Raw genomic sequence first — 71469 nt, forward strand, 5'->3', positions numbered from 1 at the left:
TCCTTGCATCCCTGGGATAAAGCCCACTTGGTCATGGTGTATGATCTTTTTAATGTGTTGTTGGATCCTGATTGCTAGAATTTTGTTGAGGATTTTTGCATCTATGTTCATCAGTGATATTGGCCTGTAGTTTTCTTTTTTTGTGACATCTTTGTTAGGTTTTGGTATTAGGGTGATGGTGGCCTCATAGAATGAGTTTGGAAGTTTACCTTCCTCTGCAATTTTCTGGAAGAGTTTGAGGAGGATAGGTGTTAGCTCTTCTCGAAATTTTTGGTAGAATTCAGCTGTGAAGCCGTCTGGACCTGGGCTTTTGTTTGCTGGAAGATTTCTGATTACAGTTTCAATTTCCGTGCTTGTGATGGGTCTGTTAAGATTTTCTATTTCTTCCTGGTTCAGTTTTGGAAAATTGTACTTTTCTAAGAATTTGTCCATTTCTTCCACGTTGTCCATTTTATTGGCATACAACTGCTGATAGTAGTCTCTTATGATCCTTTGTATTTCTGTGTTGTCTGTTGTGATCTCTCCATTTTCATTTCTAATTTTATTGATTTGATTTTTCTCTCTTTGCTTCTTGATGAGTCTGGCTAATGGTTTGTCAATTTTATTTATCCTTTCAAAGAACCAGCTTTTGGCTTTGTTGATTTTTGCTATGGTCTCTTTTGTTTCTTTTGCATTTATTTCTGCCCTAATTTTTAAGATTTCTTTCCTTCTACTAACTCTGGGGTTCTCCAATTCTTCCTTTTCTAGTTGCTTTAGTTGTAGAGTTAGGTTATTTATTTGACTTTTTTCTTGTTTCTTGAGGTATGCCTGTATTGCTAGGAACTTTCCTCTTAGCACTGCTTTTATAGTGTCCCACAGGTTTTGGGTTGTTGTGTTTTCATTTTCATTCGTTTCTATGCATATTTTGATTTCTTTTTTGATTTCTTCTGTGATTTGTTGGTTATTCAGAAGTGTGTTGTTCTACCTCCATATGTTGGAATTTTTGATAGTTTTTCTCCTGTAATTGAGATCTAATCTTAATGCATTATGGTCAGAAAAGATGCTTGGAATGATTTCGATTTTTTTGAATTTATCAAGTTTAGATTTATGGCCCAGGATGTGATCTATCCTGGAGAAGGTTCCATGAGCACTTGAAAAAAAGGTGAAATTCATTGTTTTGGGGTGAAATGTCCTATAGATATCAATTAGGTCTAACTGATCTAATGTATCATTTAAAGTTTGTGTTTCTTTGTTAATTTTCTGTTTAGTTGATCTGTCCATAGGTGTGAGTGGGGTATTAAAGTCTCCCACTATTATTGTGTTATTGTTGATTTCCCCTTTCATACTTGTTAGCATTTGTCTTACATATTGCAGTGCTCCTATATTGGGTGCATATATATTTATAATTGTTATATCTTCTTCTTGGATTGATCCTTTGATCATTATGTAGTGGCCTTCTTTGTCTCTTTTCACAGCCTTTGTTTTAAAGTCTATTTTATTGGATATGAGTATTGCCACCCCTGCTTTCTTTTGGTCTCTATTTGCGTGGTATATCTTTTCCCAGCCCTTCACTTTCAGTCTGTATGTGTCCCTTGTTTTGAGGTGGGTCTCTTGTAAGCAGCATATAGAGGGGTCTTGTTTTTGTATCCATTCAGCCAGTCTTTGCCTTTTGGTTGGGGCGTTCAACCCATTTACGTTTAAGGTAATTATTAATAAGTATGATCCCGTTACCATTTACTTTACTGTTTTGGGTTCGGGTTTATACACCCTTTTCGTGTTTCCTGTCTAGAGAATATCCTTTAGCATTTGTTGGAGAGCTGGTTTGGTGGTGCTGAATTCTCTCAGCTTTTGCTTGTCTGTAAAGCTTTTGAATTCTCCTTCGTATTTGAATGAGATCCTTGCTGGGTACAGTAATCTGGGCTGTAGGTTATTGTCTTTCATCACTTTAAGTATGTCTTGCCATTCCCTCCTGGCCTGAAGAGTTTCTATTGAAAGATCAGCTGTTATCCTTAAGGGAATCCCGTTGTGTGTTATTTGTTGTTTTTCCCTTGCTGCTTTTAATATTTGTTCTTTGTGTTTGATCTTTGTTCATTTGATTAATATGTGTCTTGGGGTGTTTCGCCTTGGGTTTATCCTATTTGGAACTCTCTGTGTTTCTTGGACTTGGGTGATTATTTCCTTCCCCATTTTAGGGAAGTTTTCAACTATTATCTCCTCAAGGATTTTCTCATGATCTTTCTTTCTGTCTTCTTCTTCTGAGACTCCTATAATTCGAATGTTGGAGCATTTCATATTGTCCTGGAGGTCTCTGAGATTGTCCTCATTTCTTTTAATTCGTTTTTCTTGTTTCCTCTCTGATTCATTTATTTCTACCATTCTATCTTCTATTTCACTAATCCTATCTTCTGCCTCCGTTATTCTACTATTTGTTGCCTCCAGAGTGTTTCTGATCTCATTTATTGCGTTATTCATTATATTTTGACTCTTTTTTATTTCTTCTAGGTCCTTGTTAAACCTTTCTTGCATCTTCTCAATCCTTGTCTCTAGGCTATTTATCTGTGATTCCATTTTGATTTCAAGATTTTGGATCATTTTCACTATCAATATTCAGAATTCCTTCTCAGGTAGATTCCCTACTTCTTCCTCTTTTGTTTGGTTTGGTGGGCAACTCTCCTGTTCCTTTCCCTGCTGAGTATTCCTCTGTCTCTTCATCTTGGTTATATTGCTGCGTTTGGGGTGGCCTTTTTATATTCTGGTAATTTGTGGAGTTCTCTTTATTATGGAGCTTCCTCACTTTGGGTGGGGTTCTATCAGTGGCTTGTCAAGGTTTCCTGGTTAGGGAGGCTTGTGTTGGAGTTTTGGTGGGTGGAGCTGGGTTTCTTCTCTCTGGAGTGCAGTGGAGTGACCTGTAATGGGTTATGAGACATCAAAGGTTTTGGGATAATTTTGAGCTGCCTGTATATTGAAGCTCAGGGGAGTGTTCCTGTGTTGCTGGAGAATTTGCGTGGTATGTCTTGTTTTGGAACTTGTTGGCCCTTGGGTGGAGCTTGGTTTCGGTGTAGGTATGAACTAAACTTGTAAATTTTCCTCACAACCATGAAGGAGAAAAAAAACCCGAAAACTGTCACAGGACAGGATGCTGAGCATCCCTGATTATTACAGGAGGAATGCCAACCAAAATGACAACGAGAAATAAAATCTTACCAGACTGGCCATCCTTGCTGCTGCTAAGTCGCTTCAGTTGTGTCCGACTCTGTGCGACCCCATAGACGGCAGCCCACCAGGCTCCCCGTCCCTGGGATTCTCCAGGCGAGAACACTGGCCATCCTTACACGTCTACAAACAATAAATGCAAGCTAAACCTACCATCTGATATTCCCACACCTAGGCCTGTATCCCAGGAAAACCATCTTTCAGGAAGCCACGTGCACCCCAACGTTCACTTGAGCACTAAAGCAGCTGAACACAGACCGAGCAAAGTGTCCACCTTCAGATTAAAGCTTGAAAACAATGTAGTACATACAGGAAATGAACTATTACTCAGGCATGAAATACTACTACTAAAATCATGAAATTATGCCACTGGTAGTCACAGGGATAGACCTTGGAGGATCAAACACTAAGGGAAGTCAGCCAGGCAGAGGAAGACTAGCATGGGATGTCCATTCTAGGTAAAAGAAAGAAAAGAGATACAAAGGAATTCAATCACAACATAAAAAGAGACTCAGAGAATTCAAACACAAAGAATTCCAATAAATAAATAAATAAATAAAACCAAAGGGCCAGGGATGAATTAGGAAGTCCGGACTAACATATACACAAAAACGTGTATATTAGTAGATAATCCACAAGGATTATCCCCTTCCTTTCTTTGTTCCTTCCACAGAAATCTGTATCTCTACCATATCCACAGAAATCTGTACATGCAACAGATACTCTGCAAGGATGCGATGTTCGGCCCAGGGAACTTTGCCCCACTCTCTGCAAAAACTTCAACAGCAGATGGATCTGCAGAAGAAACTTATGCTTTGCATGCATGTCATAGCTCAGCCAGTGGCTGGACACTGACAACAGGCCCAGCACTGCACACCGACTGCCACAGGCATGACAGCAGAGAACAAAAAAGAAAAGCCTTGCCTAGTGCATTCCTGCCGACTCTCCTGACCCAGGCTGCTATCCCATCACTGCAGCCTGGACAGGGTTTGGTCCAAAGGCTGGACGGGGGTGGGGTTTAAACCACCAGACAGGGTGCCCTTAATTGAGCCCCCTTTTAAACTTACACCTTCTGGTTTGCTCTGACAGGGACCATAGTCCCTAGTGCACCAAAGGATGTTGTGACAACCGTCTGGCCTCAAGAACCTTGGAAATGCCACCTAGCTTTCAGTTCTCCTGGGGCTGGGGTTTCACACCTTAAGCCTTCTTCTTGAGAGTGCAGCCTCCTAGCACCTCAGCAGGGTGCTGTGGCCCCGGTTGGGATAAGGAAAGTCTGAGGAACGGGGTGAAGCTTTAGGGGGAACAAGTAGTGAGACACAGGCCCTTGGGAGTTTGCTCAGGCACATTGTACTCCAGTTCACAGCCTAGGAAGCCAACTCTTCCTTAGGTTCTGGTTGCCCCAAGAATCAGAGCTGGGAATGAAAACTGCTGCCACCATGTGGACAGTTTCTGTAACTACAACTTGACCACCTGTGCTTACCTGCCAGGCTCCTCTGAACATGGGATTCCCCAGGCAAGAACATTGGAGTGGGTTACCATTCCCCTCTCCAGGGGATCTTCCTGACCCAGGGATCACACCTGGGTCTCCTGCACTTCAGGCAGATTCTTTACCATCTGAGGCACCAGAGAAGCCTGACCTGTGCTTACTGGCACCTCCAATTCACAAAACCTTGGGGCCATTAATGACAGTTACCCTCAGGAAAAGTCCTACGGAGAATACTGCAGAAACAAATCACAAATACAGCCCACTATCAAAGAGTTAACTGCAACAGGTATATTTTCTTTGCAACCATGAAAGAGGGAAAAAAGAAAAAGAAAAAATCATACCTTCACAGGACATGATGCTCAACATCCTGAATTATTACAGGAGGAATGCCAATCAAAACAACAACAAGAAATCAAATTACACCAGTTAGAATGACCATTCTCACAAGTCTACAAACAATGAATGGGGGAGAGGGCAAGGACGAGAGGGAACTCCCCTACATGGTTGGTGGGAAGGGACACCGGCAATAGCCACTAGAAAAGACAGTCTTCACGTGCCAAAAAAAGAAAAACTTTCAGGGGAACTACGCCTAGGATCTGACATTCTCACACCTGGGCCTGGTGTCCTGATAAAACCGTCATTCAAAATGACACACACACCCCAACGTTCGCTGAAGCACTACTTACAAAAGCCGAGACAAACACCTGGCCAAAATGTCCACTGACAGATTAAAGCTTAAAGGAGATGTGTGTACATACAGGCATGTGGAGCTTTGCTCAACCGTCTGCAGTAAATTCTATGGGAAAAGAATCTAAAGAAGAACAGACATCCCATGTGTATCTGTCAATACTGACAGTAAGCACAAAACTACAGATTGACTCTACTCCAGCAGAGGATTGGCATGAGGAAAAGAAAAGGAAAAAAAAAATCAATGCCTAGTTTATTCCTTTCAACCTCCCTCTCTTTGGCTGCTATCCCATCCCTGGAGCCTCAGCAGGCTGTGTCTCATATCTGAACTGGGATGGGGTCAAGAAAGCTAGGTGAAGACAACCAAAATTTTAAAAGAGATTGGTCATCCTGCGATTTTGGCCCCACTATATGCCACAGCCAAGACAGGGAATAAAATTATTTGCAGAAGAACAGATGAATGGATACAGACAATGGGGTACATACATAACACAATATTTCTCAATAATAAAGAAGTAGGAAATAAAGCCGTGTTCCGCCATGGGAAAGAAAATAGAGATGATCATTCCAAGTGAATTAAGGCAGACAGGGAGAGACAAGTATCATATGATGTCACTCCTAGGTGGAATCTAAAGATGTGTAAAAGTGGGTTTCTTACCTGGAGACACTGCCTCACAGACTTAGAAATTTCCAGTCACCAAGATATAAAGACGTGGGGCATGGAGAAATGAGCAACTTCAGACTAATATATGCCCAATATTGTTTATAAAATAAAAACCAGGACCCACTGTATAACACAAGGAACCTTACTCCACACTCTGTAATAACCTATATGGAGAAAAACCAAAATATATACACATTTATGTGTTAGATATATACGCATTTGAAACAAGTGATAGAAGGAAAAGGAACAAAAAACACCCACAAAATAGTAATTTACCTACATACTGCAGTTCAAATGGTGGAAAAAAACAGAAAAGAAACGCTGACTCTGATCAAAGACACCGATGTAAAGAACAAACTTGGACTCAGTTGGGAGAAAGGTGAGGATGGGATGATTTGAGAGAGAGAATAGCAATGAAACGTGTATATTACCGTATGTAAAACAGATGACTAGCGCAACTTCAATGAAGCAGGGCACCCAGAGCTGGCGCTCTGGGACAACTCAGAGGGATAGGATGGGGAGGGAGGTGAGGAGTGTTCAGGATGTGGGGGCCACATGGATACCTGTGCTGATTCATGTTGATGTATGGCAAAAACCATCACAATATTGTAAAGTACTTATTCTCCAACTAAAATAAAATTAATTAAAAAAATAGAAATTTTTAAAAAGAAAAAAAAAGACTACGAAAGGGTCAAAAAAATAAAATAAAGGCTGGTGTCACACCCCTGGAGCCTGATTGGCTTGGGTCCCAAGGCTAGAGTGTCCTGGGGCTGGGAGAGCTGGGAGCATGTGGCAGGCTGTGTGCCTCCACAATGGACCTGGAGTGCCTGTGGTCCTCCAGATGCAGGTGGGATAATTTAAGGGATTGTAATTAACATAGACACATTAATGTACGTCAAATAGATGATCAACAAGTACCTATTGAATAGCATAGGGAAGTTTATTGAAGACACTCTAATCACCTATATGAAAAAAGAACCCAGATGAGAATAGATTAATGTTAAGTATTAATATTAACTGTGGAAAATTCTGAAAGAGATGGAAATACCAGACTATCTGACCTGCGTCTTGAGAAATCTGTATGCAGGTCAGGAAGCAACAGTTAGAACTGGACATGGAACAACAGACTGGTTCCAAATAGGAAAAGGAGTACGTCAAGGCTGTCTATTGTCACCCTGCTTATTTAACTTATATGCAGAGTACATCATGTGACATGCCAGGCTGGATGAAGCACAAGCCTGGAATCAAGATTGCTGGGAGGAATATCAATAACCTCAGATATGCAGATGACACCACCCTTATGGAAGAAAGTGAAGAACTAAAGAGCCTCTTGATGAAAGTGAAAGAGGAGAGTGAAAAAGTTGGCTTCAAGCCCAACATTCAGAAAACTAAGATCATGGGATCTAGTCCCATCACTTCATGGCAAATAGATGGGGAAACCATGGGTGGGGGGCTCCAAAATCACTGCAGGTGGTGACTGCAGCCATGAAATTAAAAGATGCTTACTCCTTGGAAGGAAAGTTATGACCAACCTAGACAGCATATTAAAAAGCAGAGACATTATTTTGCCAACAAAGTTCTGTCTAGTCAAGGCTATGGTTTTTCCAGTGGTCATGTATGGATGTGAGAGTTGGACTATAAAGAAAGCTGAGGGCTGAAGAATTGATGCTTTTGAACTGTGGTGTTGGAGAAAACTCTTGAGATTCCCTTGGACTGCAAGGAGATCCAACCAGTCCATCCTAAAGGAGATCAGTCCTGGGTTTTCACTGGAAGGACTGATGTTGAAGCTGAAACTCTAATACTTTGGCCATCTGATGCAAAGAGTTGACTCATTTGAAAAGGCCCTGATGTTGGGAAAGATTGAGGGCAGGAGAAGGGGATGACAGAGGATGGGATGGTTGGATGGCATCACTGACACAATGGACATGAGTTTGGGCAGGATCCGGGAGTTGGTGATGGACGGTGGGCCTGGAGTGCTGCATTGCATGGGGTCTCAAAGAGTAGAACACAACTGAGCGACTGAACTGAAGTGTTAATATAACTCAACCAAGTTCCTGTACACTTGAAACAAACAAATACAAATCACTAGTACAGCTAAATATAAACAACAACAAAAAACTCAATAAAAAAATCGCCCAAAGATCTAAACGCATATTTCTCCAGAGAGGTCATAAAGATGGCCATAAAGCACATAAAAGATTCTCAGCATCACGAGTTCTTAGAGAAAAACAATCAAATATTTAATGAGGTGTCACCTCACACTAATCAGACTGGCCCCATCAAAACACCTATAGCAATGAATCCTGCAGAGGATGTGAAGAGAAGGCAACCCTCCTACATTGTTGGTAGGAATATAAAATGGTACACCCACTAGGGAATACATTATGGAGGGTCTTAAAAAACTAAACACAGACGTACCAAGTGATGCAGCAATTTCATACCTAGCCTTAGATCTAGAGAAAACCAAAATTTAAAAACACACCTGCACCCCAAAGATCATGGCAGCACAAGGTACAATAGCCCAGACAAGGAAGCAACTCCAGTATACTAGGACAGATGGATGGATACAGGAAATGGGGTACATATACCCAGTGCGGTATTACTCAGACATACATAAGGATGAAATGATGCCGTTTCCAGTTATAGGGAAGAAACCAGAGGTGATCATACTACATGAAATGAGTGAGACAGGGAAAGACAGATAATCATAAAATATCCCTTCTGGTGAAATCTAAAAATGGATACAAATGAACTTCATTACAGAAGAGAAACAGATTCATAGGCTTAGAAAAGAAAGTTATTGTTGCCAAAATGGAAAGGAGGGAGCAGGGAATAATGGGCTGGTTCAGATCAATATATAAACCTTAAAACAGGTGTGGTTGTTGTTTAGTCGCTCAGTTGTGTCCGACTCTCTGTGACCCCATGTTCTGCAGCCCACCAGGTTCCTCTGTCCATGGAATTCTCCAGGCAAGAATACTGGGGTGAGTCGCCATTTCCTTCTCCAGGGGATCTTCCCAACCCAGGGATCGAACCCATGTCTCCTGCAAGTCTATATACCTAAAACAAACAAAACACCAGAAATCAACTCTGCTCCAACATAAAATAACAAATTAAATTACCCGAGTTCGGTCTAGGGGACACCAAACAGTGGTTAACCTCTCTGATAAGATATGGGATAGGCTATGATACTAATATGACACCATCAAAGATTTTCACTCAGCATAACACAGGGCAGCAACCCACCCAAAGGTGCCTGACGCCATATGAATGCAACAAGGTGAAGGGAAGAAAAAGGAAGACAGGTTAATCAGGGCAACACCCCTAATTCAGACGTTGGGAATCTCCAAGGGGACAAGACACACTGCAGGTAAAGAGCAGATATGGGGTCTCTGGGTTCAGGATCCTGACCCATGTGGATGGAGTGAGACCCACACAATCCCCAGACCTGGGATCACACGACCCTTCCTTAGGACACCAGGTCTCTGCTGCTTGGGCAGCTAAAGTGGAAGTGAGTGGGTTCCTGTAACCCCCTGGGATGGTAGAAAGAAGTGTAGGGTTGGTCTCCTCTCCCCACACTGTCCCAGAGAAGTCTTCCTCTTTTCCCTTTGGTTCTGTGTGATATTAACTATTTTTACAGCTGTCATGATAATGTTGAACACACTATCTTGGTTCTGGCAGGCTCAGTCATTTCTTGTTCCACTGAGGTGTTGAGAAAACACACCAGATGCAGGGCTGGGAGACGAGGGCCAGGTCTGGTCTCTGCTGAATAGGGACGGTCACTGGAAGGAGATCAGAGCAGCAACGTCACCCACTCCCCATCGGCCTTTTGCCTGATCCACGTGCCCTGCAATCAACTCACCAGGTGAACCTGCCTCCCTTCTAGCCATGCTTGTCTTGGTAAACTGGAATAATCACCAGGTAGCCACCTGAGATGGAGAAGGCAATGGCACCCCACTCCAGTACTCTTGCCTGGAAAACCCCATGGACGGAGGAGCCTGGTAGGTAGGCTGCAGTCCATGGGGTCGCTAAGTCGGACACGACTGAGCAACTTCACTTTCACTTTTCATTTTCATGCATTGGGAAAGGAAATGGCAACCCACTCCAGTGTTCTTGCCTGGAGAATCCCAGGGACGGGGGAGCCTGGTGGGCTGCTGTCTATGGGGTTGCACAGAGTCGGACATGACTGAAGTGACTTAGCAGCAGCAGCAGCAGCCACCTGAGGAGTCTCCAGGAGCCCCAGGGAGGGTGAACCTCCCAGGGGTAAAGAAACAAACAGGCACAGGCCTGTATAAAGTGAATACCATAAAGTATTAATTCCTAAACACAAGTGAAGCTCTCATGTATTTTTCCTTTTTTATTTTTGTGTGTGTGGTCTCCCCCCACCCCACATAATCCTGACGCATGTAGATGGGGTGAGACTCACAAAGTCCCCAGAGCCCCCACCTGGGGTCACACGTCCCCTAGGTCAGGACACCATGGCTGTGGTCAGAGGGCTCCCAATGTGTAAACAAGCCAGGTCTCTGGGACCCCCTGGGATCCTAAAAAGAAGTGTAGGGTCTGTCTCCTCTCCCCTCAATTGCCCCTGAGAAGTCAGGCCCCTCCTGTTTTCACTTTGGTTCTGTGTGATTTTTTGCGGCTTTGAAAGCTCATGCTAGAGGTGAACACACTACCTTGGTTCTGGCAGGCTCTGTCTGTCTTGTCCCGCTGAGGTGCTGAGAAAACAGGAGAGCTGGGCTGGAAGATGAGGGGCAGCTCTGTTCTCTTCAGAGGAGAGAGTGGACTGGAAGGAGAGCACAGCGGCAGCCTCACCTGCTGCCCATTGACTTTATGCCCGATCCCTGTGCCCTGGAATCAATTCACCAGGTGAACCTGCCTCCCTACTCAACCTGAATGTGCTGGAAAATTGGAACAATTACCAGGTAGCCACCTAAGGAGTCTTCGGGAGCCAAGGAAGGTGAACCTGTCAAGGAGAAAAGGCTAAGAGTCCTGCTGTAGCACTGACCCCTGGAAGGGCCAGGGAAGCCCACTCAGAGGAGAGCACGGTTCCCAGAGAAGCCCACCCAGCCCCAGAGCCCAGATATCTGAGCGCTGATGCTCAGACGCAGGCACGGAGTTTCCCAGACAGAGGCCAGGCCAGGCCTGCATCCGGGTCCCCATGTTTTAGTGCACACAGAACAGTCAGGTCTAAATGTTATTGAAGAAAGCACGTGGTCTCGTTAAACATAATCAGTGCAGAGAGAACTTGAAAAGTGAAATGAAAGTGTTATCAAGTCTGACACTTGTGACCCCATGCACTGTAGCCTGCCAGGCTCCTCTATGCATGGAATTCCCCAGGCAACAATATTGGTAGTGGGTAGCCATTCCCTTCTCCAGGGGATCCTCCCAACCCAGGGATCAAACCAGGTTCTCCTGCATTGCAGTCAGATTCTTTACCATCTGAGCCACCAGGGAACCCCTAGACAGGACTTGGAGAGGTGTAAATCTACCATGTAGACAGAACTTGGTCAGGTTTAAACCAGCTGAAAAAGGCACAGGCCACACACATGCAGGGTCTGTCATTGCTGGACAGAGGAATCACCCTCAGGTGGGAACTAGGATGTACATCTCTTAAAGAAATCATCACTGGGCTCCACACTTCAGCCACGTCAAGAATTGAAAGAACCTTTGTCATTAAACATTTCAACAAGCAAAACAAAACTGTTACCAATTTCTGTGGCCCTGTGATGGTCCAGATCCTGGGGAGAGCCAAGATATTCTTAGAGTGCAGCCCAGTGTCTTGTAAAGACAGACAGGAAGTTGCCTGATTCCAGCATCCCAGGCTTCCAGCAGGAGGCAGCCACACTGATAGCCTTCTGGAAAAGTTTATTATTTATCAGAGTAAAAATATACTCTTGAAAAAACAAGCATATTAGTTATTATTTGCAAACCTAATATACTCTTAAAAGCTTGGCACCCTGATCTTTGAGGTTCACATTGGTTCCTTTGTGTTCAGATTTTCTGGGTAGAAGCAAGCTATCATTTCAAATTTGTTTCTTCTAATTCTATTATTTGTTATTATATGAATGAAAGATCACACTTGAAAAAAAGACAAGAAAATTCCTGCAAAAAATGAATAACTCAAAGAGCCTACAAGCTGCATGTACTTTGTCTTCTAACAGATTCCTTTCTCTCCCTAAAGAAACCGGAAAAAACTGGCCCCCTCATTTTTTTGCTTCTCTGTTCAAACTGAGCTAAAATGAAATTGGTAATCATAACAACAAGTAAGAGTTTCTGAATTTTGAGATGTCATACCAGGGTAACAGGAGCTAGAGAAAATGGAACATTCCTATGCTGCTGGTAGGCAAACCACATCCTTAAAATAAAACTTTGTTTCTAATTGTATTTATCACACTACATGGTAACATGGAGTATGAACCAAGAGTCTAAAAATAGCAGACAATGTGTGAAGACAAATTTGATACCCCATATGTGAGAGTCAAAGCTACTTGTTTTTCCAGCAGTCATATAAGGATGTGAGAGTTGGACTAAAAAGAAGGTTGTGCAGGGAAGAATTGATGTTTTCGAATTGTGGTGCTAAAAAAGACTCTTGAGAGTCCTTTAGACTGCAAAGAGATCAAACCAGTCAATATTAAAGGAAACCAACCCTGTATATTTATTGGAAAGTCTGATGCTGAAAATAAAGCTCCAATATTATGGCCACCTGATGCAAGAGCCAAATCAATGGAAAAGACTCTGATGCTGCAAAAGACTGAGGGCAAGAGGAGAAGGGGATGATAGAGGATGAGATGGTTGGATGCCATCACTGACTCAATGGACATGAGTTTGAGCAAACTGGGAGATGGTGAAGGTAAGGAAAGGAAAGCCTGGTGTGCTGCAGTCTATGAGTTCGCAAAGAGTCAGACATGACTGAATGGCTGAAGAAACATTTGTCATAGCTTGTCTTTCAAGGAGCAAGTGTATTTTAATTTTATGGCTGCAGTCATCATCTGCAGTGATTTTGGAGCCCAAGAAAATAAAGTCTGTCACTGTTTCCATTTTTTCCCCATTTATTTGCCATGAAGTTATGGGACCAGATGCCATGATTTTAGTTTTTTGAATGTTGAGTTTTAAGCCAAGTTTTTCACTCTCCTCATTTACCCTCATCAGGAAGCTCTTTAGTTCCTCTTCGCTTTCTGCCATTAGAGTGGTATCATCTGCATATCTGAGGTTGTTGATATTTCTCCTGGCAATCTTGATTCCAGCTTGTGATTCATCCAGCCCAGCCTTTCGCATGATATACTCTGCACATAAGTTAAATAAAGCAGAGTGACAATATACAGCCTTGACGTACTCCTTTCCCAATTTGGAACCAGTCCATTGTTCCATGTCCAGTTCTAACTGTTGCTTTTGACCTGCATACAGGCTTCTCAGGAGGCAGGTAAGGTCGTCTGGTATTCTCATCTATTTAAGAATTTTTCACAGTTTGTTTTGATCCACACAGTCGAAGGCTTTAGTGCTGTCAGCGAAGCAGAGGTAGATGTTCTTCTGGAATTCCCTTGTTTTCTCTATGATCCAACGAATGTTGGCAATCTCTGGTTCCTCTGCCTTTTCTAAATCCAGCTTGTACATCTGGAAGTTCTTGGTTCACATACTGTTGAGGCCTAGCTTGAAGGATTTTGAGCGTTACACTGCTAGTGTGTGAGATGAGTGCAATTGTGCAGGAGTTTGAACTTTCTTTGGCAATGCCTTTCTTTGGAATTGGAATGAAAATAGACATGTTCCACTCCTGCGGCCACTTCTGAGATTTCCAAATTTACTGGTATATTGAGTGCAGCATTTTAGCAGCATTATCTTTCAGAATTTGAAATGGCTTACCTGGAATTCCATCACCTCCACTAGTTTTGTTCATAATAATCCTTCCTAAGGTCTGATTTCACACTCCAGGGTGTCTGGCACTAGGTGAGTGACAATACCATCATAGTTATCCACGTCGTTAAGACCTTTTTTGTACAGTTCTGTGTATCCTTGCCACCTCTTCTTAATATCTTCTGCTTCTGTTAGGTCCTTGACATTTCTCTCCTTTATTGTGCCTGTCTTTGCATGAAATGTTCCCTTGGCATCTTCAATTTTCTGAAAGAGATCTTTAGTCTTTCCCATTCTTTTGTTTTCCTCTATTTCCTTGCATTGTTCACTAATGAAGACCTTCTTATCTCTCCTTGGCTATTCCCTGAAACTTTGCATTCAGTTAAGTGTATCTTACCCTTTCTCCTTTGCCTTTCGCTTCTCTTCTCAGCTATTGGTAAGGCCTCCTCAGACAACCATGTTGATTTGTTGCATTTCTTTTTCCTTGGGGATGGTTTTGATCATAGCCTCTTGTACAATGTTACAAACCTCCATGCATAGTTCTTCAGGTACTCTATCGGCTCTAATCCCTTGCATCTATTTGTCATTTCCACTGTATAACCATAAGGGATTTGATTTAGGTCATACCTGAATTGTCTAGTGGTTTTCCCTACTTTCTCTAATTTAAGTCTGAATTTGGCAATAAGGAGCTCATGGTCTTGCTTTTGTTGACTATATAGAGCTTCTCCATCTTCAGCTGCAAAGAATATAATTAATCTGATTCAATATTGACCATCTGGTGATGTCCATGTGTAGAGTTGTCTTTTGTGTTGTTGGAAGAGGATGTTTGCTACAATCAGTGTGTTCTCTTAAGAAAACTTTGTTAACCTTTGCCCTGCCTCATTTTGTACTTCAAGATCAACCTTACCTGTTACTCCAGGTATTTCTTAACTTCTGACTTTTTCATTCCAATCCCCTCTGATGAAAAGGACCTCTTTTTTCTGCTGTTAGTTCTAGAAAGTCTTGTAGGTCTTCACAGAACCGTTCAACTTAGCTTCTTTGGCATCAGTGGTTGGGACATAGACTTGGATTACTGTGATGTTGAATGGTTTGCCTTGAAAATTAAATGAGATCATTCTGTAATTTTTCACAGAATATCAAACTTTTGACCCTTTAGAAAGAATCTCATGAAAAGATGTCAACATTGTTAAATACTAGAAATGCAAATCGAAACCACAGCAAGTAATCACCTCACACCAGTTAGAGTGGCCATTCTCAGAAACTCTACAAACAATAACCGCTGGTGAAGGTGTGGAGAAAAGGGAATATCCTCCCCTAATCCTGGGAATATAAATTGGTAACAGACACTGTGAAAGATGGTGTGATGGTTATTGAGGCAAAGAAAACAAGGTTAGAATACTCCCTAACACCATACACAAAACAAACTCCAAAGAATATAAAAATCAAATGTGAGGATGGATACTGTGAAAGCTTAAGGAAAACATAGGCAGGATACACACAGACATAAATCACAGCAAGGTCTTTATGGACACACCTCTTAGATGAATGAAAAATAAACTAAAGGTAAGAAAATGGGACCTAATTAACCATAAAACATTTGTACAGCAAAGGAAACCCTAAATGAAAGACAATCACAACCCAGAATGGGAAGAAACATTTGCAAACGAAGATACCCACAAGGAATTCATCTCTGAAACATACAGACAGCTCATACAACTCAATATCAAAAACACAAGCAACCCAAGACACAAATGGGCCAGACATAGAAATGGGTATTTCTTAGAGGAAGACATGTAGACTGTGATTAGGCACATGAGAACATGCTCAGCACCACTAATTCTTAGACAAACACAAAGCAAAGTCCAACCTCACACGGGGCAGAATGGCCATCTCAAAGTGTATCCAGAAATAAATGCTAGAGACAGTGTGGAGAGAAGTGAATTCTCCTGCACCGTGGTTGGACATGTGTAATGGAAATCCACTAGGGAGAACAGTATGGAGATTCTTAAAAAACAAAACAGAGAAGTACCTTCAGACCTAGCAATCCTATGCCTGGGCAAAGACACCGAGCAACCTAGGTGCAGAAGCACAGATGAACAGATAAGGCAGATGGGGTGCATAGACACGAAGCAACGTCACTCAGCCATAAAGAAGCAGAGTGTAATGCTATGTCCAGCCTTAGGGAAGAAAGTAGAGATGACCATATTAACTGAAGTGAGGGACACAGGGAGACATATTAGCATATATTACTTCTAGCTGAAATCTAAAAATGGATACACATGAATTTCTTTACCAAACAGAATCAGTCTCACAGACTTAGAAAAGAAACTATGGTCCCCAGAAAATAAAGGTGTGGATCAGGGAGAAAAGAGCTGTTTTAGTCTAACATAGGGAGGCTAATATAAAAAGAAGCCACCAGGAACCACTGTGTAACACAGGAATCCTATTCAACACTCTGTAATATCCTGCACCAGACAAGAACACGGAAAAGAACATGTGTGCATCTCTGTGTAAGTGAATCTAGTTGCTGTAGACCCAAAATGGAAGAAAAAAAAAAAACCCCACAACCTAGTCATTCAGCTATATATTCCATTTCAAATTAGGGAATAAAAACACAAAAAAGAAAAGCAATAAAGAATGCTGACTCTTGCCCTCATACCATGTGACCTGGCCTGGTGTCACATTCCTGGAGCCTGAGCAGGCTTCGGTTTCAAAACTGGAGGGTCTCGGGGCAGACAGAGCTGGGAGCATGTGGCAGGAAACGTGCTTCCTATGATGGACCTGGAGGCCTCTTGCTATCTGCATGAGTAGCCAATCTCCAGATCCAGGTGGGCCCACCTGCAGAGAAACCAGACCTACTTCACCCCCAAAATGGTGGGGCCTCTGGGCTGGAAAAGCTTTGCACGCTCCCCTGGGCACCGTGTGTCCCCTATGTCCCAACTCCAGCCTCTGTCTTTAGGGCTGCCCCACTGACAGATGATAGCACCCTCTGCAGAGTGGTGTTCCAAAAATTGGTGTGTCCTGGGGATAAAGGGTTAGGAGGAGGAGAAGGGAGACCCAAGCCTTGGGTACTTCTGGCACATTCCCCTTAGTTGATGATTCAGGAGCAGAGTTTTCCTTAAGACTCATTGCCTGAGGACCAGAGTTGTGCAGGAAGTAATGCTGTTTCCTTTAGGACCGCTTTCCAGAACAACTTTAAAACAGGTGCTGTTGGGCTCTGAATATTCACAAGGCCTGGAGGTCTGTTAATGACACCTGTCCTTCAGTTTTGTCTTGGGATAAATCATCGTAAAGGAATTCAAACAGGGCCAACTTTCAAGAAGAGAATTTCAAGAGGCAAACTGTACTCGTGCTGCGTAAGATCAAAAAGTGCCGGGAAAGGGTCTCTGCTCACTAACTACTGAGCCCAGGCAAATCGAAACTGCCATGAGAAGTCCCCTCACACGGGTCAGAATGGCTACTGTTAGGTAGGCAGAACAGGGAAAAGGAGTCCAAAATGGTGGTGGCCACAGACAAGGAAGGGAAAAGTCCGTGAAAATGAAACAAAAGAAGGTCCGAGGACCGGAGTGAGGACCTCAGGTAAAACCAACAACACTCCTGGCTGGCCCAATTTACATAGGACAGGCCCAGGGAGAGAGAAACATATAAATAGAGGAGCCAGAGCCAGCTCTCTCTCTCTCTCTCTCCCGCGCGTTGGGGCGCTCTTCTCTTCGTGTCTTTAGATTGACGTGCCTTCACGCCTCAAAGATGGATTTTCCTGCTATCTTCTAAATAAAATAGAGCTGTAACACTGAGCTGTAACACTGATTTGTCTAAGAGCTATAACACGGTCCATTCGAGATCTGAGAGCTATTACATGGTCTATCCAAGACCTGAGAGCTGTGACATGCCGAGGGGGCTTTAATGTCCGTCACTCCACATCTTTGTTGTGACGAGACCAAAAATCGAGGAACATACACTCGCGTGACACCACCGTCTAACGCATACACAGAGAATCCGACTGGCAGAGCACGGAGGCAAAAGGGAGCACTCCTGGACTCTTGGTGTGGACGTAAACAGGTGTAGAAACTATCAAAACCAGCAAGGAGGTTCCTTATAAACTAAACATCCAGAAACTATATGGCCCAACAGTCCCAAGTCTGGGCTTAGACCCAGAGAAGGTCAGAATTCACAGTGACCCGCGCACACTTCTTTTCAGGGCAGCACGGTTGACAATGGCCAAGAACTAGAATTGCTGCTGGCCAAAATCTTGGCTTTCTCTGCCGGGTGAAGCCACATAAAAAATATGGAGACAGAGTTTGGGGGAAATAGAAAGTGGCTTTAATTCTCAGTTGGCAAAGAGGGGAACACAGTAGGCTCAAGCTTCAAGAACTGTGCCCCCCATGAGGAGTTTAGGGGCTCATATAAGCGGAGGGCTTGCAGTCAGGAGTCAGTGATGAGGAACAAAGGGGACAGGATCTCAATTTCTTCCTCTTGCATAGTTTCAGCGACAGTCATAAACTGGTGTCAGTAACTCACTGATTGAGTCTGGCAGTTTGGTGGTCTTCTTTCTGATGTAACTACAAGGGGAAGGGTGTTATAAGAATAAACACCAGATAGGGGATGTATTTGGCATAGAGTCAGATGCTGTACAGACAAATGGGTCGGGGGAACAAAGCAAGATGATTGGCCTGAGGGAAGGCAAAGACCGTGAGAACTATGCCCTTATAAAGGATTTAAACTTCCAAAGGCATGCCTTTCTCTGAGCTCACCCGTGTACCTTTCTGTTGATAGTTTTCTCCTCAATAAACTTTTTACTTTACTTTTTACCTTCTGGCATAGAGCTGCTTAGGATGCAGATTAAAATCAGCTGAGGGCAGAGGTCAAGAGCAAGGTCAGGGGTCCCTCCAGTGTGGACATGCAGAAGTCCAAGCTTGCTTTGCTTCCTGCATGACACGAGGTGTGGAGGCAAGGAGTAGGACTGCATTCTGAGGGCTGGCTGCCAAAGAAGATGGCCAATTAATGTCTCCAAATAACCATTTTGTCAGGGTCTGGATGCCAGGTTCTTTCATGAATTAAAGATGGAGGAGATGAGGAAACAAACTAAAAAGGCCCATTAATCATGTCTTATAGAACAACAGCAAGCCTCAGGCAGGGGATGTGTTAATTTCTCCTGAACAAAGGCACTTTATTTTAACAGTCAAGCAGAGGGGCAAGATTCTCTGAGGCGGGCCATTATGTGTGACTATAGTAACAAAATTAACATAGAGCAAGTCAAAGAAACAATTCCAACATAGAGTCAGAACTGGCTTATTCCTGAACATCCTAAAATGCTGGGTTTATTGAGGCCCTCCCATTGCCCTTCTCCTCCCCCAGTGCCTAGCACCACTCACACACTCCTCTGGGTTTGCCTGTACTGGGTTTATTGAGGCCCTCCCATTGCCCTTCTCCTCCCCCAGTGCCTAGCACCACTCACACACTTCTCTGGGTTTGCCTGTACTGTATGTTTCTTATAAATGGAATCATATAGTTTGTGGTTATTCTGGGCTGAATGTTGGTATCCCTCCAAAATTCACATGGTGAAACCTAACCTCCAAGGTGATGGTGGGAGGAAGGGGGTGCCTTGAGGAGGTGATGCGGTCATAAGAGTAGAGACCCCAGGAATGTGATTAACGTTCTTATAAAAGAGACTCCCAAGGAGCCCCCTCAACCCTTCCTCCATGTGAGGACACAGTGAAGACCCCAGCCCCCAAGAACAGAACTTCACCAGAACCTGACCATCCAGACACTCTCATCTCAGACGTCTGGCCTCCAGAGCTGTAGGAAACTCATTTCTGTTGCTGAAGCCCCAGCCTTCTATTTCACCATGGCTGCCCAATCAGACTAAGACATGCGTCCTTCTGTGTCTGCCTCTGTCTCGAATCATTGTGTGTTCAAAGAGCATCCACGCTGTAGCCTGTGTCAGAGCTTCACTCCTTTTCATGGCTGTGTCATATTCCACTGTGAGCACGGACCACACATTCTGCTTATCCATTTTCCATCCCATCTCAGCCTCAGCCTCCCCTCTCTCACTCTTATCTCGTCTTTCCCCTCCACCTCATATTTTGTAGAAGAAACAGAGACCAGCACCATGGAGGTGACTACAATAGAGGCTAAAGTTCTAAAGGAACTTCCTCCAAAGATTACACATAGAATTGCCATGTGATCCAGCAATTCCGTTTCTGGACAGACTCCCAAAGGAATTGCAAGCAGGGATCGACCGGATATCTGTACACCACATTCAGAGCAGCAGGATTCACAGGAGTCAAAGGTGGAAGCTGGCAACTTCCCTGGTGGTCCAGTAGCTAAGACTACATTACTGCCAACGCAGGGAGCCAGGGTTTGACCCCTGGTCAGAAACAGGCCGGAAACAGAGATGGAAGATCCTGCGTTCCTTGACTAATATCTGGAACAGCCAGATAGGTGGTGGTGGTTTTACTTGCTCAGTCGTGCCCGACTCATTGGGATCCCATGGAATGTAGCCCACCAGACTTCTCTGTCCATGGGATTCTCCAGGCAAGAATCCTGGAGTGGGTTGCCATTTCCTTCTCCAGCAGATCTTCCTGATCCAGGGATCAAATCCGGTTTCCCACATTGCAGGCGGATTCTTTACCGCTGAGCCACCAGGGAAGCCCCTGGTGCAGCCAAATAAATAAATATTTAAAAAGTAGAATGGTGGTGGCCAGGGGCAGAGGGGGAATAAGGAGCTGTTTAATGGGTGATGGTGGTGGTGGTTTTAGTCGCTCAGTCCTGTCCAACTCTTTTTGACCCCATGGACTGTAGCCTCCTGGACTCCTCCGTCCATGGGATTCTCCAGGCAAGAATCCTGGAGTGAGTTGCCATTTCCTTCTCCAGGGGATCTTCCTGATCCAGGGATGGAACCTGGGTCTCCTCATTGCAGGCGGATTCTTTACTACTGAGCCACCAGGGGAGCCCTGTTTAATGGATACAGAGTTCCAGTTTGGGAAGATGAAACAGTGCTGGAGCTGAGCTGGAAGGTGGTGATGGCTGCACAACAGGGTGAATATACTAATGCCCTGAACTATGCACTTAAAAATGGTTAAAATGGTAAATTTTATTTTATTTATTTTACCATAATTTAAACAAAGGAAACACATAGACAATACAGAACGGTATCTGATCCAAGATCACCTGTTGCATCTGATTACTATGGCCACTCTCTCTCTTTCAACTTAGAAGATAGTTTTAGAAAATACAGTACTTACTTGTTGAAGACACCTGGTTGGTTGTCCTACAGAATTTCCCACTTTCTGATTTTTGTGCTGTTGCTTCCTTGTGCTGTTGTTCATTTGGTTTCTCATCTCTCTTTATTTCCTGTAAACTGGAATTAATATCTAATGGTTGATGGAGCCACATAAAACATTTTTTGGCTAGCATAAATAATTACCATTGAGCTTGTGTACTTTGTTGTATCACCACTAAAGACACACAATCTCGTTGAAGATTAGCAAACCATTGGCAAAACTCTAATTCCTCAGTATGGTGGTGACAGCTTGATCTCTCCATTGTACAGTTAGAGTGACCCCTTGCATCTAGGATAGTGACCCCAACCTTTTTGGCACCAGGGGCTGGTTTTGTGGAAGATAATTTTTCCATGGTCAGGGGTCAGGAGGATGGTTTTGGGCTGATTCAAGTGCATTAACGTTTACTATGCACTTTATTTCTATCCTCATCACATCAGCTCAGCTCAGATCATCTGGCATAAGATCCTGGAGGTTGGGGACCCTGGTCTAGGAAGTGACCTGTGCAGTGTTGCTTTGACCCTGCGTGATCCTTATCAACTAGTTACCAAAGGGTTTAACCTCAATGGATAATCCTGGGATTTGCCAATTTATGCTTTTTCTAATCCTACATTCCCTCCAACCCTATAAAGTAGAGCACTCCCTCATCAGCTGGGTCTGTTTGATTACTGGAAACTACAGTTCCTACTGAAAAAGCAGAATAAATGTCTAATTTTTTTTCATTTTAGTGGAGAGAGGTTTGGAATAACGGTCCCTTCCCGCACAGAGGTGTTCGCATACTATAGGATAAATGGCTTTACCTTTTATCGATAGCTCTATGTGTGAGCAACCATCATAATTAATTCAATTTATTTCTGAGATTGCATTGGCTTTTTTTTTTTTAATGTTTGGTACTTCTGTTTGTCTGCCCCTAAATACTAGATTATAGCAATGCCTTTTTAAAAAATTAATTTTTATTGGAGTACAGTTGCTATACAATGTTGTGTTAGTTTCTGCTGTACAGCAGAGTGAATCAGCTATACGTATGTACGAAGTGGTTTTAGTCACTAAGTCCTGTCCAACTCTTTGCGACCCCTTGGACTGTAGCTGTCAGGCTCCTCTGTCCATGGGATTTCCCAGGCAAGAATACTGGAATGGGTTGCCATTTCCTCTTCCAGGAGATCTTCCAACCCAAGAATACTGGAATGGGTTGCCATTTCCTCTTCCAGGAGATCTTCCAACCCAGGAACCCACATTTCCTGAACTGGCAGGCAGGTTCCTCACCACTGAGCCACCAAGCAAGCCCCCATATGCATACATGTATCTTCTCTCTTTTAGAGTTCTCCTCTCTCCCATTTGAGTAACCACAGAGCATTGAATAGAGCTGTCTGTGCTGTGCAATAGTTGTGTATTTTATATATAGCAGTGTATACATGTCAATCACAGCCCCCAGTTTATCATTTTTAATAATCTTCTTGTATGGTAACAATGAGGCATGGCTTCATGAAACCACCCTCCTGCCACAGAAAAATGGCAGAAACCACAAAGCCACTCAGGGCCTAGAGAGGCCAGCCCGCTCTATAGCTATGTTTTGTATTCTGATCTTTTCTAGAAAGTAGAAAAAATCGGTTCTCCTGGCAGTAGTTCAGAATTGCCTGCATCAGCCGGTTTCACTGCTGACCACTAGAGGACTGCTTCTATACTTTATTAAAAAATAAAAGTTTATGTGCACAGAATCAGAAATGAAACACAATTCTGAGAGTAGTAAAAACTTTACCAAAAAAAATTATGAGAAAAAAGTTAAATGGAAAATATAAGTCTTGGAACAAGTTAAACTGATCTTATTACTCAGAGAAGACAAAGAAAAAGGACCACTTTTAACTCCTTGGCTAGCTCAGTCAGAGTGTTGAACTCTTAATCCCAGGGTTGTGGCTTTGAGTCCCACTTTGGGTGGTTGTTCTCCCAAACTTTTCAAATTCACTATCAATTCTCATCCTTCATAATAATTGATCTCAATCCAGAGGATCTTATTTTCAAACAGTTCAGTTCAGTTCAGTCGCTCAGTCGTGTCCGACTCTTTGCGACCCCATGAATCGCAGCACGCCAGGCCTCCCTGTCCATCACCATCTCCCGGAGTTCACTCAGACTCACGTCCATCGAGTCCATGATGCCACCCAGCCATCTCATCCTCGGTTGTCCCCTTCTCCTCCTGCCCCCAATCCCTCCCAGAGTCAGAGTCTTTTCCAATGAGTCAACTCTTCGCATGAGGTGGCCAAAGTACTGGAGCTTCAGCTTTAGCATCATTCCCTCCAAAGAAATCCCAGGGTTGATCTCCTTCAGAATGGACTGGTTGGATCTCCTTGCAGTCCAAGGGACTCTCAAGAGTCTTCTCCAACACCACAGTTCAAAAGCATCAATTCTTTAGCGCTCAGCCTTCTTCACAGTCCAACTCTCACATCCATACATGACCACAGGAAAAACCATAGCCTTGACTAGATGGACCTTAGTCGGCAAAGTAATGTCTCTGCTTTTGAATATACTATCTAGGTTGGTCATAACTTTTCTTCCAAGGAGTAAGCGTCTTTTAATTTCATGGCTGCAATCACCATCTGTAGTGATTTTGGAGCCCAAAAAATTAAAGTCTGACACTGTTTCCACTGTTTCCCCATCTATTTCCCATGAAGTGACGGGACCGGATGCCATGATCTTCGTTTTCTGAATGTTGAGCTTTAAGCCAACTTTTTCGCTCTCCTCTTTCATTTTCATCAAGAGGCTTTTTAGCTCCTCTTCACTTTCTGCCATAAGGGTGGTGTCATCTGCATATCTGAGGTTATTGATATTTCTCCCAGCAATCTTGATTCCAGCTTGTGTTTCTTCCAGTCCAGCATTTCTCATGATGTACTCTGCATGTAAGTTAAATAAGCAGGGTGACAATATACAATATTTTCAAAAAACTCAACATATAACTGACTTCAGTCCAGAGTTTTTTATTTTCACACAATTCAGTGCATTAAAAACTACTACAACTGAACAAGTTAAAAAAGGGAACAAAGAAGCTAGTAAACAATTTCATATGATAAATACACAGTTAAAGATTATCTGTGCAGGAAAATATTTGTTACGGAGTGGTCTATTCCAAGGAGAGCAGAATGCCAAAGACTAGGAGACAGAAGACACGAAAGATGAGTGAAATTGAAAGGGTTCATAAATATTTCTGAAGTGATTTTTGTCAAAATGTTTGAAATGCATAATTTTAACTTTATGCTCTCAATACTAGAAATTAGTTCAGAGATCAACTCTAATTCACAGGGTTTATACAATGCATATGTATTTCATACCCTTGAATTCCTCTAAGTAAATCAATTTACTTTATGCCTTTGGGAAGGGATAGTGACTATTATAGGCTGTTTAAATCACTGTGAGATTATTTCATTGTTTCAGTGATTAATCAGGGACCTATTAAGAGCAGACACAGGGCTTTCTTAATTCTTTTTTTTCCCTAAGTTTTTAACCCAAACTGAACATATTTCCAGCAGCAATACTAGAGTCTCAAAGCATATCTCATTCAATATCCTGTGATGAACCATAATGGAAAAAACATAAGAAAGAATATATATATATATATATATATATATATATATATATGTATAACTGGATTGCTGTAGAGCAGAAATCAATACATTATAATTCAACTAGGCATATAGATGGGGAAACAGTGGAAACAGTGAGAAACTTTATTGTGGGGGGCTCCAAAATTACTGCAGATGGTGACTGCAGCCATGAAATTAAAAGACGCTTACTCTTTGGAAGGAAAGTTATGACCAACCTAGACAGCATATCAAAAAGTAGAGACATTACTTTGCCGACTAAGGTCCGTCTAGTCAAGGCTATGGTTTTTCCAGTAGTCATGTATGGATGTGAGAGTTGGACTATAAGGAAAGCTGAGCGCCGAAAAATTGATGCTTTTCAACTGTGGTGTTGGAGAAGACTCTTGAGAGTCCCTTGGACTGAAAGGAGATCCAATCAGTCCATCCTAAAGGAGATCAGTCCTGGGTGTTCATTGGAAGGACTGATGTTAAAGCTGAAACTCCAATACTTTGGCCACCTGATGTGAAGAGCTGACATTTGAAAAGACCCTGATGCTGGAAAAGATTGAGGGCAGAAGGAGAAGGGGATGACAGAGGATGAGATGGTTGGATGGCATCACCGACTCAATGGACATGAGTTTGGGTAGGCTCCAGGAGTTGGTGTTGAACAGGGAGGCCTTCTGCTGCTGCTAAGTTGCTTCAGTCGTGTTCAACTCTGTGCGACCCCACAGACGGCAGCCCACCAGGCTCCCCTGACTGTGGGATTCTCCAGGCAAGAACACTGGAGTGGGTTTCCATTTCCTTCTCCAATGCATGAAAGTGAAAAGTGAAAGTGAAGTTGCTCAGTCATGTCCAACTCTTAGCCACCCCACGGACTGCAGCCAACCAGGCTCCTCTGTCCATGGGATTTTCCAGGCAAGAGTCCTGGAGTAGGGTGCCATCGCCTTCTCCAGCCTGGTGTGCTGTGATTCATGGGATCGCAAAGACATAACTGAGCAACTGAACTGAACTGAATTGAGACTTCAATTAAAAAAAAAACAAACATATCTCAAAGCCTGTCTCAGTGGTAAAGAATCTGTCTGCCAATGCAAGAGCCCCAAGAGACTTGGGTATTATTCCTGGTTTTATGTTCAGAACTATAAATCCTTTTCTTATCTGAAATATTTTCTGTCATTCCCAATAATTATCAAACATTCTCCACAATTATCATGTTATTATCAGCAGTTCAAGATACAATTTTAGACTTTGAAAGAAACACATGGAAAAATTTGCAGTTGAAAATGATGATCCCTAAATACTTCTATCATTACAAAAGAATCCTTCATCTCTAGGTGATGGGAAGCAAGTACAATTTTTCAAAAGGCAAACTGTGTCAAAGAAAAAGCAAACTGGTAAACTGACGAGAAGTCAATGACTATAATACATTACTTTTAAATATACATCTATTTTAAATTGAAGATCAGTGATATGGGTTGAATTTGTGTTCTCCTGATATTCATTCATTGAAGTTCTAACCCCTAATATTTCAGAATGTGACCTCATTTGGCAATAGAGTTGTTGCAGATGTAATAAGATGAAGGCATATCAGAGTAGAATGTACACTTAATCCAATATGACTAGTGTCTTTATAAAAGAGCAGGATGACACAGGCATGCCCCTAGAAATGCACGCTTGGACACACAGGAGAGTGCCATATGAAATGAAGGCAGAGATCAGGGTGATGAGTTTACAAACCAAGACATGATAAAGATTGTTAGCGAAAAACCACAAAAGTTGGAACTTCCCTGGTGGCCCAGTAGCTAAGATTTCTAGTTCCCAACTCAGGGGGCCCGGGGTTCCATTCCTGGCTGGGGAACTAAATGCCAAATGCTGCAACTAAGGATTCTTCAAGCCACAACTAAGATCCAGCACAACAAAAATAACAAATAAATAAATATTTTTTATATTTTATATAAAATATAAAATATTTTATGTTATAAAATAACAAAAATAAATAAATATTTTTTTTAATTAAAAAGCTGAGGGAAAATGCTGGAACAGAGTCTTCCTCAGGGCCTCCTGAAAGAAGCAACCCTACCAACACCTGGCTCTTGAACTTCTATCCTCCAGAAATGTGAGACAATACATGTGTTGTTTAAGCCATCCAGCATATGGTATTTTGTTATGGCAGCCCCAGGAAGCAAATGCAGTCAGTGTTCTACTGGGGAGGTGATTTTTATTTTAAATTCTTTTAGGCTACCTTACATTAAGTAGTTGTCATCAACTTCAGCTTCCCAGGCGGTTCAGTGATAAAGAATTTGCCTGCCAAGCAGGAGACTCTGGTTCCATCCCTGGGTCAGGAAGATCCCCTGGAAGAGGAAAAGGCAACCCACTCCAGTATTCTTGCCTGTGAAATTGCATGGATAGAGGAGCCTAGAGGGCTATAGGGGTTGAAAAGAGTTGAACAGGACTCAGTATGCACAGGCAAGATCTAATAACTTTAGTAATTTCAAAACAATGGTGATGGTAAATAATATCTCTGAGACATATGCAAGAACTAAAGTGATAATGAGAAAACCTTATTTTTATTGTGATAAAACCACAGGTGCTGCTGATTTTATCATGGTTTGTTACCTTTATTTATAATGAAAGGAAATGCTAAATTTCACCTTGAATTTGATGACAATAAAATGTAATTTTTTTTCCCATCCAAGTTCATGGACCTTTTGATGGTATCCATGGATTCCTACATGAAGAACTTTCTGTCTAGATTAAAAGGTTTAAGAAATTTAACAGCCAAATTCAATACATTGTCATTTAATAGATCCTGTTTTGAAAAAAAAAAAAAAAAAAACAAGCAAAGAAACATAAAACTTTTTAGGAACAGGTGAGGAAATGCGAAACAGGAATTACCTAATTTCAGGGAATTATGGTTAATTCGGTTGGGTGTGATAATGGTATTGTGGTATGCAGGAGAATGCCTTTCTATTTCAGAGGTACACACTGCAGAAATCAGGCATAATAGGTCCTGATGTCTTTATACAAACACACAACACACACATACATATATAAAGCAAATATGGGAAGTATGCACAGTTGTTGAATTAAAATGATATGTAATATCTTGTTCTATTTTTCTGTATGTTTGACATTTTCATAATAAAATAAAAAAATAAGGTGATTCTTTAAGGTATTTTTATGGTATAAGATAGATGTGGTTTTCCTCTATTTCTTTGCATTGATCGCTGAGGAAGGTTTTCTTATCTCTCCTTGCTATTCTTTGGAACTCTGCATTCAGGTGCTTATATTTTTCCTTTTCTCCTTTGCTTTTCGCTTGTCTTTTTTTCACAGCTATTTGTAAGGCCTCCCCAGACAGCCATTTTGCTTTTTTGCATTTTTTTTTCTTGGGGATAGTCTTGATTCCTGTCTCCTGTACATTGTCAAGAACCTCCGTCCATAGTTCATCAGGTGCTCTGTCTATCAGATCTAGTCCCTTAAATCTATTTCTCACTTCCACTGTACAGTCATAAGCAATTTGACTTATGTCATACCTGAATGGTCTAGTGGTTTTCCCCATTTTCTTCAATTTAAGTCTGAATTTGGCAATAAGGAGTTCATGATCTGAGCCACAGTCAGCTCCTGGTCTTGTTTTTGTTGACTGTATAGAGCTTCTCCATCTTTGGCTGCAAAGAATATAATCAATCTGATTTTGGTGTTGACCATCTGGTGATGTCCATGTGTAGAGTCTTCTCTTGTGTTGTTTGAAGAGGGTGTTTGCTATGACCAGTGCGTTCTCTTGGCAGAACTCTATTAGCCTTTGCCCTGCTTCATTCTGTACTCCAAGGCCAAATTTGCCTGTTACTCCAGGTGTTTCTTGACTTCCTACTTTTGCATTCCAGTCCCTTATAATGAAAAGGACATCTTTTTGGGGTGTTAGTTCTAGAAGGTCTTGTGGGTCTTCATAGAACTGTTCAACTTCAGCTTCTTCAGCATTACTGGTTGGGGCATAGATTTGGATTACTGTGATATTGAATAGTTTGCCTTGGAAACAAACAGAGATCATTCTGTTGTTTTTGAGATTGGATCCAAGTACTGCATTTCGGACTCTTTTGTTGACTATGATGGCTACTCCATTTCTTCTGAGGGATTCCTGCCCACAGTAGTAGATATAATGGTCATCTGAGTTAAATTCACCCATTCCAGTCCATTTTAGTTCACTGATGCCTAGAATGTCGACGTTCACTCTTGCCATCTCCTGTTTGACCACTTCCAATTTGCCTTGATTCATGGACCTAACATTCCAGGTTCCTATGCAAGGCAATATTGCTCTTTACAACACTGAACCTTACTTCTATCATCAGTCCCATCTACAACTGGCTTTGGCTCCATGCCTTCATTCTTTCTGGAGTTATTTCTCCATTGATCTCCAGCAGCATATTGGGCACCTACCGACCTGGGGAGTTCATCTTTCAGTGTCCTATCTTTTTGCCTTTTCATATGGTCCATGGGGTTCTCAAGGCAAGAATACTGAAGTGGTTTGCCATTCCCTTCTCCAGTGGACAACATTATGTCACATACCAAGGAAACATTTCATGCAGAGATGGGCTCGATAAAGCACAGAAATGTTACGGATCTAATAGAAGGTCCATAAGATATTAAGAAGAGGTGGCAAGAATACACAGAAGAACTGTACAAAAAAGATCTTCATGACCCAGATCATCACAATGGTGTGATCACTCATACTGCCCTAGAGCCAGACATCCTGGGATGTGAAGTCAAGAGGGCCTTAGAAGCATCACTACAAACAAAGCTAGTGGAGGTGATGGAATTCCAGTTGAGCTATTTCAAATCCTGGAAGATGATGCTGTGAAAGTGCTGCACTCAATATGCCAGCACATTTGGAAAACTCAGCAGTAGCCACAGGACTGAAAAAGGTCAGTTTTCATTCCAATCCCAAAGAAAGGCAATGCCAAAGAATGCTCAAACTATTGCACAATTGCAGTCATTTCACATGCTAGTAAAGTAATGCTCAAAATTCTCCAAGTCAGGCTTCAGCAATATGTGAACCATGTACTTCCAGATGTTCAAGCTGGTTTTAGAAAAGGCAGAGGAACCAGAGATCAAACTGCCAATATCCACTGGATCATGGAAAAAGCAAGAGAGTTCCAGAAAGACATCTATTTCTGCTTTATTGGCTATGCCAAAGCCTTTGACTGTGTGGATCACAACAAACTGTGGAAAATTCTGAAAGAGATGGGAATACCAGACCACCTGACCTGCCTCTTGAGAAACCTCTATGCAGGTCTGGAAGCAACAGTTAGAACTGGACATGGAACAACAGACTGGTTCCAAATAGGAAAAGGAGTACGTCAAGGCTGTCTATTGTCACCCTGCTTATTTAACTTCTATGCAGAGTACATCATGAGAAACGCTTGGCTGGAGGAAGCACAAGCTGGAATCAAGATTGCTGGGACAATATCAATAACCTCAGATATGCAGATGACACCATCCTTATGGCAGAAAGTGAAGACGAACTAAAGAGCCTCTTAATGAAAGTGAAAGAGGAAATAAAGAAAAAAAGAAAGTGAAAGAGGAGAGTAAAATAGTTGGCTTAAAGCTCAACATTCAGAAAACTAAGATCATGGCATCCAGTCCTATCACTTCATGGCAAATAGATGAGGAAACAGTGGAAACAGTGGCTGGCTTTATTTTTGGGGGCTCCAAAATCACTGTAGATGGTGATTGCAGCCATGAAATTAAAAGATGTTTACTCCTTGGAAGGAAAGTTATGACCAACCTAGAAAGCATATTAAAAAGCAGAGACATTACTTTGTCAACAAAGGTCCGTCTTGTCAAGGCTGTGGTTTTTCCAGTGGTCATGTATGGATGTGAGAGTTGGACCATAAAGAAAGCTGAGCGCCGATGAATTGATACTTTTGAACTGTGGTGTTGGAGAAGACTCTTGAGAGTCCCTTGGACTGAAAGGAGATCCAATCAGTCCATCCTAAAGGAGATCAGTCCTGGGTATACATTGGAAGGACTGATGTTGAAGCTGAAACTCCAATACTTTGGCCACCTGATGTGAAGAGCTGACTCATTTGAAAAGACCCTGATGCTGGGAAAGATTGAGGGCAGAAGGAGAAGGGGATGACAGAGGATGAGATGGTTGGATGGCATCACTGACTCAATGGACATGGGTTTGGGTGAACTCTGGGAGTTGGTGATCAACATGGAGGCCTGGCGTACTGCGGTTCATGGGGTTGCAAAGAGACACGACTGAGCGACTGAAGTGAACTGATAGGTGTCGTATTAGTCAGTAGCGCATACTAGTGAGTGTACAACTTGAAAAATTTTACATGTGTAAACACCCATGGAACCACACCAGATTAAGGTCATAGAACATTTCTAGCACCCTGAAGTTCCCTAATACTCCTTTCTAGTCAGTTCCACCTTCCAACCCAGCTAACCACTATCCAGACTTCTAACACCATCATTGAAGTATATTGTCTTTGATGTCTGGCTCCCTGTGCACATGACTTCCTCTTATATTAAAACAAGTTTTGAGAGACAGATAATACCATGTTTGGCAAGGATGTGGGGAATCAGGTCCTCTCTTAAATTGTTGTTTGAAATGTAAGTTGATGAAGACTTTGACAAGTTTAAATTATTTTTTATTATTTATTCATTAAATTTAAGTTTAGGACCCTACATCTAGGGTCCTGAAAGTGTAAAAATAATGGGCACAGAGATTTAGGTTGAAAGGCATACATTTCTAACAGTGAAAAAACTAAAAGCAACAGAACCAAGGTTGGATAAATATGGTCTACTTATACTACATCACAATTAAAAATGTGAGATGGACACATGCAATTTCAGTAACTTCCTAGCCATATTATGAAGTTAAAAAAGAAGAAGACAGAGAACTATATATACAGTCCATTTATGGTAAAGAGAAAAAAAAAAAAGAGAGAAAAATGTCCTTGCAAAATGATGGGGAGGAAAATGAGGAAAAATAAAAGGTTCCTCAAATTTTGCCCTGTATTTTATGTCTCTGAATTGTTGCATTGTGAGAGACTCAAATGGTAAATATTATTTGTATAATTAAAACATAAACATAAAGGCAAAAAAATTAACTTTAAAAAATATGGAGAAAGAAGGCAATGAGGGTGCTAGGATATTAAAGAACTTTTAATAGCTGTACCTTTGTTGGAGGTAGGAACAGATGAGGGACTGAGGTGGGAAAGCGTCTTTTTTCTGTCTTCACTTTATTTTCTTTAAAGCTTCAAGCATAGTACCTGATTTTTAAGCCAACCAGGTATATTTTGCAGAAAAGTAAAGAACATAGGGCTTCCCTGATGGCTCAGATGGTAAAGAATCTACCTGTAATACAGGAAACTTCAGTTCAATCCCTGCAAGAGGTAGATCCCTTGGAGCACGGAAGGGCACCCCACTCCAGTATTCCTACCTGGAGAATTCCATGAACAGAAGAGCCTGGAGCCTAGAGCAATAGCTGACCAGTCCAAAGCCTTGTTTTGTTTTTCTGCTTTTTGTTTGTTTGTTTTTTGGTTACCTATGGTGGCTTGCAGAATCTTATTTCCTTGACTAGAGATGCAGCCTGGGTCCCTTGTACTGGAAGCAGAAACCCAGGACAAGTCTCACTGTCCTCATTTTTATATTAAACGTGTTTTAAATGTTTGAATAATTAAAAAATATTTTGTATTCAAAACGTTAAAACAAGACGTGTACTTCAGAGTTTTGGTGTGGTGGTGGGGTCGCCAGGAGGCCCATGCCCCTTTCTTCGATATTTTCAGGAGTAGTGCAGAGCAGATGCTATACAAACAAATGGAGTGAGGGTTCTTCGTGGGTTTCTGCGGTTAGAGAAGGGGCTGTATTAAGGGAAGGTTGAAGGAGAAACTGGAGTCAGATAAATGGAGAGCGGTCTGGAACTCATGGGGTGCAAGTCTGTTCACGGGGCGGGGCAGAATTTAGAAAGGCATGGTGACAAGTATAAAGCCTGGAGGGACGGTTGGGGGCTGTTTGTGCAAGGACTTCAAACGCCAAGGTAAGGACTTTGGGTTGTATCCTCCTTAACTGTATGTTGAGCGCCAGTTCACCATTCAGCCTGTCTGTGCAATTCTCACAGGAAACCCATGGGAAGGTGGCCTTATTCTCCCCATTTTGCAGCTAAGCACACGACAGACTTTTTGAACAGGTGAACCACGGGAGAAAATTCCTTTAAATCCTGTGTATATTCAATAGTTAGTGCTCAGTCTCTGTCTTTGGGACCCCATGGTCTGGAGCCCATCAGGCTCCTCTGTCCGTGGAATTCTCCAGGCAAGAATACTGGGGTGGGTTGCTATTTCCTTCTCCAGGGGATCTTCCCGACTCAGGGATCGAACCTGCGCCTTCCGCGTCTCCTGCACTGCAGGCGGACTCGTGTATATTCAGTAACAGCAACTAACTGTGCCCTAACAACAACTAGGTGACAAAAAATTGCACAAGTAGGGCAGGTGCGGAACCCCGACGTCGGTACGGTGTAGGTGTAGTGTTATTCACGGTTTCGTCTTTCGGCGGCAAGCAGAGCTCCAGCATCTCTAAAAGCCAGAGGTCGACCCCTCAGCCTGCCCCGTGTCGCCCGCTTCGTGCCATTTCCGCAGGTCTCGGGTGGGGAAGGGGAGGCCCAGGACCCAGCTTGCTGAACGAGGAAACATCCAGACGCAGACTCCATGAACTACCCCGTTTCTGGCCAAGATTGCTGGCCCTGAAGCTTCCCTGTGCAGAAACTGCTCAACATGCTACTGAAAAGGGGTTTCAGAGGCCGCCATTTCTCTCTGGCCATTCCCAAGCCCATATTGTTGCGGCCCTATATTGCCCATGGACCTCCGCAACTGAGTCTTTCCCCTTCTTTTGTGCAGGTTAGGCAAAGCCTTGCTGTCCCTCACTCCGACAACAACTTAAAATCAAATCTAGGAAGTAAAAACGCCGCCGCCCCCGGGGATGGGGGTGGGGCAGGGGGTTAGGGGTGGGGGAGGGGAGGAGGCCACCGCCCCGCCCCCGCCCCTCGGCTCCTCCAACGCCTCGGAACTACCAATCCCAGCGTGCCCCGGGGCGGCGCGGGCGCAGGGGCGCGTGCGCGGCGGGCAGCCGTTGGCTGGAGCAGCAGTTGGGCCGGTCGCGGTGCTGGGCGGTCTGCGGGCGCTGGCAAATCGGGCCCAGGATGTAGAGTTGGCGGTGCCTGACGGCGCGTCTGACGCGGAGCTGGGTGGGGTAGAGAGTAGGGGGCGGTAGTCAGGGGTGGTGGGAGAAGGAGGAGGCGGCGGCGGTGAATCTTTTATAAATGGCGCCGAAGCAGGACCCGAAGCCTAAATTCCAGGAGGGTGAGTTTGATCCCCTGGGGACAAAGCATCTAACGGCCCGGAGAGGGAGGCGGTCTCGGGACGGTTGAGATTTGGGGACTGGGGATGGCGAGGGCCGTGTCCCCAGGCGGCGGCGGGCAGGGCTTTGTGCGGAGAAAGCGCATTGCGGCGAGGTTTTTCTGTGCTTCGTGAGGATAAAAACACTTTGGGAGGCGAAAGCGTTAGGCAGGCGTTAGAAGGCGAGAGGGAGCCGTTGCCTCGTGGCACAGCCTTGGTGCTGTGTTTGTTGTCGTTGAGAGGAAGAGGGCGCGGAGAAAGTAGCCTATTGTAGGGAGGCGGCGGGCGCGCCATGGCGGCCGTTAGGGGAAGTGATGTGGCGTGGGGGAGGGGAGGCGGCGGCGGCCGTTTCGGGCTCCCGTCCGCGTAGGCGTCCGAGGGTTGGCGCTCCGCGGCGACCTCCAGCCGCGAGCGGATAGCTCGCGGTCGAGCCGCGGAGCCGCGGCTGGAGGGGGTTGGCTTCGCTTCTCGGGGCGGGAGAACTGCGTTGTAAGATGGCCGCTGCAAGATGGCGGGCCCATCATGGCCGCCGGCGCCTGGATCCACGGCTCGCGGCCGCAGACGCCGCTTTAGGGCAGAGGAGCGCCCCCTTCTTCCCCCGCCGCAGATCGGGAACCGGTTTTTCGGCGCTGGCCCCGGGGATGTGGGTGGGGACAGGAGGGAAAAGCGCGAGCGTTCACTCGGCTTTGTGTCGCCCGAAGGCATCCCTTTGCTCTCGGAAAAGCGGAGTGTTGGTGTCCTATGGGAACGTGAACGCGCTCTGGCTGCGCGGTGGCTTGTAAAGCAGTAATGAAAAACTGCTTTAATGCGGTGTTACTACCTCATTTATGTGAAGTCCCGTTGTCTTGATGTCAGCCTTTTAAGTACGGCAGTGGTTTGGTTAATTGCAATAATTGATTAACAGTGATTTGAAAGTTGAGTTTTTATTGTCTCTGATCAACGTGAAGGCTGACTGTAGAGAGCCTGATTTCCAGAGGAAGACAGCTCTGTAATTTTCACTATTACTGCATCTGTTAATTTATATAGTGGAGGTTTAACAGTAAACTGAAGTGGATATAAAATTATGTAAGGCAAGCAAGAACACTTTAAAATCCTCATTCACATTATTGTGGTTGTACGTGTTAGATACCACGGATGTCGAGACGTCTGCAAAAAATTGTAGGGATGTTCAAACTTTGATATGCGTTAGAATTACTTTGAGTCATACACACAAAACCCAAGCGTATTGTAACAGAATGGAATATTTAAAAGATTGCCGCGGGTGTTTTCCCTGTAACTGGCTCTTAATACCTGCTTTCTCTCACTCTGAGAAGCTACGTGACGACTACTGTGGATTGCTTGCATTGCTTTTTAAAAATCAGATGTTTTAGAGCAAGGATTCTTGATCTAGGGTGTTTATAATTCAGAACACCCCTTGTACTTGGACAGGAAAACGTTTTTTTCGATTTTCTAACTAAAATTAAATCTACAGTTATGACTGTAGATTTCCTCCCCCACAGAAAAGCAAAACAAGACCCTCCCACAGTAGTATTAGCTGTAATGTTTTCACATCCCAGCATTAAAGTTGCAGAAGATACATTCAGATGTATGCTTTTCGTTGTTTCAGAATTGTGGTAGTTTCCTGGATCAGCAGCTAAATGTTTATTGTATCAATTAAGGAGCTCATATAATACCATAACACATGATCTTTTAAGTGTTTTTATAACTGTCTCAATATAGTTCGTTTCTTTTGTAGTACGGTTTTACATGTTTGTAGAAACATTCTGAGAAAAGGCCCAAAGACTTAACCGGACTGAAGGGTCCACTGCACAAAAAAATTAATCCTCACTGTAGGACATCAAAGGTAAACGACACAGACTTGGAACAGTTAAGGATGGCTTTCTGGAGGAAGTGCTTTAGTTCTAAACTGGAAAGGATGGTAGAGTGAGGGAGGATCCATATGCTGCTGTAGCAGTGAATTGGAGAAGAGGGCGGCAGAGGATGAGTTGGTTAGATAGCATCACAGAGGTAAGTGGACATGAATTTGCGCAAACTCTGGGAGATAGTGAGATAGTGAAGAACAGGGAAGCCTGACGGTGCTGCAGTCCATGGGGTCGCAAAGAGTCAGACACGACCGAGCGACTGAACAGCAAAAGGAGCCAATGTAGCGCTATGGTTTTGAAAGCTACCTGAGTCTTTGCACTTTGCAGAAGTGTTTTCTACTCCTGTGTCAAAGTTGGGTTGTATAACCATCTTTTAAGAAATTATTATTTTGGGGATTCCCAGGTGACCCTAGTGATAGAGAATCCATCTGCCAGTGGAGGAGAAGGGGAGAGCTGAGGGTTCTCTGCGTGGGTAGAGATGCGCCCCTGGAGAAGGAAAGGCTCCACTCCAGTGTGTTTGTGGAAAATCTCCATGGACAGAGGAGCCTGGTGGGTTACAGTCCATGGGATTGCAAAGAGTTGGACAGGACTGAGTTATTTAGAAGAGAATATCTTGTAAGGAGAAAGGAATATTCTGTAGGAACTAGCAGAATTATATTAAAACACTGCAGAAGAATTGAGCTAATGTGACGGTAAAAATACGAATGATGGGAAAGTTTTTTTCCGAATCTCTTTTAAACTTGAAAATTTCTGTTGTTAAATAATGGTGTAGCATATGTTACAAGCATTTTTTCAGCACAGTGACTGTTCTGCACTGCACTTGGTTCTTCCACTTGAAGTGTTAAAGCAAAAAGTAAAGAAAACTATCGGGCATCTAACCCGTGTGGTGGGGGGGTAGGGTGGGGAGGGGAAGACCTTTTGGCTTGTCAGGAGGGTGGGTGGCTGATGCTGGAATTTGAGTAGTGTTCCTAGTAAGAAAACCAATGAGAGGATGAGGAATTGGAATCTCATCACTGTTGAATTTGACAGCATTGAGCAAAATTAGCTTTACATTTTGAATACTATTAAGGATTAAGGATGGAAAAGTTCAGAAAAAGTGAGACAGTGGTTTGCTCCTTCCCCAATTAACAGTCTTTCCACTTCCAGGAGAAATTAGGCACTTGTTTTGCTGGGTCATATTCCTCAGCTTAATGTATATTTTTTTCAGCGAGATATTAGGGGATAGGTAGCTAGAATGGAGGTCAAAGGGCCTTAGCCTCAGTGTGGTTGTCTTTGGTGGCAGCAACCGAAAGGAGGGAGACACTGGTAAGGCTGTTGTCAGGGTGCCTTTAAAGAAAGACTAAAATTAGGCGCACTGGTCTCCCATCTTTGGTGCTTCGGAGTAGGCTCTATACCTTCTTCCTCTGTCCCTGTGGTCTTATTCTTGTCCACAGTATTCAGCAGTGGCTTTCTCTTGAGCTCCAGATATGTGTACTCAACTGCTTACTAGATGGCTCCAGTTTGGGTGTTCTGTAGCTACTGTAACTTATTCCAGAATTGGTCTGAAACCCTCTGTCCATTTCCTTTTCTGGATAATACTTCCACCATGCTGGAAGTCAAGTTTAAACTGTTTATACTTTGGCTTAGTTGTCCTCACGGTCTTTGATTCATACCTATTTCTGTTCTTATTCCTGACTTTGAGAGGAGTCTCTGGTTTCCCTGTTTCTAGTCTCCGTTCTAGTCTCCGCTTAAGTTCGGCATAGACTTAGCATCAGGCAGTGGTTTGTCACAGTGGACCACTGCACAAGAATTTGTGTTTCATCTGTGCTTTTGTATTAATCGTTTTCCTCAGTTGGGCCCTTTCTTTGCTGGGTTGGAAGCATAGAATAGGTAGAGCAGAAGGTTCTAAACTTAAAATTTCTTTAAATCTCAGATGTACATTGAAAAATAAATCAACCCTGCCAGTAGATAGCTATAATAGATTTTACTTGCTTAGCAGGTGATAGATGATTTGATGATTTAAATAGATATATTAATTGTTGTTTCCATCAAATGCTGAGGTGTTTTTTGTTTTGAAATTTGATCTGAAGCGTTGATGTATACATTCCCTTATCCACTTGCTTTTTATTTTTTTGAGGAACACCATAGTACAAGGGTGAGGGCTCTCCTAGATGTGAATATTCTTATATATGAAGAGAAATCACAACTAACGCAGTGCTTTTCCCCCGTTTTTTCCTTTTACAGGTGAGAGAGTGCTGTGCTTTCATGGGCCTCTTCTTTATGAAGCAAAGGTACAAAACCTGTTTTATTTAAGAAGTTAGTTGAAACTACTGGTGTGATAGTTGAAACTACTGGTGTGATAATTAGATTTCAGTGATAGGTAGCTTTAGTGAGAGCTACCTTTTTCATAGATTTTCAGGTTCATAGTTTCTCATCTTATCGTTGTCTCACTGCTTGCTCAGTGGTTCACATAAAGCATCCTGCCATTCGTGTTACCCATCTGCTAAAGGCAAGTAGTTGGAAAATGAACGGAAATGTAGAGGTTTGACTATGGAAGCAAAATAGCATTGTTAGGTAATGACTTATGAGAAAATACTGCCAAAGTCAATTTTATTGGCAAATATAATATGCTGAGTAAGCACTGAGTAAAATTACGTTGAGGGTAAAGCTAACATTTCAAATGAGTACATTTAACTTTTATTTGTTAGATTGGCAAAGTTTGAATCCTGGGGCATTTTCTGTGTATCAGTGTTGGCGCGGAGGTTATAAAAACTGATCTTACATTTAACCAAAGATAAATTAGATAATGCATTAATGTTTTTAGTGTTTATTTCTGTTAACTTTTAGCACAAATATTTAAGCCGTCTCAACTATTTTGACAATTGTTTTTAAGAAAACAAACGGTAAAGGCAATTTCTACGTATGTTCTTGGTGAATAGTTTTGGTCTGTGAAAAAGTCTTAATAGTTGTGAAGTGTCAGTGTTGCTAACCATTTTACTTATTTTGAATACATAATAGGTTTGTATGTTTTTAAAGTTCTAAAATGACTAAAATTGGATTTATGGGATGGTCAAGAACTTCATGTATGTGTACATATATCTTAATGGTATAATACCAATACAGTTTATGAATGCATTTTATGTCCCAGTGATCATTTCTGTTGTTGAATGTTGTTTCTGTTGTTACCTAGCTTCTAGCAGGCTCTTCTAAACTGGCAACTTTTTCTGCTCTGGCAGCAGAAACACTCTAGTGTACGATTTCAAATGGCAGTTGGAGTAACTTAAACTATTGTGGTTCTCTTGGTTTGCCTCTGGTAAAAATTTTTAAAATCCAAAACCAGATAGTCATCACTTTTTCATGGTTAATGACTTCACTAATCAGTTTTAATGTGTTTGGCTGCTTTTAAGAAGAACACGGGGCTTCCCAGGTACGACTAGTAGTAAAGAAGCTGCCTGCCAATGCAGGAGACATAAGAGATACAGGTTTGATCCCTGGGTTGAGAAGACCCCCTGGAGAAGGGCATGACAACCCACTCCAGTATTCCTCCATGTAGAATCCCATAGACAGAGGAGCCTGGTGGGCTATGATCCCCAGGGTTTGTTTTTTATCTGTCACTTTGTTAGTTGCTGATAATCAGCAGAATAGCTTATTGCCTTATGTAAACTAGTGAGCTTTTAAAATAATGTGGTGTAAATATTTTTCTTGAGCTTAATTTGTGTCTCCAAATGTAGCTTTTGACTAGCTGGACTTGGAGAAAGCACAACTACAACGTTCATTAGTTGTTCTTGGATAGCTATCTAGCCCACTGATATAAGGTTTAGGGTAACCTCCAGTGCTTATGGTTGTTTAGATTTGTTGGACTAACTCCCAACAAATGACTCTATGACTGTTTGGCAGTATAACTTTGAATACTAGTCTAAAGGCTTAAATAGTGTTCTTTTCAAGAGTTTCATTAGGTTTATTTTGGCCACCAAAGAGCTTCAGTGTTGGATAGTTCAAAATTACCCAGGTAGTCTTTTTCGTTTCCTTCATTATTTCTGAATAAATTTTTCTCTTTTTTATTTCAGTGTGTAAAAGTTGCCATAAAGGATAAACAAGTCAAATACTTCATCCATTACAGTGGTTGGAATAAAAAGTGAGTATTAGATTTTTTTTTAAAGCAATTTTTATTTATAATTAACAAGTTGGCTTTGTGTCATAAACTGATAGAAGCCTATGCTTTTTAATTCTTGTACAGTTTTATTGTAGGGGCAGAGGTGAACTTTGTAGTATGTTGAAATATAGAAATTAGGGTTTACTGCCATTTTGTTTTACATTCTGTGGCCTATTTCTTGTGTTCTGATATAACGTCTAATAGTCATTAGCCTGATTATTTTCTAGTTTTGGTACATTTTAGTACAGCTTGAGGTTTTTTTCTTATTAACAGACTTAGTGACTACAAATGATATTTCAAGCAGTTACACTCTAAACTAATTGGGGTTTTTCTACTAAGGAAGGGGGAAAAGATTTAAAAATTGCTTTATTTGGTTGGATGTATTGACCAAATCACGTTTTGAACTTTGAAAGCATAATTAAATACTAACAGTGAATTCATGTGGTTCACTTTAAGCATATGGTTTGACACAGGTACAGAAATGTAATTACAGAATCTAGTTTCCCGCTCTGAAGAGCTTTTTTTTTTTTTTTTTTCCCCCGCAAAAAAGTGATATATTGATGTTGCTGGGAATGGACAGTGGTTGTGGACTGAAACACATTCTAGAATATTCAGCTTGTGGAGCTCTGTAAGAGATGGGTCTTTCTTCTTGGATCTCACAAATAGCACATCTGACAATTGACTCATTTTTGGTGCTTGTAATCGAATCAGTTCGGTTCAGTTGCTCAGTCCTGTCTGACTCTTTGTGACCCCATGCATCGCAGCATGCCAGGCCTCCCTGTCCACCACCAACTCCCGGAGTTCACTCAGGCTCATGTTTATCGAGTCAGTGATACGATCCAGCCATCTCATCCTCTGTAGTCCCCTTCTCCTCCTGCCCCCAATCCCTCCCAGCATCAGAGTCTTTTCCAGTGAGTCAGCTCTTTGCATGAAGTGGCCAAAATACTGGAGCTTCAGTTTTAGCGTCATTCCTTCCAAAGAAATCCCAAGGCTGATCTTCAGAATGGACTGGTTAGATCTCCTTGCAGTCCAAGGGACTCTCAAGAGTCTTTTCCAACACCGCAGTTCAAAAGCATCAATTCTTCGGCATTCAGCCCTCTTCACAGTCCAACTCTTCGCATCCAGACATGACCACTGGAAAAACCTTGACTAGACAGACTTTTGTTGGCAAAGTAATGTCTCTGCTTTTGAATATGCTATCTAGGTTGGTCATAACTTTTCTCCAAAGAGTAAGCGTCTTTTAATTTCGTGGCTGCAGTCAGCATCTGCAGTGATTTTGGAGCCCCTCAAATAAATAAAGTGTGACACTGTTTCCACTGTTTTCCCATCTATTTCGCATGAAGTGTTGGGACCAGATGCCATGATCTTAATTTTCTGAATGTTGAGCTTTAAGCCAACATTACTCTTTCACTTTCAACAAGAGGCTCTTTAGTTCCTCTTCACTTTCTGCCATGAGGGTGGTGTCATCTGCATATCTGACTGAGGTTATTGATATTTCTCCCAGCAATCTTGATTCCAGGCTTGTGCTTCATCCAGCCTGGCATTTCACATGATGTACTCCGCATATAAGTTAAATAAGCAGGGTGACAATAGACAGCCTTGACGTACTCCTTTTCCTATTTGGAACCAGTCTGTTGTTCAATGTCCAGTTCTAACCATTGCTTCCTGACCTGCATACAGATTTCTCAAGAGGCAGGTCAGGTGGTCTGGTATTTCCATCTCTCAGAATTTTCCACAGTTTATTGTGATCCACACAGTCAAAGGCTTTGGCATAGTCAATAAAGCAGGAATAGATGTCTTTCTGGAACTCTCTTTTTCCATGATCCAGCGGATGTTGGCAGTTTGATCTCTGGTTCCTCTGCCTTTTCTAAATCCAGCTTGAACATCAGAAAGTTCACGGTTCATGTATTGCTGAAGCCTGGCTTGGAGGATTTTGAGCATTACTTTACTAGCATGTGAGATGAGTGCAATTGTGCGGTAGTTTGAGCATTCTTTGGCATTGCCTTTCTTTGGGATTGGAATGAAAACTGACCTTTTCCAGTCCTGTGGCTACTGCTGAGTTTTCCAAATGTGCTGGCATATTGAGTGCAGCACTTTCACAGCATCGTCTTTCAGGATTTGAAATAGCTCAACTGGAATTCCATCACCTCCACTAGCTTTGTTTGTAGTGATGCTTTCTAAGGCCCACTTGACTTCACATTCCAGGATGTCTGGTTCTAGGTCAGTGATCATACCATCATGATTATCTGGGTCGTGAAGATCTTTTTTGTACAGTTCTTTTGTATATTCTTGCCATTCCTTCTTAATATCTTCTGCTTCTGTTAGGTCCGTACCATTTCTGTCCTTTATCGAGCCCATCTTTGTATGAAATGTTCCCTTGGCATCTCTAATTTTCTTGAAGAGATTTCTATTCTTTCTCATTCTGTTCTTTTCCTCTTATTTTTTTGCATTGATCACTGAGGAAGGCTTTCTTATGTCTTCTTGCTGTTTTTCGGAACTCTACATTCAGATGCTTATATCTTTTCTTTTCTCCTTTGCTTTTCGCCTCTCTTCTCTTCAGTTATTTGTAAGGCCTCCCCAGACAGCCATTTTGCTTTTTTGCATTTCTTTTCCATGGGGGTGGTTTTGATCCCTGTCTCCTGTACAGTGTCACGAACCTCATTCCATAGTTCATCAGGCACTCCATCTATCAGATCTAGTTCCTTAAATCTATTTCTCACTTCCACTGTATAATCATAAGGGATTTGACTTAGGTCATACCTGAATGGTCTAGTGGTGTTCCCTACTTTCTTCAATTTAAGTCTGAATTTGGCAATAAGAAGTTCATGATCTGAGCCACAGTCAGCTCCTGGTCTTGTTTTTGTTGACTGTATGTATAGAGCTTCTTCATCTTTGGCTGCAAAGAATGTAATCAATTTGATTTCAGTGTTGACCATCTGGTGATATCCATGTGTAGAGTCTTCTCTTGTGTTGTTGGAAGAGGGTGTTTGCTATGACCAGTGCATTTTCTTGGCAAAGCTCTATTAGTCTTTGCCCTGCTTCATTCTGCATTCCAAGGCCAAATTTGCCAGTTACTCCAGGTGTTTCTTGACTTTCTACTTTTGCATTCCAGTCCCCTATAATGAAAAGGACATCTTTTTGGGGTGTTAGTTCTAAAAGGTCTTGTAGGTCTTCATAGAACCATTCAACTTCAGCTTCTTCAGCGTTACTGGTCGAGGCATAGACTTGGATTACTGTGGTATTGAATGGGTTTGCCTTGGAAATGAACAGAGATCATTCTGTTGTTTTTGAGATTGCATCCAAGTACTGCATTTCGGACTCTTTCGTTGACCATGATGGCTACTCCATTTCTTCTGAGGGATTCCTGCCTGCAGTAGTAGAAATGATGGTCATCTGAAATTGAATAGCTTGTAATATTTACTCTGAGAGCCTTTTAATTTTGCTAATGGTGTTTTGTCCTTCAAGGATAGCACTGCCAAAAAGAGTAGTTCTTGAGTTTTTTTTTTAAACTTTACGTCAGCTCAGCCATGCCATCTGATTTGATGTATATTCTTATTTTGGAAGGTTTTTTTTTACGTTTACTGACTCTGTTTCTGTGATCTTTCACACAATCCCTTAGCTAGTGACCAACTCAGTTAATTTTATTAGTTAGAAGATTTTTTCACAAGATAGTTCTAGCTAAGAAATAGTATCAGATTTTTTTGTCTTTTCTTCCATTAATATAATTGTAGAAAAGTGAAAATCTAAAATGTATAGAAGCACATTCAATAAGTTGGTTTTTTTCCAGTTAATAATTAAAATATTCCTCATAATGACTGTAATATAGTAACTTAAAGTGACTCTGTGAGCTTTTAATCCCTTTGGTCTTACAGAAGTAAACTTGTCTATGATTTTCAGTGGAATTTTAGGATTAATACTAAATTGATTCAAATATCCAGGAACATTTATCTTCTGGAGCTCCATTATTTTACAGTTTGCTCTTCCCTTTAAAAAAAAATGTTGAAACTGTGTCTTTCATTGTACTTATGTTTTCTATAAAAATACTCTGGTAAAATTGAGAGTGTATTAGATATCATGAAAATCTTAATTCTGTATAGGAAAGCGAATATTTACGCACATCATGAATGGGAACTTTAAAGGAAATAAAAGAAAAACAAATAGCAGATTCATGGACTAGGTCTGTGCCCCATCCCCAGGTATTTTTAATCCTAAAAGTAATTTAGGATTACATCTTAATAACTGTGAACACAACTTTAGTGCTTAACTCTTTCACGTATAGTATTTTCTGTTAAATTCCATGTAGATGTGTACAACTTCAAGACTGGGTTTTAAGTGACATTTCCAACTTATATTGTGGAAGTACATAAAAAGCTTGTATTTTTTGATAGTATTGCCTGAAAATGTTTTTTCCTGTTATAGTATCTAGTAACACAAATAAATGATAGGCTGCATAGTTTTTTGTATCTTTGTAGAGGATGTGTTTTTTGTAGTTGTCTTGGTATGTAGATAAATTAATGGGATTTGTTATATTGATCCTTAATAACTATTTAGAAGTTGCCTTTAAATCTGTACAGAATGTTTTTTATTTAGTGCTGGTGTAAGTTAATGCCATGGATCATTGTGACTTTGGGAATTAATGACAAGCTACCTTTAGAAAGTTCTGAAATTCTTTTGTTTGAGCTGTATGGAAAAATTTCTGTATGTTTGGCCTTCAGTTACTACCCCAATAGTGATGTTCCTCAGAGCAAAAGACATCATTTTCCTGTGGGTCAGCAACTGTTTTCAGCGCCTGGCATTTAAAAGAAACTCTGAAATGGACTTTGGTTTTTAGATCAATGTCCTTATTTAGATGCATTTTTTATGAGAAGAAAGGAATTTTCAAGGTTCTTTTGTGGAACTTCCTAGTAAATAAAAGTTTGCTAACTCCCTTTAGAGAGAATTGGAACAGCTATAAGTAGTAGTAGGAATAAGATCCTCATTTTGAAAATGGTTTATAAGATACCATACTTTTAGAAAAGACTACAATGGAAGCCCAGTCTTCAAATTGGAATTTTCTTAAACTTCAGTAAATATATCCTTCTTCAAAAGCACAGTAGACTCGATTTGTTGACACAGACATTTAAATATTCCATTTGTAAATAAATCTTAATAAAGCATAAGCAGAATTCTACACCTAGTTACTGAGATTACTTTGTACTATGCTGTCTGTATCAGAAGTGCTGTGAGGCCCAGGCGCTCTGAAAAAACTTTGAAGACACGTGAGGATATTGTAGCCCTTTTTCCTGTTCCTGAAGGAGCTCCCTCAGTACACCACCACCCCTTCCTGACCTCTAGGTAAATGCATGTTTTAAAGTTTTCTCTAGGAAATCATGTTGAGGGTTGCTTTTTATTATTTATTATTCTTTTGGCTACCTTACATAAGAGGTCAAAGGTGGAAAATCATTAAATAAAGACTTTGAGGATACAGCCTAATTGTGTCACTAAAGGAGCTCCATCAGCAGGAGGAAAAAAACTACTTTGCACAAAAAGTTCAGCACTGCCTAGGAAATACCCTGTCTTTTTCTCTTTGGGGAAAAAAGCTACATCAGAAGTATTGTTTTGAACAAGATCCTACTGTATAGCACAGGGAACTATATTCAATATCTCATGATAAACCATAATGGAAAAGATTATGAAAGGAGTGTGTGTGTATAATCTATTATAGAATCAGTTTGCTGTATAGTAATTAACACAATATAAGTCAGTTTAATATCAAAATAAAAATTTTTTTGAATCTTGTTTTGAAGCTTTTCTGACTGCCAGAATGCTTTAGCAACTAGATATTTTTTAAGAGAATGGTTGGTACTACCTTTTGATGTTTAGAAAGCCAAGAAGGTTTTGCCTTAGAAATTGGTAAATTATTTGTGAGTGAGTGATAACCATTGTAACACTTCAGTCTTAAGTGAGTTGATGTAGGTGGTATTGAGTTTTGTAGACCTCCCAGTATGTTTCTCATGGAGCTTGAGTGTTTATCTTCTATGCATCAAAACTCTCAAGTGTTTTATATCTATTATTTAATTCTCTTAACAGTCCTGTGAGATAGATAATGTTTATCCCCATTATACAGGTGAAACTAAGGCACAGTGAGTTGTGAAATTTTGTTTCGGAGAGAACCAGCTGGTTTTAGTTCTTTAAGAAGTCATCTTATGGATCCCTGTGCTTTTTTAAAAAAAGTTTTTCAGGTGCCTTTATTCTGCAAGGATAATTACTTAGGGGCTCTTAGGTTATGTGCTATTTTAATATGCTGTACTCTTATGCCATTTTAAACAAACGATTTGGATAATCGTTTGGACTCTGGCACTTTGGATTTGGGGTATTGCTTCTGCAAATGTTTATATTACCATTTTATAAAACATTTTCTCTAGACTTTCAGTCTAGTTGAGAATGGATTTGTAATGCCAGTTCATCACCTTAGTTCAGAGAAGTCCAAACTCTTGCCTCTTGGATTTAAAAGAAAAAATTGTAGAACAGAGTCTGAATACTAATGAAATACTTTTGAATGATATTTTAACTTTTCTCTTTTTCAGTTGGGATGAATGGGTTCCAGAAAGCAGAGTACTCAAGTATGTGGATACCAATTTGCAGAAACAAAGAGAACTTCAGAAAGCCAATCAGTAAGTTTGTTTGCAACATGAATAGGAGACATGCCTGTAAGTTAGTTTATGGGAATGGAATCCACAATAGAAATCATGTTGGCTGCCTGCTTTTAAAATGATTCATAATATCTATCAGCTGCTGTTACGATTTTGATCTCAAGTGATCAGAGAGGCCTTTTGTAGCCTTTTTACTCTTCCTTTCTTAAGTTGATTTTTGTAAATGTGTTCTCTCTTTGTCCAGCTTGTTAATAAAAATTTTGTACCAGAATATGTATAGCCTTGGAACTTCAATTTGAATATAAATTTCAAAATGGAATCAAGGTATAAATTTATTCTATATAAATATTTTATGATGATATATTTTTGAAATTATTTTTGAAGGGAGCAATATGCAGAGGGGAAGATGCGAGGGGCTGCCCCTGGAAAGAAGACTGCTGGGCTACAACAGAAAAATGTTGAAGTGTAAGAAGCTCTTTGTTTTAATTTTACACACTGTGAAATTCAAGCTTGATACACTTAGAATTTATTGAAAGTGGAAACTGGAACATTATTGTGATTTGAAAAATGCCAATGAGAACCTCATTGGCGTTGGGTTATTGAAACTATATATTGATTACATATTGATTCCTTAATTTTCCTTAGAAATTTTTTTTTTAAGTGTACAGTTGGGTGGCATTAAATACATACACAACCCCTCCTTTGTTTAATCTTTACTTTTTTGGCCATACTGGGTGGCAAAACTCCTGCCTTGTGCAGTTGAAGTGCAGAGTCTTAACAAGTGAACCACCAGGGAATTCCCTTACAGTCATTCAAGTTAGAACAGACGTGTGCCTATAATGTGTTTTTCTTTTACAAGCATTAGCATTGGATTCTCAAGACACAAGTTTTGAGATTTGAGGGTTAGATTTGCTTTTTCAGTATCTTTTTCCTTGAGATTAGATTCTATTGCTTTTAGACCTTAACTAGTGTGACTTTACTACCTAAAGATTAAAGACAGTATTGAAGATAACTATGCATTTTGAAATGTTTGCAGTTTTATTTTGGGGGGGTAAGAAGATAATTAGGCAAGGATTAATGGATTTGGTAAGATAATTGATTTGGTTAAGATAATTGATTGATTTGGCAAGGATTACTATTTGAGATTAATTCATAGCTTTATTTGTTAATAAGTAGTAACATATTTCCATGATGTTGATCTTTGGAAAACTTAGAGTAAACACAGGTAGTTAACATTTATAAATATTAAAACTAGAAAAGCAAACACATTCAGGTGTAATGTGATGGTCCCTCTAGGCATAATCTATAATCATGGCTTTATAAACTTTTTTCTTTGTGTTCCAGAAATAATTAGATATTATGTCAGGATTAGTAATTCACTGTCAGTGCTTACATAAATAGCCATGAGATAAATTACTGTTAGACATAATAGTCTAGACACAGGCTTTGTTCTGTGGATGAGCAGAGTGTTTAGTGTTGTAAAGAAAGCAATGTAGTTTCGAGAAGAAATAAAGTGAAACAGTTTGACCAGTGAGAGTGGAATAATGCATTGGTGTGAAACATAATAAGTCTAACGTCAAATTATGCTGGTCTAAAGTAATTGGGGAAAATATTTTAATCTTTGGAGTTTTTTTGTGTTTGTTGAACTAATAGTCTTATGAAGCAGGTTCTTTTTAATATAATTTACATGCTATAAACTTACTAATAGACATAAATAATAAAACTCTGGGAGAAGATCTTATGATGTGGTTTTGATTTTTCTGCTGTCTAGAGGGAGATGTGGATTGAGCCAGCTATCAGTAAAAAAGTCCTTGAGTCTTGAGTAGTAAATAAGAATATGCAAGAAATAAGATCAGGCAAAGATAGCTGCCTGATCTTACCATTAAGGCAGTATTTCTCTATGGACTCAATCTGGTAGAAGGGAATTTAAACCAGAGACAATAGTGATAATTAGCTTTTTCCTTTTTTCCCTTCAGGAAGACAAAAAAGAACAAACAGAAGAGTAAGTATATTAACTGTCTGAATTAATTAATCTGCCTTTGTAACATTTGCATTTTGAATTCATTGTTAAATTTTAAGTCACGAAGTTTTAGAGTAAGCATATGTTGATGGTCTCATGAGTCACAGCAGTGTTACAGAGTTAGGTACATAGCTGTAGAGAACTGACATTCATTCTACTGTGGAAAAACATAAGCATTTATTCTATTTGTGTTTTTTAATGACTGACCCTGAGATAAAAAATAGATGGTAATATTAAATATTGCTTTGTACTAGATGAGCTGTTCATAAGAGGTATATTTTTGGTAGGAATCTGATTCTTCAATGTAGATTTAAGTAACATCTGTGTAATGGAAGGGTCAAGGAGTAAAGAGTTACTCATTAAGCCAACAATTTCCCTTCCGTACCCCCAAAATTTTACAGCACCTGGAAATGGAGATGGTGGCAGCACTAGTGAGACACCTCAGCCTCCTCGCAAGAAAAGGGCTCGAGTAGACCCTACTGTTGAAAATGTGAGTCTTTCCTTACGTTTATGTTAATAATTGCATGTTAGAATTTTTAGTCTGTCCTGTTACAATACGGATAAAATAGTCATGGAACTTTGACTCAGAAGCATTGCTTTCAGTTCAGTCGCTCAGTCGTGTCCGACTCTTTGCAACCCCATAAATCGCAGCACGCCAGGCCTCCGTGTCCATCACCAGCTCCTGGAGTTCACTCAGACTCACGTCCATCGAGTCCGTGATGCCATCCAGCCATCTCATCCTCTGTTGTCCCCTTCTCCTCCTGCCCCCAATCCCTCCCAGCATCAGAGTCTTTTCCAATGAGTCAGCTCTTCGCATGAGGTGGCCGAAGTACTGGAGTTTCAGCTTTAGCATCATTCCTTCCAAAGAACACCCAGGGCTGATCTCCTTCAGAATGGACTGGTTGGATCTCCTTGCAATCCAAGGGACTCTCAAGAGTCTTCTCCAACACTACAGTTCAAAAGCATCAATTCTTCGGCGCACAGCCTTCTTCACAGTCCAACTCTCACATCCATACATGACCACAGGAAAAACCATAGCCTTGACTAGATGGACCTTAGTCGGCAAAGTAATGTCTCTGCTTTTGAATATACTATCTAGGTTGGTCATAACTTTCCTTCCAGGGAGTAAGTGTCTTTTAATTTCATGGCTGCAATCACCATCTGCAGTGATTTTGGAGCCCCCCAAAACAAAGTCTGACATTGTTTCCACTGTTTCCCCATCTATTTCCCATGAAGTGATGGGACCAGATGCCATGATCTTCATTTTCTCAATGTTGAGCTTTAAGCCAACTTTTTCACTGTCCTCTTTCACTTTCATCAAGAGGCTTTTTAGTTCCTCTTCACTTTCTGCCATAAGGGTGGTGTCATCTGCATATCTGAGGTTATTGATATTTCTCCCGGCAATCTTGATTCCAGCTTGTGCTTCTTCGAGTCCATTGTTTTTCATGATGTACTCTTCATATAAGTGAAATAGGCAGGGTTACAATATACGGCCTTGACATACTCCTTTTCCTATTTGGAACCAGTCTGTTGTTCAATGTCCAGTTCTAACTGTTGCTTCCTGACCTGCATACAGATTTCTTTTAATTACTGAAGTGAAAATATTATTTTTTAGATAAAGGATATATTTGTATACATCTTTATTTCATGTGTTGCACTAGGTGTATTCTTTCCAGGTTTTATCCCTAACTCATCATATGTTTGTTTTAAGCCCTGTGTTCTTGTATAAGACTAAATAGTTCTTTGGTATTAAGATTGAATTGACTTAACTAGGTCACATTAAATTGATTTACTGATTTAATAAACCCACAGAAAAATGCTGAGAAAGCATATCAGTTACACGTGTATGTGTGTGGGTATAATAGTTTAGGATTTTTACATAAGTGAATTAAATGCCTAATTTACTATATTTATAATCTCGTTATGAATTTGAAAAGAAGTTTTAAAAGTATAACTGACCGTTTACATTTCTGAAGCTGAGGTTAAAACACCGGTATGTTCTAAAAATTAGACATTTTTAGGCAGTTACTGACAAATTAGAAGATATATTTAATCTTATAAAGATGTAACTTTAAGAGGGTCGTGTTTGGGCTTCATTGAAGATGTGGCTATTCGAAATGAATAAGTTTTGAAAATACCGAGTTAAAATACATCAAGTTGGAGAGGTCATTTATAGAAGAAGGGAAATTTTGCTTTAAAAAAAAAACCCTTCACATGAAAAAGCATCAAGTAGACTATCAAGATTCTTTTCTCCCAGGAGTTAGCTGTATGATCTTAATTCATTTTACTGTTTCCAAGTGACAGTTCCAGCTGTCCGTTTGAGTAAAGAATTTATTCCAAGTGCCTCTAAAGGTTCAGAAAAGCTTTTAGAAAACTCTTAGAGCGGCTCTTCAGCTAGAAAGAACGGTGTTTAGTACTATTCCTTTTTGTTTAGGAAGAAACATTTATGAGCAGAGTTGAAGTTAAAGTCAAGATTCCTGAAGAACTGAAGCCATGGCTTGTTGATGACTGGGACTTAATTACCCGGCAAAAACAGGTAACTTGGTGTTAGATAGATTGTAATCTATATGATAATGGTCTTGCTAGTGTAAAATTTTTTTTCTAAAGGAAAAGGCTGTAGACTTGGACATCGAAGGTATGACTGATGGGAATTTTAATTCAGGGACTAGGCTGAGCACTTTGATTATCAGAAAGGACTGGGAGAGGAATAAGCAAGGTATGTGTACAAAAGACTATGCGTTTACAGTTACTTTTACAGAGGTTTAGATAACTGTTGGCAGTGGCTAGGACATGAATACATCATTCTGAAAATGGATTAAAAAAAGAACCATATTATTTCTTGTTTAATATCACTGAAAGTGGGACATCGTCACATATAGTGCTGCGTGGAAATAGGAAGCACACAACTGCTTCTGCAGGTATTTGTGATTTCCAAAAGAACCTGAATCTGATCAAGCTCCTAGGTTTTAATTACAAGTGTACAGGAAAGAGGGACGTTGTGAGGTATGTATGTAACATCACAACGGTACAGCCACCAAAGTCCAGAGTGAGGCACTCTGTAGGACAGAAGACTCAGTTTCTTAAAATAGCACAACCAGGGGTAGGGGAGAAATGAGGACTGTGTGGGATAGGCATCAGTCATAGGCTGTGCAATATGTGGACTTTTGAGTCTTGATCTGACTCTGAAGCTAAAGGTTTAGCTCTGTTCTCCCACTTGGCAGCTTTTTGTGTTTTAGTTTTGATGTTTAATGTAACACTGGGACCCAACCTTGATGTGAAGATAAAGAGTGTGTTAAGCTAAGTGTTACAGGCAGAATGATACATGGTGACTTGATAACACGTCAGAGGTGAATTTATGTGCAGGTGTACTCCACATATAGTGAGAGTATCTGTCCAGTGTGGCAGCCACTAGCTACGTTTGGCTGTTGAATTAAATTAAATTTTTAGTTCCTCAGCCACATGATCCATGTTTTAAGTGCTGAACAGTGTCCTTTTCTTTTTGGTAATACTATTAGGTGATCTTTCATTGCATTAAAACTTTGCCAGTGTACTTTTTCTTTGAAAAAGAATGTTAGTATTCAAGTGTTTTTTTGTTTTCAAAGCTCTTCTATCTTCCTGCCAAGAAGAATGTGGATTCCATTCTAGAGGATTATGCAAATTACAAGAAATCTCGAGGAAACACAGATAATAAGTAAGAAAATACACACATCTTTGAAGTATACCAAAGACACTTAAAACATTATTTCTGAATAAATTATCTGAAACATGTACTTTAAAACAATACCATCAGAAACTAGCAAAATAGAATTTCATTGCTTAGACATAAGGTTTAGCTGGTAGACATTTATTAAAGGGCCAAGTCAGTAAATGTTCCAGGTGACATTGAAGAAGCTAATCTATGTAACTGTGTGTATAACCATTTAAAACACAACTGTTTGAAAATGTGAAAACTAAAATCCATCCCTAACCTGTGTGTTGTAGTGTGCTCACCAGTGGTTTGTTTTTTCAAATTGATTTCTCACCTCTTATTAAATCTCTGTTTAGCAGAGGTTCATTGTCATTGGTTTAGCATTTAATTTCTTACCCTCATGTTTGTTGACTGAATGTTCATCTCTCAATTCATTCAGTGACCTGCTCTGAAGGTATATACTTTTGTTCCCTTGTCAGGGAGTATGCAGTCAATGAGGTTGTGGCCGGGATAAAGGAGTACTTCAATGTGATGCTGGGCACTCAACTGCTCTACAAATTTGAGAGGCCGCAGTACGCTGAGATCCTTGCGGACCACCCTGATGCACCCATGTCCCAGGTGTACGGGGCGCCACATCTCCTGAGACTGTTTGGTAATGATCCCTTTTAGAAAAAAGTTTTACTTTTTCGCCTGGAGCCTTTGATATTTTTGTCTTTCCTGATTTATATTAAGGGGTAACATAAAATAACATTCTAAAAGACTGTTTAATTCCAATTTGAACTTCTGTTTCATATATATTAAAATCTAAAGTCAGTTTGTAAAATCATATGTCTTAAGGAAATTAGTGATGGTTGCATTTGCTCACATAATTAAAGTATATGCTCATAATGCTACCTTGGGTGTAACTTTGACTTCATTCTTTTTAAATAGTACGAATTGGAGCAATGTTGGCGTATACACCTCTGGATGAGAAGAGTCTTGCTTTATTACTGAATTATCTTCACGATTTCCTAAAGTAAGTCTAAAAATTAATGCTTGAAGTTAAAAACATGAATTTATTTTAGTATACTGCAAATTACTCTCGATAGATTGGCACTGTAGATACTATAATAGAAATAAAGTAAAACAATATATGTTTAGCATAGTTAAAATGTCTCTTGTTATTTTGGGGATGAACTAGGGATGGCTTATATTTTTGGGAAAATGGAAAGTGCAATCCTGATTTTTACAGTTTTCTGGAGGGCACTTTGGTAATATATATCAACATTTTAAATGACCAGCAGTTAGGCTTCTGGGAACCTGTCCTATAGAAATACTTTATATGCACAAAGATCTCCAAGCATGTTTATTAAATTGCTATTCATGGATAAAGGTAGGTTTACATATACTGATCAAGAAAGATGTCCAAGGTATGTCAATTTTAAAAAATTAGATTGCAATAGAGTTTGGTATGATCCTCTTTTTTGTAGAGAAGCATTTTCAGTCTTTGGAAAAGATTTGGAAAAATAAGTATTATTCTTAACAGTGAGTTATTTCTTGGACATAGTATTGGGAGAAGTAAAGTTTTTTAATTTTCCTAAAATGGCGCCATGTATTGTATAATAATTTTAAAATCAGTGTGAACTTGGAAATTACCTAGCTTTTATAGTCTTTACCAGTGATGAATATTCTCTCCCCACAATTTCTTTATGAAAAGAAATTGACATTTCTTGACATTTTGGGGCCCACTTGACATTTTAGGGCCCTTTGATTTTTATGGTGTTACTTTCTAGTTGAGATTTACTTGTCAACTTCTGAATCTAATATTATGGATTTCAAAGAGCTAAAGAAGACACCCTAGCTGTTAACTCTTTCAGGGTAATGACACCTGTTAAGGGGTTAACAGGGTAATGACACCTGTTAAGGGTGGTCCCAAGCACTCAGGTTGGTATTCTAGTGACTCCTGTTTTTTGCTTCTTTGAAATAAGGGGAGTAATTCTAGACTTCGATCTTTTTTATGCATTGTTGTCTGGTATGTAACCCTATTTATCTGAGTTGTAATTAAATGGTTGTGATATGTATTTTAAAGTGCTTTGTGTGGCTTCTGTATGTAATTGATAAGATCAAAATAAGATCAAAATACAATTCTTTTTCATACTTGTAATGAATAACATTTCATTTTTAGATACCTGGCAAAGAACTCTGCAACTTTGTTTAGTGCCAGTGATTATGAAGTGGCTCCCCCTGAGTACCATCGGAAAGCTGTGTGAGGCGCGTGCACCCACCCATGTTTGATCTCTGTAAACACCTTTTTGTTTCTTAGTCCTTCTCTTGTACAATGTACTTTGGAAATGTTCGTGTATAACAAAATTGATGTTTGTTTTCTGTTTGATTTTAAACAGAGAAAATAAAAGGAGTTACAGCTCCTTTTTTCTTTCCTTTTTTTCATTTCAAAGTTGCTACCAGTGTATTCAGTGATGGACAACAGAGAGACATACTGTAGAGCGTTTTATTGCTTAGTTGACAAAGCTGCTTTTGAACGCTGGTGGTTTCTATTCCTTTGACACTACGCACTTTTGTAATATGTGTTAATGCTATATGACAGAATGCTCTGATTACTAGTGCCAAAGGTTCAATTCAGTGTATATAACTGAACACTCATACATTTGTGCTCCCCCTTTTTTTTATGGTGCTTAAAGTAAAGATCCCATCCTTTGCGAGTCATCCATCCATGTTGTTCCTTAGGCATTTTATCTTTGCTCAGATTGTTGAAGAACGGTGGCTTGTTTCATGGTTTTTGTATTTGTGTCTAATGCACGTTTTAACATGATAGACGCAATGCATTGTGTAGCTACAGTTTTCTGGAAAAGTTAATCTTTTAGAAATTGTTTTTCAGATCTTCAATAAATTTTTTCTTTAAATTTCAAGGAGCAGTGTACTTGTGTGGATGCATTACAGAACCTTTGTGTATTGTGTGTGTCTTCTCATGTTCAGACAGTGATTTTTCTTTGAGGTGAGTGATTCTTGTTTTCTGTGGGATGAGAAGTTTGGCTTCCTGATCTGTCTTCAGTATCTACCTTCATCTGCCAGAGCAGCTTTGGTTGTCTGCTCTCTTGAGTTCTGGCTGAAAAGTTAGAAGTTTGTATGACTATTTTTCTACTTTTCATAGAATGTAAATTTTGAGCATTGAGGGAGTTTTAGCTGTTTGACAGCTGCTGCTGCTGCTGTTGCTAAGTCGCTTCAGTCGTGTCTGACTCTGCGACCCCAGAGACGGCAGCCCACCAGGCTCCCCTGTCCCTGGGATTCTCCAGGCAGGAACACTGGAGTGGGTTGCCATTTTCTTCTCCAATGCATGAAAGTGAAAAGTGAAAGTGAAGTCGCTCAGTTGTGTCCGACTCTTAGCGACCTCATGGACTGCAGCCTACAGGCTCCTCCGTCCATGGGATTTTCCAGGCAAGAGTACTGGAGTTGGTTGCCATTGCCTTCTCTGTGTGACTGCTAGCCTTTTGCTAATTGTTTGAGGTGTTTACTAACATTATTCAGTGCCTAAAATTTGAGCTCCTTCCCCCAACTTAAATACAGACCTCCTTGAGAGGGTTTGACTTGTGTTTCCTTGACCTCCCTCACCTTTGTTCTGTGGAAGTTCTTGAAATTAAAGTCGTCTCATCTCTGCTTCTAGGAGCATCCCATGATTTCCTTTCTGTTTCCCTGTACAGTCCTTCCTGCCTTAGTGCCCAGGTATTCCTGGGAATGGTTACAAACCATAGAATCTACTGGCCAGAAGCTGGGCTCATGCAGAGAGCTAAGCGCAGAGCTGTTTTTATTTTTCCCCAGCTGTGTGAACGTCACTCACTGTTTGAGGCTCAGTCTGTTTTTGTCTGAGAGATGAGGTTAAAACAACATACCAGACGGTGGTTATGTACTGTTGACAGGTGAGTTGTCATTGTGATGAAGGAGAATGCTGCACTTAGTTGATCACTCATGTTTGACTCTGTGACCTCATGGACTGTAGCCTGCCAAACTTCTCTGTCCATGGATTCTCCAGACAAGAACACTGGAAAGGGCTGCCATGCTCTGCTCGATGAAGAATAGCTCTCATTTTACCCTGGTTGTCCTGGGACAGAATCAGTCAGCTCTGGGATCTTTTTCCCTCTTTGTGGCTTGGCAAAGAGATGGCTCAGCAGATGTGACTTTGCTCAAAGGAAGAACAGGCTGAGACTGGAGGCTGAATTGCAGAGGTTCCCCCACTGCTGACAAGGCCACCTCGTCAGCCTGGAAGCACCACTGTCAACACAGACGCCTCGAGGTTCCCAGCGCCACCCCATCTACATGGACCCTCTCGGTGCTCATCCTCAGTGTCCCCTAGTGAGTCAGGAAACCTTAGAAGGTTGGCACCTTTGCTGGTTCGAGGTTTTCCTGTCACCTAAGCAGATTAGAGGTGTGTGTGGGTGTCTAGAATGCCTCTGCTTGTGAGCTTTCAACAGTCACTTGCACAGTAACCTCATGCTTTCTTTTCCTCATCGGAGACTTCATTGTCCAGGGGAGCGGTGAGATTCTCTGCCAGCAGGCTCAGCATGGGGTTCACAGATCTGTCTTCAAAGTTTTCGCAACTTCTGCAAATTCAATCCCACAAGAAAGTTGCCAGAGTAGTAGATGAGTACTTCTTGTGTGCTCTCCACTTCTCAGATTAACCTCTTGTCTTTGTCACATTTTTGTGCACACATGCACTCTCCACAGAAAATCACTTTATTTCTCTGAATGATTTGAAAGTAAAAATAATTGCATTTTTAAGTCTCAGTGCAAGATCCTGTGTGAGAAAAGCTGGACTAGAGATTTCATTATACACTAATTTATTGGAGGGGGAGGAGATGGAGAGGGTTAACAATATTCTCTGTCCAGAAATAGGGCACTGTTAACTTTTGAAAAAGGTAGGCCAGGTCAAGTTGACACTGATCTAGGAGCCACATACTAAACTAATTGGTTGAACTCGAGAGGGTTTTTTTTATTTTTCAGTTTTTTTTATTTTCAAGAGGGTTTTAAATGGCTCATGTGCAGTGAAGAGTATTGGGGAGCCTCCCTTCTCTATTTCTCTGGCAAACCCTCAGAATAAGGAGAGGGGAGCAGGACCTCTTCAGGTGGCTTACAGGAAGGGACAGATAATAGGTCATGTAGACTTCCTAAACAGCTTTGGGGAAAAAACACAAATACAATTCTAAGGGGAAGCTTTATCCATAGAATAGTAAGAGGTGTTGCCAACTGGTATGATCCACTTGGGCAGTTTTGGGAAGAACTGTGCCTCCCTCACCCCTCACTCCCCTGTGACACATGATCATGTCTTTCGTATTTGTCTTGATTTGTCCAAAGTGGCAAGAAGGTCATCATTTCAGCTGGCTCTGGCCCTCTCCTAAACCCCTCCATCATGCTCAGGTAGCTCTGAAATCCACCATGTGCCCTGATCTCCTGCACCCCTGCGTTTGTAGTGCAGCCTGGGGGGAAGGCAGGTGGGTAAAGTGCCCCCTTCGCTGTGAGATCTAGCAATAAAGCAGATACTGTATCTTAGTCCCTACAATGCCTTTGCGTATTTCTTAGCTCAACACTGGAATTGGAGAGGGATATAATTAACAGCCCCAGGATTTTAGTTACAAAGATGTATGTGCCTTGTTGAAGGAAAGTTGACCCAGATTAATGGTTTTGATTCTTCTTCACAACCATTCCAAGTTAAATGCTGTTAGCCATGTGGTGCAGGTCCTCCTGTATCTTTTCCTGTGTACAGACAGACACGTTTTCACTGGGGCCAGGGCCAAGGGGACAGATGAGCCCCGAGGGGCCCTGCTGTCCTGTGGTCTCGATAAGCCAGTTGTCAGATGGCCATGCAGAGGGGCTTGCCAGGCTGGGCTGGTCCCAGCACCCTCAGGAGAATCTGGTTTGGGAAAGGTGCAAAAAAACCAAACTGAAATAGTCTTAAGTATTGCTTTATTCATGTTGCAACACTTAAATGTTGAGAATAAATAGAAAAGTAGGAATTGAAAATAAGGAAGAAGAAAGATGGGTGGATGGTCTCATAACAGATGGATATGCTTTGTCACGCAGCCTTGGGGGAGACTGGAGGGCAGCCAAGCCTGGGGGCATGTCTCCTGCCCCCGGGAAGGGTTGGGGTGGAGGTGGGCCTCAGGGTGTTGGGTCTGGGAGTGATGGAGGTTAGACAAACCTGAGGGCTTGGTGTGTCCTTCATCTGATGTTCTCTAGCATGAAGTTATCCATGAGCAGAGCTGTAGCTCTGATCTGCACTTGTCCAGTGGGTCTGGCAGTGGTGGCATTATGGTGGCATTGATATCCCCACCCCGTCCCACCCCTTTGGTGAGCATACACAGGAAAGACCACATGCTTGCCACCATGTGCACGGGTAGGAGACTACTCTGTGCTTTAATTCAGGGACCAGATCATCCTACCTTTCCTGGTGCCAGAGCTGGAGACCCAAAGATGCCCCTAGGGGCAGGTTGTTCTGGTCCAATCAGAGGTTCCTGGTTGGACCTGTGTCACCAGCTTGGGACATGCTCTTTCATTTTTACTTTCCCAGTGATGCTCAGGCCTTTATGTCCATAAGTGATGAATCTTACATCAGTGCCTTCCTCTTTGATCACCCATCCCCTAAATGTCAAGAGAATTCCAAAGGTCAGTTTTTCCCAAGCTGGACTGGGACACCACACTAATTGTGGTGATCACAGTGTCGCTGACGAAAGTCCGTTGGCCTGCCTGCGCTCTGGGGACACATGCATAGGGCTGCGGGGCACCCCGCTCTGGGCCCTGGAACTGCTCTCCTTGGCTGTCACTGTTCAGCCTTCCTTCCCTGGAGCAGGACATCTGCCAGGATCCTTGCAGGCTTCTGTCAGCTCTTCCCTTGAACCTCCTGATTCAAATCTGGGCCAGCCACCAGGGTCTCTGCCCTTCTGCGGGGGGCAGAGTGGTGTCCCCTTCAGGGTCTTTCCTGCCATGTGCCTGCTTCAGGGCCATCCCAGACTACCCCCATGGCTGTCCCCAATTTCATCCTCTGGTTTCCTGTGCAGACTGGTCCACCCTGCCCCCTGGAATCCAGAGTGGCAGTCTTGGCTGAACCTCACGGTGTCTGCAGAGCCTCACACAGTAAACCCCTTTCCCCGCCTGGAATAGCTTGCTGCTCTTAATCTCACATAGTCACAGCCAAGGGATTCTCCTGTAATAGTGAACATCCGTTCTCTGTTTCTAGCTTAGACTCAAATTCTCTAAGAATCATAGAAAGTAAATGGTGCTACCCTTCAGATACCCCCTTGTATTAATACCAGCCAGCATCCCTGCACGAGAAAAGGGCCACTCGAGGGGTAGTTGGAGGAGAGTTTACGAAAGGCTTGTCTGCCAAGGAGGGAGGAACTGAGTGGAGTTGGGTGACTGAAGCCCCAGCACGGAGCCTGGCGTGCAGCAGGTGCTTAATAATTACGAGGCACTGATGTGCACAGGTGGAACCTTCACAGTAGTTGGATGTGAGACCTGGCGGGGTGGTTCTTGGCTATCTTCAGAGGCGAAAAGGTGACTTGGTTCTGAATGTAGCTCCCAGACCTGACTTGCATGCTTGAGCAGAGATAACCCTCTTCTGAGCACTAAGGGCCAGATGTGACACTGGCTCCTCCAAATGCCACCTGAGTCATGTCACGCACCAACAGACCTGTTCTTAGAGGGAGAGGCCTTGGTTACTTAATGTTGATGGTGGCAAGCGTGGGCCCTGGTGTTCCACAGTTTACTTGTCTTGACGTTTCTAGGTCTTGAGTACACACAGACATATTTGTCTGAACGTAGCCTACTGCATTCATCAGGGTGGTTTTAGTTGGATATGATAGTTGTAACTCAGAACTAGCTCAGAGTTCATTGGCTTATGTAACTGACAACTCTGTGGAAAGGCTTCAGGCATTGATCCAGATGCTTAAACTGTGTTCTCTGGAATGCTTCATCTCTTGACCCTGCTTTCCTCTATTTTGGCTTCATTTTCAATTTTGGCATTTTCACATTTCAGCAGAGTGGCCAAACAGGAAGCTGTAAGTTATATCTTAGTAACTTGGTCACCCAGGGAAGAGGCCCCACTCTGCCCTGCCCTCCTTTTTTGGCTTAAAGCACCACACACACATTCATTATTGACAGTTTGGGAAATCACTCTCACTGAAACTAAAATCAGTTTTCAGCAGGCTGCATTCATTCTGGCGGCTCTAGGGAAGAATCCATTTCTAAACCCTCTTGTTTTTTAACTTGAAGTGTAATCGACCTGTATTAGACCAACACTGTGTTAGTTCCAGATGTACAGCAGGCTGCTGTAATATTTTTATATGTTACAAAGTGATCACCAGAAGAGCCTTTTTGATGCTTCCCACAAAATCCCACGTTCACTGCTTCTGACTCACCCATCTTGAGCCCTGTGCGGCTCCCTGGACCAGTCACCATGGCTGGGAGGGTGAAGCCTGTCATTCACAGGCCTAGGTCACATGGTCCTGGAGAGGGGCCGTGGGTGAAGGTAAGTATCCTTCCAGTAAAACCTCAGGGACTCGGGTACAGGAGGGCGTACAGGAGCCTGTCACTGTCCGGGTTTTCCAGATTCACTGGTGTGTTTCCCTCCTCTTATCTCCCAGACTTGACTCCCTGCCACATACAGGCCTCCACACAGCTGTGCCGCCATGCTCTGCCCCTACTGAGCCCTTGACATCTTCTGCCCTTTACGTGGAATGCCTTCACTGTTCCTCATTAAAAAAGCCCATTCAGCTCAGCGCAGAACTCTTATCTCTGAAGGGCCTGGTTTCTTGGGTGCAGAGCCAGTGCCTAGCTACATGGGTAGCCGCCTGTGGAAATCCCACACAACACACAACCCTAGACAGGCTTTTCTTAAGGAACAATTCAGGGACTTGCTTGGTGGTCCAGTGGTTAGAACTCTGCACTTCCACTGCAGGGGGCACTGGTTTAATCCCTGGTTGGGGAACTAAGATCCCACATTCCACTTGGTGCCGCAAAAAAAAAAAAAAAAAAAAATTCACATACTGTAAAATTCACCCTGTAAAAGTATAAAACTCAGTGCATTTAAGTATATTCACTGGGTTGTGCAAGCCACCACCGTCGATAACTGCAGAATATTTTCAAGGCCCCCAAAAGCAAGCCCAGACCCATAAGCAGTGTCTCCGTCCTCCTCCCCAGCGGTCGGCAGTCACCAGTCTGCCTTCTGATTCTGTGGATTTACCAGCTTTGGACATCGTGGGTGGATGGAATCACACAACCTGGGGTCTTTCACTGACACACTATAGTATTTCTGAAGTTTATCCCTGTGGTAGCCTGTATCAGAACTTCCTTCCCTTTTATGTCTGAACAACATTCTGTCATACACATAGACCACATTTTCTTCATTTCTGTCAGATGATGAATGTGGTTATTTTGACATTTGGGTAATTATGAATACAGCTGCTGTAAATGACACGAAAGCTTTTTTTTTTTTTTTTTTTCGCTCTCCAGGCAGCATGTAGGATCTTTGTTCCCCCACCAGGGTTTGAACCCATGACCCTGCAGTGGGAGTGCAGTCTTAACCACTGAACTGCCAGGGAAGTCTGGAAAGCTTTTCTCGTTAGGAAAGTGTGACCTGTAGGAAAAACAGCACCAACTCATGCTGCAGACCCTGCTCCCCAGGGGCCGGAGGCTCCACAGCTACACATTGGGATGGTGGATGTGGCAGGAGGGTCAGGGGAAGGGGCTGGTAAGGGAGACATAGGGGCCATCCCAAGGGGTAGGGCAGGCGAGCTGGGAGCGGGAAGCTGAGCATGGGTTAGCCACGTGGAGAGTAAGGCTTCCTAACCGATGCTGTGGGTTGATGTCACTCTCTGCCAGAGCCTGGTGTATTTCCTCCTCCCTCCCCACATGCTCAAAACATCAAGCAAAATCTGCTCTTTTATCCAGGGTCCTCCACCTGGGAGACAGCTGCACCAGCACCCTTGCATGCCATCCTTCCAGCCAGAGAGCCAGCCACCCCTGGGTGCCTCCCTCTTAGGAGACGGCCTGGAGACAGACCTAGACCCCAGCCCACAGCACAGACCTGGCTCAGGAGGTGCCCACTGCAGGTTTATTAAAGACCACAGAAGAGAGTGGAGCTTTTCCCCAATGTGAAATGCAGCCCTTCTGGGAAGAAAGAATATTCCTTGTCCACAAGGGGTTGATCAGTGAGAAACCATGTGTGAGGCACGCGGCTGGTGGTGACCTCTGCAGCAGACGACGTGGGCAGGCTTGTTGCTCCATGGGATTCACCTCCCAGTTTTTTCTGGGTTTCCAGGCTTGGCATGGGGGTGAGGTACAAAGTGCAGGGCCACGGGTTAGGGGTGGTCTCCCAACATGTCCTCCAGGGCAGGATCTTGGGCCCCCGACTGCCTGGTCCTCGCTTTCTCCACTGACCCGTCATTGCCACTGGGGCTCACACCAGGGGGATAGGGAAGGAGGCACAGGCCGCAAGGCCGCACATGTTCTTCCCGCGCTCGATGAGGAAGTACCTGGGCAGAGGGAGGGGCTGAGCCCTGGCCAAGATCTGACTCCAGGGGCTAGGCCCTCCCATTTATTCACAAAAGAGTAGCGTCGGGTTTACAGGTCTCCAGGAAACCTCCGACTTGGCCACCACATGAACTCTCTCCCATTATTCTGTCCCTGCTTCACTTCTCTCCAGAATCTCCTGAGGGCCCCCTTCTCAGTCTTGCCTAGTTGGCCTCATGCTGGGGACCCCTCCTCAGATGAGGACATCAAGTCTGAGACTTGGAGAGACACAAAGTCACATTGAGATATGTCCCCAGGCCACCTGACTGCAGCCCCTTCTAGAAGGAGGGGCTGTCCACCACCCGTAAACTTGTTCCTTTGGTTTCTCTCCCTCAGGGCCTCCCAGACATGGCCCAGAGCTGGGCCCTGTGTTGTGGACTGTCTCCTAGCGGTGGTCACAGAACCCACTGAACCAAACGGACTCCTGTGCCTGGATACACAGTCATTATAATCTGGGGTCTGAGATGAGAGAGGGGCTGCTGGAGGGTTCTTGAGGGGTGTGAAGGTTACAGCCTCAAATTCCCCTCTTTCTGGCCTGGGCTCAGGCTCAGTTGAGCAGCCCCTTCTCGGAAGCCACATTGAGGCAGAGGAGACACACACCCTCCCTCCCACTGAGGGCCCCCCAGACCTGGGCAATCACGCCTCCCTCAGCATTCGGGACCTAGAAGCTGCTTACCCCTTCATTCCCCAGTGGGGGCCCCAAGAGTTCTTCACGATCCAGTAGGGTATCCCTTTCTCTTCTCCGTACCCAACAGCCAGCACTGCGTGGTTTACTTTATCCGGAGTCTTATGACAGGAAGTACTGGAAAAGGAAAATAAATAAAGGCTTGAAAATATGGAAAGGGTGGGATTTCTCTGGTAGTCCAGTAGTTGAGATGCTGTGCTTCCAACGCAAGGGGTGTGGGTTTGATTGCTGATCGGGAACCTAAGCTCCCACATGCCACGTGGCCAAAAAAAGGATGAAAGGATAACATGATTCAGTGACACCCAGCAAGTGATTTAGAGCAATGTTTTCCAGAGCGGGGACTGGGAGGCACTGAAGGTGGTGAGTTAACGTTGGTGTAGTCACAGGGAAGGAGAAGTGTTCTCGTCAGCCCCTTGGGTTCTGTTGACCCAAAGGAGTGAGATGTAGCATGGAGCTGGCTGGGCCCTGACACCTGATGCTTTCCAATACTGCTCACATTACAAGGAAGGAGCAGCCCTCGACTGCGCCTTCTGAGGGCAGCACTGTCGGCTAGAGCTTCACATGACACTGCTTTGGTGCCACTGTATTTAATTTTCACGATTACCCTGTATTTAGGGCAATTATACAGGCTTCTCATTTAAGACAGCGAACTAGTTCTCATGAGGAAATTCTGAGAATTTCAAGCAGACGAGCTGCAGTGGCCGTGCAATCATTCAACCGATGTGTAACTGAGCTGTTGGCACGTGTCAGGCCTGGGGCAAGGTGTGGGATACCAGCAGCATGCCCAACTGTGCTCCTGGATTTAGGAAGCTCCGTTTGGCAGGGAGCAGGCAGGCAAAGAGGCTGGTTCTATACAGTGACAATTAGGGGGCTGACAAGAGCCCAGGGAAGCGGACCCGACCAAGTGGGAACAGAATGGGCAGCGTGTGGGGGCAAGGGAGGCTTCCCTGGGAAGGTGGGTGCTCAGTGGAGTAGAAAATGCCACCCTGCTCTGGCATTCTTCCCTGGGAAATTCCATGGGCAGAGGGGCAGGGTGGAACAAGGAGGATGTGGGTGGCTCTGATGGGATTTGAACTTGGAGAAAGAAGGACAGATGATAGAGGCTCCCCAAGCCAAGCTAAGACATGGGACAATGGGGTGTGCGTGGGTGTGTGCAGAAGTGGTGTGGTGAGAAGGGTGTTCAGAAGCTGACTGGCTCCAGGTGGAGGATGGACCATTAGTCGGGGCACAGGAACAAAGCAGTAAGGAGGTGATGGTGAGGAGAGGACATGTTTCTGAGCAGCAATCATGGGGCAGTATCTGATAAGGGGGAGGAGACAGGCAGGATCTGAGGTCCCTGCGGCCATCCAGCTTCATGTGGTGGGGAGGCCCTTGCCTCTCAGGGTCTACTGCTCAAGAGGCCCACTGGCAGAAGCGGGCCTGGAGACTCAGCAAACAGTTGGCCGTGGAGTTCAAGACATATGTGAGAAGAGGGCAGAGGAGAAAGTCCTGGAACACGCTCGCATTTAGGGCTGGCCAGGCTGCAATCGAGGCCATTGAGGAGGTGCTGGGCAGCGACCAGAAGTGGCTGCACTCACTCTCATTGTAAAACAGGCAAGAGGAATGGATGAGAGGAAGCCCACGCCAGAGAACTCAATGACCCTTCAGCACGGGATTCTGGCATCTGGGAGCAGCTGTTTTCCCTTCCCTGTTTCATATCTTCACAGCTTTGAATATGGGTGTTCACCACCAGAGGCAGCTCTTCTGCTGAGCGAGGGGGAGCTCTGGGCTCAAACAGGGGCCCCTGACCTGCTGTGTGACTCCTCTCCTCCTCCCCAACTCGGGGACTGGGGATCCTGACCCTCAGGGCTGCAGGGTGATGTAATAGGCCAGCAAACGTGGCATGGGTGGAGAAATCGTCAGACCCGGAGTGAGACCCGGGCCCGGCCACGGGAAGCCCACCTGCCCCTCCTCCCCTGAGGATGCTGGGGTCCTGCTCACCTGGAGTAGATGCCCTTTCTGTACATCATAAAGTCAGCAGTCACCTCGAAGGCGAAGCTCACGGGGTTGTATAGGGCCACGGCCTCTACCATCGCCTCCTCGTCGTTCTGTGGACAGAAGGGCGGACACGTGGACACGCTGGCCTCTGCCACTTCCCCACCCCATGCGAGAAATGTGGCCCTTTGTTCCAAAGTAGGTAACAGAGGCACAGAGGAGGGAAGAGAAAGGTGTTTTAGACCAAAAAGCTGCCACCAAAGGGGAACTTCCCTTCCTTGTAAGCAGAGCCTGCCCTGGACACTGGGGGCTGGTGTGGGGTCCCCTGCCAGGTGGTGCAGTGGTAAAAAACCTGCCTGCCAATGCAGGAGATGAAAGAGACATGGGTTTGATCTGAGTTGGGAAGATTCCCTGGAGGAGGAATTGGCAACCCACACCAGTACTCTTGTCTGGAAAATCCCATGGACAGAGGAGCCTGGTGGGCTATAGTCCATATGGTTGCAAAGAGTCAGACACAACAGTGATTAAGCACAGCACAGCCCTCTGGTGAGTGAATGGCCAGGATCCTTTGTGTTTTCTATTTGCTTATGGCCCCTTCCCCAAAACCCTGGCTCCCCTATGACCTCCCTGGACCTTGCTGGGCCTCCCTGCTTTGCTCCAAGAGAATCTGCACCCTTTGGTTTTGAGCCCAGGGTGCAGTGGAGACTCATTCACACTCTCACTCACAACCACATGCCACGGCCCTCCCGTGAGGCAGGGTCTCCCGGGGGTGCAGAGGTGAGTGGGACTCCCCTGTTCCCATCCCCAGGACCCCTGCACCCACAAATCTAGTCTAAGGAGCTTTCATTGTTTTTGGTAGAACACCAGGGTTAGAAGTCCGTGAGCAGACAAGGCTCAGATGGTGGTAGAAACAACACCTGGCAAAGGACTGTATGCCTGAGAAGGACTCAGCCCCGTCAGCTTGGGGTCAGGGTGGGGCAGTGGGAGGAAGTCCAGGGCTTCCTAGGGGCTGCAGCTTTGAAGCGGAGCTGCAGACAGCAGCGGCTGGAACCAGCTGTGCTTGTGCTGTCTCAGTCGCGTCCCCATGGACTGTAACCCATGCTGGTTGTGGGTAACCATTTCCTCCTCCTCCAGGGGATCTTCCCAACCCAAGGATTGAAACCGAGTCTCCCCCACTGGCAGGGGAATTCTTCACCACTGCACTACCTGGGAAGCCCCTAGAATTACCTGGGGGGCTTTAAAAAAAATCCCAATGGCCAAGCTGCACCCCAGACAATAACATTAGCATTTCTGGGGTGGGTCCAAGGCAGGAGGATTTCTTAAAGCATCTGTGCTGGGAACCATTGGGTTACCATGAGCTGAGGCCATTCCCCTGGCTAGAGACCTTGGGGAGTTGAAGCAAGGAAGAGCTGAGGCCAGAGCTCTGCTGAAGGAGGGGCAGGCTGAAGAGGTCAGGGCACCAGCCTTCCTCAGTCTTCTCTCCCTGGAGAAGGGGCAGAGACCTGGCTGCAAAGGGCAAATGACTGCCTGGAAAGCAAGCTGCTTCCTTCCCTGTGCTCAGCAAAGGCCTTGTCAGGGCCGGTGAGCCCAGGAAGGCCTGCCCACCAAGAGGTGGTGGGTGTCATGGGGCTGGCCATTCCCATGGCCAAGGAGGGCTGGATGCCCATGCTGGCCTGCTCGTCAGGGCCTGCACGTGTCACAGACAAGTTTCTCTTGGGCACCAGGCAAAAGGGATTGGATTGACCCCCAGTGCACCTCTTCAGTTCAGTCGCTCAGTCGTGTCCGACTCTTTGCAACCCCATAAATCGCAGCACGCCAGGCCTCCGTGTCCATCACCAGCTCCTGGAGTTCACTCAGACTCACGTCCATCGAGTCCGTGATGCCATCCAGCCATCTCATCCTCTGTCGTCCCCTTCTCCTCCTGCCCCCAATCCCTCCCAGCATCAGAGTCTTTTCCAATGAGTCAGCTCTTCGCATGAGGTGGCCAAAGTACTGGAGTTTCAGCTTTAGCATCATTCCTTCCAAAGAAATCCCAGGGCTGATCTCCTTGCAGTCCAAGGGACTCTCAAGAGTCTTCTCCAACACCACAGTTCAAAAGCATCAATTCTTCGGCGCTCAGCCTTCTTCACAGTCCAACTCTCACATCCATACATGACCACAGGAAAAACCATAGCCTTGACTAGATGGACCTTAGTCGGCAAAGTAATGTCTCTCCTTTTGAATATACTATCTAGGTTGATCATAACTTTTCTTCCAAGGAGTAAGCGTCTTTTAATTTCATGGCTGCAATCACCATCTGCAGTGATTTTGGAGCCCCCCAAAATAAAGTCTGACACTGTTTCCCCATCTATTTCCCATGAAGTGATAGGACCGGATCCCATGATCTTCGTTTTCTGAATGTTGAGCTTTAAGCCAACTTTTTCACTCTTTAGTTTCACTTTCATCAAAAGGCTTTTTAGCTCCTCTTCACTTTCTGCCATAAGGGTGGTGTCATCTGCATATCTGAGGTTATTGATATTTCTCCCAGCAAATGGGCCAGAGTGGGTCAGCCCCTGGTGAGTGTGTCTAAGAGAAACCGGCTGTTTTCTCAAGATAAATGTATCATAGTCAGAAACATCCCAATTAAAGGTTCTGGAATGCCATGATCTCTGTTTCAATCCAGCTTACACTTCTAGTTCTGCAGCCCTGGTCAAGTTACTTAACCACTCTGAACCTTTCTTCATCCATAAAATGAAGGCAATAATGAAGGCAAAATCTCCTAAGATTGTCTTGAGTCTAAAGGAGATAACACAAGTTAAGTGGTTAGTACACTCCTTATGGCAGAAAGCAAAGAGGAACTAAAGAGCATCTTGATGAAAGTGAAAGAGGAGACTGAAAAAGCTGGCTTAAAACTCAACATTCAGAAAGTGAAGCTCATGGCATCTGGTCCCATCACTTCATGGCAAATAGATGGGGAAACAGTGGAAACGAGTGACAGGTTTTATTTTCTTGGACTCCAAAGTCACCGCAGATGGTGACTACAGCCATGAAATTAAAAGACACTTGCTCTTTGGAAAAAAAGCTATGACCAATTTGGACAGCATATTCAAAACCAGAGACATAATTTGTCAACAAAGGTCCATCTAGTCAAAGCTGTGGTTTTTCTAGTAGTCATGTAGGGATGTGAGAGTTGGACTATAAAGAAAACTGATTGCTGAAGAATTGATGCTTTTGAACTGTGGTGTTGGAGAAGACTCTTGAGAGTCCCTTGGACTGCAAGGAGATCAAACCAGTCAATACTAAAGGAAATCAACTCTAAATATCCATTGGAAGGACTGATGCTGAGGCCGAAACTCCAATACTTTGGCCACCTGATGTGAAGAATTGACTCATTGGCAAAGACCCTGATGCTGGGAAAGATTGAGGGCAGGAGGAGAAGGGGACAACAGGATGAGATGGCTGGATGGCATCATTGATTCGAAGGACATGAGTTTAAGCAAGCTCCAGGAGCTGGTGATGGACAGGGAAGCCTGGCGTGCTGTAGTCCATAGGGTCGCAGAGTCGTACATGACTGAGCGACTGAACTGAACTGTTGGGACTTCCCTAGTGGCCCAGTGGTTAATCTACCTGCCAATGCAGGGGACATGGGTTCAATCTCTGGTTCAGGAAGATACCACATGTGATGGAGCAATTAAGCCCAATGCACCACAACTAGTGAGTTTGTGTGCTGCAACTACTGAAGCTCATGCACCTAGAGCCTGTGCTCCACACCAAGAGAAGCCACTGCAATGAGAAGCCCGTGCACCACAACGAAGAGTAGCCCCCCTCGCTGAACCTGGAGAAAGCCCGCGCACAGCAATGAAGACGCAGCGCAGCCAAACAAACGAATTTGAAAAAAAAAAAGTGAGCCAAACTCATAGCCACAGATTCATGTATATCATTTCACTGTTAAGTAAAGTAATCTTTGCGTGACTGTAATTTTAAGTGTTTAATATTGGGACTTCCTTGGTCATCCAGTAGTTAAGAATCCGCCTTCTAACACAGGGGATACAAGTTCAATCCATGGTCCCAGTGCCATGGAGCAACTAAAACTAAGCCCGAGCACCACAACTGCTGAGTCCACATGTTGCAACTGCTGAAGCCCATGCTCTGCAATAAGAGAAGCCACTGCAACGAGAATCCCACACACTGCAACTAGAGAAAGCCAGTGTGCAGCAATGAAGACCCAGTGCAGCCAAAAATTAAAAACAAGAAAGAATGAACACTTGTGCAGACTTGGGCCAGGACCAGAGCACCTGACCGCTGACCCCTGCTCTATCCCTTCCATCTTACACCCTGCTGCCATCGTGGTGACTGACATTCATTAATAATCAAAACCTTTTCAGTCAAAGGGATGTGCTGCCCAGAAAGGCTGCCATGCCATAACCCTTGGCCATCCGATGGCAGTGGAGGCTGCCTCCTGATCAAAACGTGTTCCCCATTGCAGAGAAGGGTTGGTACTCACCAGTGTGATGTTGGCTACATCCTTGACAAAAGCAATGGCCTTACTGGGCTGGTACTTGCAGTCACCATCCTGTTCAGGGGGCAAAGGTCATGGGATACAGGTTGGGGATGCTTACCCTGCCCTCGCCACCCCGAGCAATTTGATAACATTGATAAAGCAAAAGCTACAGGTACCAGGACTTGGGTGAGGGGGATCACTTAGGAGAGAATCAGAGGCATCCTTGTCCCTGAGGATGTTACAGTTCAGTGGGAGGAGACCATGCTGGCTTTGGCAGAGGTGGGCTCAAGTAGCCCCTGGTGGGAGCACGAGGACGGGGCCTGACCCAGTCCAAGGAGGCTTGCTGAGAAAAGGAACCCAGTAAGAGCCTGCATGGCAGGGGAGGGAGGGCCAGTCTCAGTCCAGGGAAGATGACCAACAAGAGGCAGGACACGTGCAGGGAAGAGCAAGCCCCTCTGAGATGGAGAGACAGTCAGGATGACAACACAGGACCTGAAGTTTAGGAAGCAGCAAGCGGTTGGGCGGGAGCGGAAGGTTTCCAAGGGGAGAGTTAAGTCAAAGACAAGACTGGGCAGACAGATTCGGGCAGAGGGACTTGGAAGGCAGGCCGGAGAGTCTGGAGTTTATCTTGCAAGCCCTGGGGAGCCTCTGAAGAATTCTGAACTGAGTGTACTCAGAGCTTGGTCTGAGAGGCCACTCTGGCAGCCCCTGGGGGAGGGTGGCCCAGGACAGACCACCCTCAGAGATCTAGGATGAAGGGGGACCAAGGGCTGAGTGGGGGAAGGGACACAGGACAGACCAAGGAGCAGAAGCAAGAAGGTCTCTGTAGGGGGAGGGTCTGGGCAGGGGGATTGCCCTGAGAAAGGGACACAAGTAGCCAAGAGGTTTTTGGAAAAGGTGGTGCCTCCCATGGCTGGGAGGGGCAACATCGGAGGAGAGTCCTGGGTTTGGGGGAAAGTCAGGGTGCCCAGCCGTGCACAGGCGGGGCTGAGGTGACAGCAAGGGAGGCCCTGGGCTCAGGAGCACTGTCTGCATGGACACGGAGTGTAGAAGCCACAGATGGCATTCTGGTGCACCCTCGGCAGGAGGTGCGGGCCAGGCCGTGAGCAGAGACGGTGCTGCCATGGACAGGGTGTAGAGGCCCCAGGACAGCTGAGCACTGGGGCTCAGACAAACAGAGGAGGCCAAAGAGTGAACATGAAGAGACAACACAGAATTCAGGAGGGAGTAGGAGTCCTCAAGAGGGTACAGGGGAGGGGTGCGTCCTGAAGCTGGGAGAAGAACAGAAATGGGGGCCCTGCAGACTAAGAAAATGGAGCCCAGGAGGGGAGAA

General features: G+C 43.2%; 2 protein-coding genes across 3 annotated transcripts in view; one reads left to right on the plus strand and one right to left on the minus strand.

Moving 5' to 3' along the window:
• Positions 1-33720: 33720 nt before the first annotated feature.
• MORF4L1 (mortality factor 4 like 1) lies at positions 33721-55349 on the plus strand. Of its 2 annotated transcripts, XM_069559290.1 has the most exons (13): positions 33824-34073; positions 38195-38241; positions 40018-40085; positions 45318-45437; positions 46670-46756; positions 47120-47200; positions 48712-48737; positions 49157-49245; positions 51190-51291; positions 52358-52446; positions 52923-53095; positions 53374-53458; positions 54608-55349. In XM_069559290.1, exons 1-13 carry the CDS (start codon positions 34034-34036, stop codon positions 54690-54692), a joined length of 1092 nt encoding a protein of 363 aa, XP_069415391.1. In that variant the 5' UTR covers positions 33824-34033; the 3' UTR covers positions 54693-55349. The 2 variants fall into 2 exon arrangements, with proteins under 2 accessions (XP_069415392.1, XP_069415391.1); XM_069559291.1 differs by lacking the exon at positions 45318-45437 and having other exon boundaries at positions 33721-34073.
• A 7168-nt stretch (positions 55350-62517) lies between these two features.
• The window catches only part of CTSH (cathepsin H), a 22020-nt gene continuing 13068 nt past the window's right edge, over positions 62518-71469 (minus strand). Inside the window, exons 9-12 of the mRNA XM_069559292.1 lie at positions 70140-70208; positions 65663-65769; positions 63674-63799; positions 62518-62960 (exon numbers count right to left, since the gene is read on the minus strand). Of these exons, the coding sequence (XP_069415393.1) occupies positions 62885-62960; positions 63674-63799; positions 65663-65769; positions 70140-70208 (378 nt within the window). The 3' untranslated portion in view covers positions 62518-62884. The remainder of the gene's footprint in view (positions 62961-63673; positions 63800-65662; positions 65770-70139; positions 70209-71469) is intronic.

Source organism: Ovis canadensis, chromosome 18 (assembly GCF_042477335.2).
Source record: "Ovis canadensis isolate MfBH-ARS-UI-01 breed Bighorn chromosome 18, ARS-UI_OviCan_v2, whole genome shotgun sequence".
NCBI classification, from domain to species: domain Eukaryota; kingdom Metazoa; phylum Chordata; class Mammalia; order Artiodactyla; family Bovidae; genus Ovis; species Ovis canadensis.

What these genes read in the sequence shown, in the direction of transcription:
- MORF4L1 (XM_069559290.1), top strand. Translation starts at nt 34,034, where the DNA reads ATGGCGCCGAAGCAGGACCCGAAGCCTAAATTCCAGGAGG. An exon ending in GAACTTCAGAAAGCCAATCA is followed by an intron (nt 46,757 to 47,119) that starts GTAAGTTTGTTT and finishes TTATTTTTGAAG; the next exon opens with GGAGCAATATGCAGAGGGGA. An exon ending in CGAGGAAACACAGATAATAA is followed by an intron (nt 52,447 to 52,922) that starts GTAAGAAAATAC and finishes TTCCCTTGTCAG; the next exon opens with GGAGTATGCAGTCAATGAGG.